This window comes from Lytechinus variegatus, chromosome 8 (genome assembly GCF_018143015.1).
Source record: "Lytechinus variegatus isolate NC3 chromosome 8, Lvar_3.0, whole genome shotgun sequence".
In the NCBI taxonomy this organism is placed as follows: domain Eukaryota; kingdom Metazoa; phylum Echinodermata; class Echinoidea; order Temnopleuroida; family Toxopneustidae; genus Lytechinus; species Lytechinus variegatus.
This window is the reverse complement of record NC_054747.1, coordinates 42,093,859-42,165,947: the sequence shown is the minus strand read 5'-3', so window position 1 is coordinate 42,165,947 and position 72,089 is coordinate 42,093,859. Positions and strand designations below refer to the sequence as shown.

Sequence of the window (72,089 nt, the reverse complement as noted above, 5' to 3'; positions counted from 1 at the left end):
TTCGTAGTTTATATAAGATATTGTCATGCCGGCTGTTTAATTTATTTTATTTTTTTTATAACATTCCGAATAATTAGACTCTTCAAAGATTATGCGTTTTCCTGATGATGTCTTGTATAACAGGTTAAACCAGAAATCTCTTTATTTCAAATTGTTTAAAAAATACTCGACGTATACGAAAAAACTCAAAAAATTTACAGCAAACAAATTACTTATTCTCCTGGCATCATGAAAAAATCTGATATGTGAAATAACATGATAAACCAATGGATGTCATTTCATTCAATGGCGGATCGGGGGGGGGGGGCACATCCAGCCCGTGCCCCCTCCCCCTTGAGAACATTTTTAGCGAGTGTGTCCCCCTAGTTTGAAAACGTGGACCTTTTATTTTTTGCTTCCCAATTTACTACAATAGTACCATTGGATATTTCATTTGTGATTGGTAAAATGGAATATTGCTTTCGTTCATTGATGAGCTATTTTGCTATAAAATACTGTATTACTTTTTTTTAATTCAGCTGTCAATTACACAAAAATCTTAGCATTACCAACACATCCCTGGCTTCACTTACTTGAGGCTGTGCGGCAATCCGGTCTGCGCATCCGGGCCGACCTCCCCCGGGCCTATTTGGCTCGATTGTTGTCTCGACGCTGCTCTCTAGCCAGACGAGGTGACCTTCGTCGAGGGTGGAGTCGCTAACGCTCCTCCTCCGTCGCCGCCACCGTCAAGCCGCTGACGGTACGCTGGAACGATCTCCGCATGGCCGTGCTCCCTGAGCAACTTGTCGAGTGCAAAAAATGATATCACTACAATAAACATCATTCAGATTCAATTACCATCATTATCATCGTTATCGTCAACATCATATTCATCATCGTCGTCGTGTTATCGTATAATCGCTACGTTAGCATATCGCTCTATTTCTATATTTATTTGAACACTATTATCAATAGTGTTATCACCGTTATCATTATTGTCATTATGATTTTCATTATTCTTATCTCTTTAGTATTATCATTATCACGATTATTATCATTAACATCATCACCGTCGTCATCATTATCTTAATATCAATATTTTATCGTACTCATCATTCCCCACAATATGCATTTAACAGAGTCAGATGAAATACATTTTAGGTGAATTTTTGAATTTTAACGAAAAATACATATCCAAAATTAGGGTAGAAATACTGTTTAAGTTTGTGTGAATTATGAGCAATGGTGCTTGAAAATTTATTTTCTTTGTTGGCATTGTCCACGTTAATGCCCCACCCCTTGTGTGGTACATACCGTGTTGCGTGCAGTAAAGTGCGTTGCCGGCGTCCCCTCCTAGTCTATGACTGCAGCGTCTGCGATCTCGACGACGACGTCCAGGACGAATTCCGGGCAATTCGACATGCGGACTGCACCTGACTGTTGCTGGTTGTCTTTAAAACAAATTAATAATCAAACCAATTATTAAAATATGAATTATCTTTTCAATGACTATTTCGATCTTGGATGTGATAAATGGTAAAACTTTTTCTTTAATCATTTTAGTAATGAGTAGTTTTTCCTGCCTATTTTTCAAATAAATTTATTAACAATTCTTTCCTACTCTTAGCCCCCCAACTTGAAGACGATCGACGTTCGTAATGCATTCCACCCGCGCTACACAGAATACATGTAGGGGAGACCGGGGTTAGTTGGAACATGGGGTAAGTTGAAACACTAATTTTCTTTAAAGCCTGTAAAATAAAGTTATGCAATACTGCCCTCAATTTATTGCTATTCAATAATACAACAGTGTTGAATTATTATTGCAATAAATTGATGGCAGGATTACATAAATTCATTTTACAGGCGTCAAATCTCGTACGTCCACATGGCACGTCACAGAAAACGAAAGGTCTTGAATGTTTACTCTTACCCCGCGTTCCAACTAACCCCGGTCTCCCTTTTCGTTTCTCATTGTTGATCGCTATTGTTACGGATGCCGCGTCCGTATAACGTTAAGCCCCTTTTACACCTTCACGGATGCAACACGGATCATAACGGATCTCAGTCCGTGATGATCCGGGGTGCCAAATTTGTATTTTCCTAGCATTCCCGGAGTGAGTACGGAGTTAACTGGTTATTAACACGGATATGTACGGAAAAGTACGGAGTCTACAAGGATAGGCAAAGTAGCAATAGGGATCCTGTTTGATATGCTCCCGGAGCCAACACGGAATACCCGGATGACCACGGATGTTACTGGGTCTTTACACGGACCTCACCACTTCTTGTCGCCGGCATCTTGCTAGAATGAAGTTTCGCCCCTTTTTGCAGCATCTGGAGCATGCTCGTGCTTGGTTATGAATACGGACTATTGTTCATGTACGCAAACAATACAAACATTTGACCCCGGATAAAGCCGGTATCAACAAGGACCACCCGGTTCTTACAAGGAGCCTCCCGAATGCATTCGGTAGCTACACGGATGTACAAGGAGGCTACAAGGATGAACGCGGATGATTATCAGTCCGTGTACTCCGGGATGAAAAATTGAAGCATCATGTTCAATTTTTCTCTCGGACATGCCGGTACATCAAGGATGGCGCCGGATGAGTAGCCGGAGTGTACACGGTAGTCCCGGACTGTACACGGATGACCCCGGATCGACAATCCGGGATGATCCGTGTTGCTTCCGTGAAGGTATGAGAAACAATATGGCGGCGTAAACATCCGGGCAAGTCTCACCTTCATTTCATATTATTTTTTCTATTTGAGAAATAAATTCTTGTTTAAAAATGAAATAGATAGCGTAGAAGTGTCGGAAATGAAGTTATATCCCATTTATTTGATTTAGGGCTAGATCTTAATAGAAGGAAAGTAGAATTCCCGGGGCGGTGAAAGTGTAAGGTTTTAGGGGCGGTACGTGTAGGTAAATGCAATAGAATCCCTGGTTCCATGGAGAGTAAGCATACGTTAGTAAATGATTTTTACACTCTAGGGACCTCCTTGCTAGGAGCGGGGGGAAGGGGGGGGGTGCTACTGTTCAAATAATTTCCTTTGGGTGTTGTCTGTATTATTCTCCATTTGTAGCACCACCAGGTATTCTGAAAAAAATATGTAAAAATGTAATTTAAGTGACCTCAATATTTTAGAATGAAAATCTGTTTGACTTGTTTTCATTCTTTTCAAATTTACCTCAGCACCCCGCAGTCAAAAATCGTTTCCAAGGTCCTGGCTGCAATCACTTGTTCGCTGCTACTATTCTGCCTGTAGTGAATCTACAGGTAGGTCTATGATATGCCAATGTTGTATAGAGCACACACTTTAAAAAAACATGAAAATATCAATTTTGTGACCCAAATTACTAATTTCCATACAGTTGCAATTTATTTTTCATTATTAACTTGGGAATAATTTTTGTATTCATCAGAGCTTTCAAAAACTTGAATTTTGGGCATTTTTTTGTGTACGCCCTCTATTGGTGGAAAGTAATACGGCAAGACAATTTTCAGAAAATCTCTATTTTTAATTAAGAAAAAAATGATATAAAGTATCAAATCTAAATAAGAGCCAATTAAGTTGTATGAATAATAGGTGTAATGGAAACTGTCAGTGTAAAAAATGAAGCATTTGCCCCAAACAAAAAGAGAGGAAAAAAGCCAAACATTGCCACCCTTAATTATTTTGCCACACATGGAGATATAAATGAGAACAAGGTTGTTCATTGAATAACCTTGTTCATTGAATGAGTGGCTGAAATAGGGAATGGTAAGTAATGTATACATGTGCTTGGTTCTAAAGAAAAAAAAAGAAGACACTGACCTGACGTTTCACCAACGAAATTCCTGTAAGCCTTTGAGTGGCTGCCTCCTATACCGGTCACCCTCGTGGATATCCTCGATGCAACATCCTATGTACTGGTTTATAGGTATATAAATAATTCAGCAACGTAGAAATCACGAACAAAGCAAATGCTAAGAAACTCCAAACGACGTGCCTAAGACAAAGTCTAGCAGAGATGTGAAAAGAGTTATGGCGAGAAAGTACCCTGGGAGCGTGGACCGGATCCCAGGACTCGTCCGTCATGGTCATGTCCGTGTAGTAGACATATACTCTTCAAATGGGTAGAATAGAATGGGGTCGCAATAGCCCTCCAAATAAAAGGGGGAAACTAGATTATGCACTTACCTCGATTATATGGATAAAGGTCTATCATGAGACACGGAATCCTGACATCGAAGCACAAAGTGGAACCTCAAAAAAAAGGAAAAGTTAGACTTCTGTCGCGTTCGCTCTTGGTATCGATCGGCTATTTGTTTTCAATTTTGAAAGAAGGAGAACGAACGAGACAGAAAGTTTCCACTTTTGAGGGTCCAGTTTTTACTTCGATGTCAGGATTCTGTGTCTCACGATAGAACTTCATAAATATTATCGAGGTGAGTGCATAATTTATATTTTCCCCTTTTATTTTGAGTGTTATTGCGACCCCATTCTACTCCATTTTGGAGAGTATATGTCTGCCTCGTTTAACACGGACGAGTCCTTGGCTCCGGCGGATAATAGGTCTTGAATGGGCTATTTAAAAAAAGATCACGTGCTTCAACATAGCAAACCAATCAAATTCGCACTTTGAGTCGGGTCGTGTTCCTAAACAATTAAGCCGTCAAGCTCGGCAATTTAGAATAATGTAATTGTAATCACTGGAATGGCATGAACAATCACCAAACGTTACTTTGGTACAATAGTAAAAGTACAATGTGTTGCTGCGCTTAAGTATCTTTTTTTTAGTTACATAATCGCAAGCTCGCCCTCCTTAAAATGTATGTGAGAAAAAAAAGACACGAGATTAATGGAGTCAACTGCATCCCGGCTCATTTAAACGAACTCACACTCCAAATAATATGAATACTTTACTTATTAAGTTAGTTCATATTTTATACTTTTCTCATTTCTTTTGTCTGGTACGGTGTACAAATTCATTAGTTTGAAATAAATTTGCTTTGTTGTTCGTCTTTCTGAGAATTACTGTATTGTCATGATTCAAATTGAATAATTTATCATCTAAAGTTGTAAATATGAATGAATTTATTGATATCATAATTTAAGATATCATTATAATTGAAATTTAACCAATCAAAATTCAGATAAGTTCATGAAATTCGTTTGATCACCAATAGTGTGATTTTAAATGGGAAGGCTCTCCCTACAAGCATTTACCTGTGTATGCAGATGTGGGAGTGGGTGCATCTGTTTATGCCAATGGATATATACGAATAAAAAAAATTGAACAAAAGTGATTACATAAAGCATAGAAGCTAACTGTTTTCTGTCATTAAAAATCAGTACTTTGACAGATCCCATTGCAAAACATGTACAAAACAAAAGGTACAAAAATACAAAGAAATACTTAACAAATTAAAAAACGATAAAATACATTATTATTCACTGTGATGTTACATTCTAAGGGCCGGACAATTATTCATAATGGGCAAATGCTATTTGTACTAAAATTATAAACATTTGAGTTTAAATAATTGTATTGTAGCATAATAATCCAACTGTGCATAAATTTGCATAATTAATTAGCCACACACAAATATAACAAATTTCCTCGAATGGTACACGTATGGATGCAGGATTTTGCAGTATCCATGTCCGTCAAAGCGAACATAGTTAAAGAACATTGTTGAAATTATATAAGTTAATGGTTAATTTGGCTGCCATTTTGTTTAGGCAAATTAGGTGGTCAAAACATGAGAAATTAGCTTCGGAACTGATCTTATCAGATTCAGCATATTTGAATTGTGTGAAATTGTCCGGTCCCCACTTTTACCCCAAAATGCTTCTTTAAGTTTTTATCGGGCTCTTTCTTTTTCAGAATGGCTCTAACGGCGCTTGTCCAATATACAATTTGCGAAATATAAATTTCCAATCACGAAACTGCTTCATGGTGGATTTGTAAAGAGGTTAAGCGCTGAACTTTTAGTCCAAATATCCCGCTTGGTACAATGTACCTTGGGTCAAAAGAAAAAGAATAATCCAAAGGCAAACTCTGTATCTATGCAAATAAGCAAGTTATGTGTATAAAATTGTATAATACGTCTATATATACCAGAACTGCTCCAAGATTGGAAGTAAAGACTTTGCGGAAGAAAGGGAAATAAGTCGTGATAACCTTGTGTATAATTACCTAATTAACATGAATTATGCAAATTAAACACTAAAACTAAAACGTTTTTATCTTTCATAGATCCTGAAATATTTGTAAAAAAAGATTAATCCGTCGTCATCCGCCGCACCCGCCCCAGCCGCCACAGCGCTTTGAAGGAAAAGGAAGAGAACAAAATATGTAGCAATAATAATAGAGCCCTCTATCGGGGACGGAACACTGTTGTAAAAAAATTATCAAATTGGTGTCTTTGCCAATGTTCTATGTGTTATTCCATGTACAGAATTTGACTTTGCTGTTGGGCAATTCTAGAAGATATGTGTACGCCAGACCCCCTATTATGTGGGACTTCATGATTTTTTTTTCTGTCTCTTATTTCTTGCTCATTTGACAGGGTGTATTCTCAAAGGACCATAACTTCATTGGTTAGCTTATGAAGTGAAGTAAGAATTTAGAAAAATGGGAGTCGAAGGTACTAAAAGGTTGATCATTTTGTGGAATTGCCCTGTATTCAATATTATGACAGTAATATATCAACTTACTCTTATTGAGTTCTCTTGCAGACCTGGGTTCCGTTGCATAGGCCTAAACGTTACTAAACTTATTCATCCAATAGTAACGTGCATGGAATCATTGATTTTGATTGGCTGTTGATCAGCGGTGCCATTGGATGACAAAGCTACTACACAGCAAGAACTGTGGTGTTAATCGGTGTACATAGAGGACCACACCAGTTATTTTACACGGTGTTAAATTGGTGGTGTTAGTTTTACACATATATGATATAGATTTGATTACAACACCCCATTTGTTGTTACATTTACACTATTTGGTGTTACGTTTAATCTCTAGGGTGTAATCTTAACACCTCAGGTGTGGTCCTCTATTAACACCAATTGGTGTCAGTTTTAACACCGCAGTTTTTAGAGTGCATAATAGTTAAACTTTAAAACGGGGCCCTAATGTGTGTTTAACGACTGGTGATCCTTTTTTTATCAATCAACATCAATGAAAATTCGGTATCATCTCTATGTTTGGTATATATCATATGCCACGAGAAATGATAATCAGTCTTTCGTACAGTCGCTTGAAGATAACGAGCAGCTTTATGAAAACCCACCTGACAACTCTACACAAAATAACCTCGTATCCACTCACATCCAAACAACACCCACATTCGGAATATCGTCCTTTTTTCATGTCAAAGACAAGTTCGCCCCTATAAAACTTGTTTTTTGCTTGCAGGGGAAAACTTTTAAGCTGAAACTTTCATCAAAATCTGATGTGAAATAACAAATTTGTGTTATTTTTCTTATTTAAAATTTCGCTTGATTTCGCAAAACGGTATGCAGAAATCATCTTCCATTCGGCATAAAAATCAATTTCAAGCTTTCAGGGTTTTAAAGAATTACCTTAGCCGAAAAACTCTTTATGCAAATGCTTCCAAGATTTTTGAATAAGACACAGCATGGATAGTTTCAGTTTGAATATTTGTTTTATTCAGTATAGAATAAAATAATTTGTAGATAATACAAGATAAAACCCCCAAACCATTAAAACCATTAAGAATTCATGTGGTATAATACAACACATGCGATTCTGTAAGTTTATTTAAAGACTACGTTTGTCATCCATATTGATCCTTTGGTAGCAAAAGGAAGTATTTCCTAAACCTATCAATAGATATCGCTTTTATTCAATTTGAATTTAAATTTGACGTCGAAACATCGATTATCTTGTATTCATAAGCCGAGTAATACATTTTACGTAACTAGTTAGAAATCATTATATTTCATCTGCGAGGGGCCAGACTCGATTAGTATTCATGGTATTTCCTGGTTTCTATCATTCTTGCTTTTCGATGTATTCGTAACTAAGTGTCTATAAACTCGTAAAACGGTTATTATTATTGGATTGGATGACTAATTAATCCATTCATTAATACATGAATACGAGAATGAACTTATACATAGTAAGTAAAGTTTATCTGGGCTCCATAACCAGTATAAACGCAAAGGTTTGCTATGAATTGCAAATATGAAAGAATTACACTGATTGGTTCCTGGTCAGTATTTTAAACCAGACGCACGTGTAACATTGATCTTTATTGGCCAGTCCATTTAGCAATTGATCGCTAATCTTCGTGTTAAAGTTGATCTGGTGCCTGGGTGTGAGTGGTCCGGGTGTGTGGTATCGTGTGGTGTTTCGTTTGAGTCGATGTTTGACGATGGATCCCGCGTCCTCCAAGCCTGGCCAGTCAACTACTTTCCGTGCTCAAACTTCTTCCGCATGCCTCCATGACGTTCATTGGCAGCAATTCCATGAAACTGATTGATTTTGGAAACCTTCATCGTATCTTCAGCCATCTATTAACGATAAAAGCAGATAAAACATACATTGTAATAATACACAAAAGCACGGAAGGTTTAGAGCTTTGAAAATTAAGATAGTTATTAGAATTTCAAGTTTCTTTTACTTGTGTGGTCATAAACATGCAGCCGTCCCATTTGTTTTGTAATTTAAAATGCATAGTTTTCATTTTTAATGGTTCATGATGGATTTTTTAAATTTTATTTTAATATGCAGGTGTGAAATTGTTTCTGTTTTGATATGCTGAAGGTAAAATAAAAACCCATTCCTATTTTTCAGAGAAAATGATATTTCATTGATTTTTACCATACAATATGCAAGAAAGCTGATCGCATATGACGTAACACATCAAATAAGTAATATTCTAATAACTTTTGTCATTATTTGATGAATTTTCCTTAAACCTTTATTGTGCTATTTTTACAATGAACTTTTTGTCAGGGTGATCGACTTGTAGAGATGGTGAGACATGTATCCGCCAAGTCGACGTAATAGCCTCATAATTTATTCAGGCATCGTGAAATACTTTATATTGTTTGTAAATATTAGTTATAAGTTTAGTTACGACCGTTCCCTCCCCATCCCGGGACTAAAAACAACAAGGATCAGCTTTTGGCAGGAAATTGGGAAAATGTGGATGAAAATAGTTTTATGCCCCCATGTTGGCGAGACCTAAATCCGCCCCTGGGGGAGGGAGGGGGGGGGGACCCCTCCCACAACCTTCAAATATTCTGTCGCTTTGCTTTCTCTATATAATATCTATTTCTCATAGGTCCATGATCATATTACCCATTGATAGCGTGATATCAAAATTTGGTATGAAATAAATCTAAAGAATACAATGTTTCATTGATACTGATAATAAGAACTAAGCATCAACAAAAAATGTTTGAAGTGCATGTAGAGCCGGAAGCAGAGTCCCGTAAATAACATAGTTTTTCAAGTTCATTAGAGATTAGGTATAATTAGATTTTTTCTCATAGGGCTAATTATGTTTTTATCATAACAAATTGAAATTAATCACAATATTTCCAAATGATTATTATACAAAATACAATCACAAATACAGGATTGTATTTGATGATATTTGTGTCACTAATCAATGAAAACTTTGTGATTTAGAATTAGTTGGTTCTTTTCCTGACGCAAGTAAGTTAGATCTGGGAGCGTCTCATCAACAGTTGTCTAATTTGTCAGATCCTTCAACTTCCCTTGATTTTGAATGGCTAAAAAAGCGCTGTTTCTATGGTTTCTGTCAGATGAAACAGGACTTGTCGGATAAAACATCCGACAAGTCATTTCATGAAACGCTCTCTGGGCAATAATGTGCCTTGAATAAAACACAAGCAGTATGAAGAGATTTGTATCGATTTTTTTTTGTTAGGATGTGCATGCATGTTGAATCGACAAATTGTCAATTCCTTCCATTAACGATCAACATTTCGTCTAACAACTGTTTGGTCCGATAACCATTTGGTCCAATCATCACTTCGTCTAATCACCGGTTCGTCTATGACCATTACATATCATAACGAACTGGTCTAAATATCCATTTTATTTTCATTCATGGATATTATTAAACCAAATGGTACATGGACTAAACTGCTATTGGACCAAAATTATTGGTTATTGGTAGAAATTACAATTAGACCGTGTGTATAGTGGACAAACTGGGGTTGACCATATGACAGTAGACGAGTTGGTAATTGAACGAATTGGCATTGTATGGGCCAATTGAAAATAAACCTTAATAATCTTACCCCTTCATATGCCTCTCGTTTGATCATGGGACTCTCTTTGCGTCGACGAGAATTTAATCTTAGGCGTTTGCCATTGACGGAGCTGAAGAGAAGTAACACTGCGAAAAGACACAGGATAGCTGTTCGATTCATCGTTAGATTTGGTTTTAGAGCAACACCCAGAAACGAAATATCTATCAAGAGGTCTGAGAGTATACTGTACTACAGCCTTCATGGATTGAGTCGATCTAGTTTTATCAACAACAGCGCAGTGCACATTTATATGTTTTCGGATCGATGATTTTTGTCCCAACTGAAAAAAAATAGACAAAGGGTGTGCCAAATTCCATAAGAACTTGACCTTTTCTTCACTTATGAAAAGAGTGACGTCATAATAAGTGGAACGCCTGTGATCTGGGGAGCGTTTCATGAAAGGACTTGTCGGACGTTTTATCCGACAAGTCCATTTTATCCGACAGTTACCATAGGAACCGTGCCTCTCAGCCAATCAAAATCATGGGAAGATGTCAGATTTGACAAATTGTCGGATGAAAATATTCAATTCAATTTATTTATTAGGTAAAAAATCACATGAGTAGATATGTACATTGTAAAATGTGAGGATCAAACACCCTAGGAAAGCCAGAGGCTTGAAAAGCAGGGGGATCCATGACAAATAGATTGCAGTGAAACAAATACAGCAAATAAATTAAAGTAGGAATAAAATACATAGGAAATAGCAATTGGAATAATACATGAAACAAGTTAAAATATTTACAATACATGACAAAACAAGACAAAACAAAATATATCATATGACTGTTTGTTTAATTTTGGTTCAATGTTGATGAAACGCTCCCCTGGTCGTCTCGCCGATATTACGCTATGTATAACTACTCAGATGAATATTCCTTAAAACAAAGAGATAGATAAAGAGAGAGAGAGGGGGAGGGGGGAGATAGGGGGAGAGAAAATTGTTCTTGTTGTTCTAGCTTATACGGCGTGTATTATTCAGCAGTGAATATTTGCGCCAAAAATGGAATGCTTCTGGCATGTCTGGTAGTCTCGCCTGCATAACTCGATCCAACATAGCGGGCAGTGCTGACTTTGAAAATGACTATTTACAACTACTTATATGAATATGTTTTTAAAGAAAGAGAGAGAGGGAGAGGGGGGGGGGGGGAAGAGAGAATAGGAAAGACTCCGTTCGCCTGCCAAGCCTTATTCAATACAGCTGAATATGAAAATTATTGACAAAGAGTGGAACAGCGGCACCTATGTCTCGAAGGTATGACAAAGCTTCCTCCAATAATCATGATAATGGACAAATTTTACACCACCACTCAGAGACGTAAAAGAGCCTTGAAATTCGAGGGGACCAGAAATGACGGGTGGAGCAAAAGGACTTTTGGAGCGAGCGAGTGTGCAAAATTTATACATTTTTCATATAAGAGAACTTATAATTGAATATATTCTAATATAATATATGTATTTAACTTTCTTCTTTCCTTTGTTTTCTTGGTCGGGCAGGTGGAGCATGACCCAAGACCCCCATCTGAGCTCCAGTGCCACCTCATTAAATGACAAGTCCATCCCCAACAAAAAAGATGGTTTGAATAAAAAGAGACAAATCAAACGAGCATAACACTGAAAATTCATCAAATCGGATGTGAAATAAGAAAGTTTGGGCTTTTGAGGTTTCGCTTAATTTCACGTTAATAGTTATATTCACATCCTAAAACTACAATAACCACCGAGAGTGGGCGTTAGCAAATACATATTTGAAAATAATCTTCGGGTCGACTGAGAAAATATAAAAAAGTAAAAATCATTCTTTCACGACAATACCTTCGTAAATTCAATTTGATTAATTCAGTTGACTTACTTTCGTGTGAATGTTTAAAGTATTTGAAAAGGTATTGGAATTGATTATAATGTATGTTTGAGTCTTACAAGATGTCTGTCATGTTAGGAAATATTTAAATATAAAAAAATCAATTTTTCCCCACACGCAATACCCACAGTATTGGCTCTGTTTCTGTTGATTAAGTAAAATAGATCATTTTCTAATTCCAAATTTGTAAAGGTTTCAATTTTTCACAAACATTGACCGTGGAGGCTGATTGATATTATGATTAAGGTGTTATTATATTACTTGCACGTTATTGGCTTTCGACTTTCCATATACTTCCACAGGGACGACATGACATATACTCCTCAGACACTTGCACCATGCACACAATCACAATCAGTTAGTTTTATGTTTTTGTTGGCTTACACTGCTTTCAGTGACCGCGGAACGGTTTTGGAAGTGGGGGGGGGGGGCAGTGGCGTACCTAGGATTTTCCACAGGGGGGAGGGGGGCAAAACCATCCGCCAAAAAATTTGACAAGCAAAAAAAAGGTCTTCAATCACAAATAAAAGATTTCGTACCAGAAAAAAAATTGACAAGCCAAAAGAAAGGGGGGGGGGGTGGTCTTCAAGCTCGTCAGGGGGGGGGGTCTTCATGGGTTGTTGCTCGTCAGGGGGGCAGACTGCCCCCTCGTAGGGTCGCTAGTGGAGGGAGGTGGGGGCAGACCATGCAAAAAATCATAATAAGTCGCTAATTCTTAGGTTTTTGTACCGACGGTTTGGGAAAAAGGTGCGGGTGCTGAAGCCCCCCCCCCTCCCGTTTACCCTCTTTCAGATGCCATAGGTTTAGAGGAGGATTGTATAGTGTTTTTTTTTAGAATAAAAATTAAGATAAGAATTCATTTAGTTTTGAAGCAGTTGTAGCCGGAACAAATGTCATGGAACCTTGAACCTTGGCTAGATTTGTTTTTATATAAATTGTGATTTTATTATTGTAGAAAGTCTTTACTGTGAACAAATATTTTATCATTCTCTGATAGCCAGGAGTCAAATATAGTGACAAATAATTGAACCTGTGCTGTGTTACAAGTGGATATTTATAGGTAAAAAATAACTTTAGGCCAGAGTTTAAATCAAACCCGAGTTCAGAGTAGAAATTTTTCCGCTTAGCCCTTTTAATCCGCTCGGATGATATAATCTGACGAGAAGAGGCTCCAATAGCGAGATTTGCGACCCAATGGTAACCTAATCCACTCTAAACACTAATGGGTAACAGTAGTGCTCCATGAGGGTAATCATGTGTCCAACAAACATTGGACATTTCTTTTGGGCTATTTTATTCATCCAGAGTGATAAAAATTTTGCCCATTCTAAAGTAATTGCTGCTTATCTTCTTAACCTTACTGGGCAACATGCTTCCCGCATTTGGTAAAATACTGCCCCAAATTGGTATGACACATAATTTGGGCACACATTTAACCTGGTGTATTATTCCGGTTAAAATTTTACCCAATATTTTTTACAGTGTGGGCGTTAACCAGGGCGTATAGAGCAACGATCTCCATGATATCTTAAAAAGTGGAAAGGTAAAAAGAAAAAAAAACATATGGGGAGCGAAGAGGCGAAATGGGAATAAGTAGAGAGAATAATGTTAAAAAATAAAGGTCCGACTCGTGTAAATCAAAGGAGAAAAGCTGTTACATTATGGTTGTCTTAAATGCCCCCCCCCCTACCCGGCCTCCCTGTCACAATACAGTGGGACTGCACCTGGTAGTGAATTGAATTGACATATTTCGTCATATTAACAAGTTCAGCAAGTGCATTCATCTTTTTGTTACAACGATTTCTGGTTGACTGACAAAATAAAAGAGTAAACTCTGTCAAGACCATGATAAAGCCGATTCAAAAGCCAATTTCATGATTTCAGTCTGCCAACAATTGCTTTGCATGCACCACGTGAAAGGTCAATGTTATACGGTTTGAAAAGGTATTGAAATTCATTGGCAAGGTCGATGTTTATTGTTGAGTAGAATGGATGTTTACCAAAGTGCCTATTTCATGCCTGACATGCAGTGTCCCCAGCACCGCATCTGATCACCTAGTGTAAACGGTTGTTATTAATCAATACCTAATTCCCATTCGGACACGATTTTTTTTTAATTTCAGAAGTAATGGAAGTTGATCCTGGATAATTTCAATATAAGTTTACTCTTTGAAAAAGGGCATGGAACTTGAAAATAAAAATCTAAAATACAAGAATATTCTTTTTCATATATTTCCCGTAGGCTTTGGTCTATTTTTATTAGAGAACAGTATGAGATACTGACAGTATACTTCTCTTGAGTGAGGACTTACAACTTTGGACAAGTTCACAGAAATATTGCATAAAATCATTGTGATATGCAAAATATTGCACAAAATGATCGTGATTTTCTCACAATTTCTTTACATCGATCGTTAGTCCATGAAAACAAAACAGACTCAGTCCCATTTTTAGTTAATATTTTATTGATACTTTTGAACTATAAGGGTTAATATTCTGGCCCAATAATTATATGGCGATAATCTTTTCTAATCTACCACTGCTGTAACAACTACATAGACAAAATACAGAGACAAAACATATTACAAGATAACGATATATTGCAACAAACATAATAAATCAACGTAACATACAATTGTATATTGTGACACGTTTATTTTATTCTATTTTTCCTCTGCTCTTGTATAAATCACAATTCTTGTGTAATTTGCATTATACATGCAAATTAAAAAATACCAAGATTAAAACAAAATACCCTCTTCCTGTTCGTATCTTTTACCCCCAAAGGCCATGATCCCTACCCCCCAACGCTTCGCGCGATATTTCCGAAACGCAAAAAGATAGCACCGCAAAATTGTATTGCTTTTTTCTTCGAAGTCTCGCGCAACTTTTGAAACCAAATTCGCAACATCGCGACGCCACGTGACTTTTTAAGAGACAATGTCATGCCGAAAATGGCTTATTTTGTACTTTGTGTACAAAGTCTATAGGGGAGATGAAATTCATAAAAGGGTGATTATTTTTCATCCTTCAAATCAACACAATAGTCCAAAGTTGGGTAGAAATGAATCTCCTGGATTCATAAATATGTTATGACGATTTCATTACAATATCATGATGTAGTGGGTTTGTTCATGCAACACATGACACATTCCTTTTGGTAATTTCTATTCATACGTGTCATAACCTTTAAAACAAGTTTGGTTACATTTCGAAGAAACATTTTGGACTCTAATGATAGTCGTTGTAAACAAAATATGTTGCTGGGTTTTCTTGATGAGCCATTCCTGAGCGAGTGCCTACGTGAAAGCGGGTAAACTTTACATAGATTTGCCCGGCAAAGAATATACTTCAATTGGATGCGTCAAATAGCGACAGCTTTTATTAACAATAGCTTTAGATGAAGGTCGATTTGAGTTTTAGTAGGAAAAACCCCCAAACACCCCCATGAAAAAAGGTGGGAAATAAGAAAATATGTGATTTCTATTTGATGGAATCATAGCAAGCATGGAGTTAGAATGTTGCAAGTGTATATCACCCTGTATAATTTTTTAAACAGCGCTTTATACAATGTTGTCAAAAGCGTTTTATAAATGTCAATTTTATGACCATCATTATAACATAGTTAGGGGCTTAATTGTTTACCAATATGATAGGAAATAAATTCAGCCATATTCAATTCCTGGTTAGATTATACCAGAATTTCAGGCAGGATTGACCACTGTTTGGTTGGACACACAATCATAATCGCCAACAGATTGACTTTTCTAACCAATCCCCTGTTGGAGTGTACTGTCAAAAAATAAAATCTGCATGTAAGCACCAACATTCTCTTCGATAGCTCAGCACCACAGAACTCTTATTTCAATGTTCTTTAAGATATAATTCAATTGCATTTACCACACAAGGTATAATTACAATGATAATATTGAAATAATACTTACTTCCTTTATTGCGCATTTTACACATATAATGTACTTCAAAGTAAACAAAACGTATATAAGAACGTGGTGTATATAAAGTAAGATTTGATAGCTTAGCAGAGGTAACATATATTTCAACATTAGGCAATGATTTGGAAGATCCTTTATTTTTGCACCATGGTAAACGGCCTCAACTCTTTCTGTCCTTGCCTGGCTTCCTGAGACTTGGGATGGAGAGATCCCATATAAACCTTGAATATCTCGAATGCTCTCTTATATTGAAAGAGAGAATATTTGTACAGCTTGGCATTGAAGAAGTAGGCAGCTATGTTCATTCTGCGGACAAGAGAAGAAAATGAAATTGTACAACAATGTCATAAAATAGAACCGAGAGTAGGGAAAGATTGTACATGTTTGCAAAGAAAAACCTATAGATGAGATAAATGCAAACGATTTGACTTAAAGGGATGGTCCGGGCTGAAAGTATTTATAGCTTACTAAATAGAGTAGAATTCATAGAGCAAAATGGCAAAACTTTTCATCAAAATTGGATAACAAATAACAAAATTTTAAAGTTTAGCAATATTTTGTGAAAAGAGTCTTCATGAATATTCATTACGTGGCCTGATAATGTCACATCCCCACTTGTTCTTTTGTATTTTATTTATTTGAAATTAGGTTTATTCAATTTTTCTCCAAGAACTAGAAAAAATGGATTGACAACTAATTTAGTGCATTAGATATTCATTGCTGCAACTTATTTCATTATAAAGCAATAACTTTATTATTTGTTATCCGATTTTGATAAAATTTTTGGCACTTTGCTCTGTGAATTCTACTCTATAATTAAGGTATGAATATTTTCGGCCCGGACCATCCCTTTAAGCACAGAGCTTGTAATTCATGTTAGAAACTCGCTGGTAGGTTGATTAGAACAATGCAGACCCACCCGAATCCTAGCTCCTTTTGGTCATGTAGGTATGCAACCGCACTAAAGTTTACATGACATGATTAAGACAAATAGCTTGAGTTGATAATCAATGCTCCAAAAAAAGTGTATATCCTGGTAGTGTACGTTACGTTTTGCATTGTGTTCGACTCTTCTATCAAGCAGGTTTCCATAAAAATCTACAAACTAATGAATATTACCTGACAGAAGCAACATCGACATGCACCGGTCCATAAGCATCGATGAGTATTGACAAGGCCTCAACAAAAAACGGAAGGGCATCCTCTCCCATTGGGTCGAGGTCCATCAAAGACAACCCAATATTATTCAAGATGGCAGCTACCCGTGGCTTCCCCAGTCCTGCAGTGCGTTGAGTCTCTAGTATGTCAAGGATGTGGTATTGCAACGCTTCTGTTGCTCTTCCTTGGTTCTGGTGTAACTCTCCAATCTGTAACATGAACATACAAGAGGGTGTTCTATAACTACACATTAAAAAAAGAATCTAATTTTCCTCCTTTTTTTCAATTAAAATAAGAGTTTGTTATCAACTTATCTTCATATCTAAGACTTTGAGTCATCAAGGCCATCAAAATTATGACCAATCAGTGAATCCCTGGAATTCGATACAGAGTGTGATTGGTTATAACGCCAGACATGACATAATTTCCTTCAGCAAGAAATTGATCCACAATATGCTGCACTGGACCCAGGTGCGGTAAACGGGTAGGATTACTTAATACCTTGAATACACTGAGCATAGCTAATAATTTTTTTTATAGCTTGAAAGGATAATTTCGCTTTGTGGTAAAAAGCATGACAGCAGAAATTCAACAATGATAGAGAGAAATTAAGTTAAGACATTACCAGTCCATTTAGAGTGGCAGTGTAGTGATGGTTGACTGGTAGAACCTGGTCACATATCTCAAGGGCTTTCAGGTAGAATCGTTGAGCCTCCAACGGTTGTGATGTCATACTATACGCTTGGCTAACAGAATCAAATGGGGAAAAGGAGATGATTTGTAAGTATAAAGATTTAGGGGGCAAAGATATAGAGATTGCCATCGACAGAAAGAGAGAGAGAGAGAAGACGGGGCATATGGGTTTGGAAAGAAAGGAAAAAAGAGCAAGATAAGTGAGAGAGAGAGAGAAAAGAAACATTGGAGGGGTGGTTAAGAGTGAAAATATTGAGAATAGAAGTTGCACATGATATGATGGAAACAAAGATTCATCGGGAGAGAAAAGGTGGAAGCAAATCGTGAGAGATAAAGCCTTTTGATCCATCTTTTTTATTCTTAAAAAAAATATTGAAGAGAATCATTCATTCATTCATTCATTTAATGGTTTATTTAACAGACATGTATCGCAGTAAAAACTGACTTACACATGCTTTACAGGGTATCAATTAAAATACATGGTGAAAAAATACAGAGACAATTAAAATTATTTACATACATTTGCACAGTAAATTATTGATAAAGATGAATGAATAACAGGAGAATGAATATGATAGATTGATAAAATCATTCAAAAGAAAACTTTTAAAAGCACAATAAGTCAATGGTAATAAAAAATATTTCACTATTTCGAAGCATGTACATGTAAATATAACAAACTATTTCAGTTATGATTTGTAATATTTGCTATGAATAAATATGCATAAATATATTTTGTTAAAAAATATGTATTTTTTATTATCCTTTATCAGGATATCAGACATGTGATGGATTAAATAGATGTAGTGCTACTTTAAAGAATATCTAACCCTAGTCCAGTAAGAGCTTTGATCATCTGGAGGCGATGTTCAACTGTATCAGGGTGAGACAACCGGTTGAGGGCGTCCTCGAAGTAGGCAGTGGCGGCGGTATAGTCGGCTAACTTCTGACATACGATACCCAACTCAAGCAAGTTCTGTAAATGGGAAACATAAAGACAAGCTCCCATAAACCACTTTAAGATTATCATCAGGGATTTAAATTAACAGTATACAAATCTAATTGAACTATGATAAATGAAGAAACAGACTCTGAAAAAGGCAATAGATTATATCATTAAAGGTAAATGCCAGTTTGGGTAACGATATCAAAATGAGTTCGTACAGAATCCAATGAAATGACCACCACAGTGTCTGTTAGTGTAAATAAGGAACATGTGCCAAAGGATTCTGGAAGAAATTGTGTAATTGCTGAGAAATAGCAAATAAGCACAGGATTCGGGTCAAGCGTCGGGCACGACATTCAAAGCAATCATAATACACTGTCCCAGTGTAACTACTGGCATTTCTCTTTAAAGTTAGTAAAATATATTGGAAATGTGGTCCTGGGGTATGGGTTTGCTTGTGGGATTTGCTGTAAAAAACCCTGCAAATATCAGTAGCGATTTTTCAGAGAGGCCGAAGGTCGGTAAAAAATAGACGTAGAAATGCTCTTTTCATGTATTATTCTACCAAGAAGAAACCTGGCAATACAATTTATATCACTTTATTCAGATGTATTTTTATATCTTGCCTATCAATTTACATATTTTGTTAGAATAAACTTACTTCAATGACATCACGATGTCTACTTGTTTTCTTGGTCTCATATCTCACGTGATGAGTCACATGACAGACGTCACTTCCTGCATGAAGGTCTTCCAGTGTACTCAGAAGCCTCTCATTCAATTGCCTATAACAAATCAACACAATAACGATAAATATATGATAATAGTATGTAAGCACATACAGTGGTGCTCAAAAGTTAGTTACCCCCAACAATAACACACTCATTCATGCTGAATACTGACAACTTAATAATGGTTGGCGAGCCAAGGTAAACTTTATTGAATGTTATATTTTATCACCCGATTTCAAAATTAAATATCTAAAACATGGCAGAACTTTAATACTCCATGGCTGGTGGGGTTCAATAACTTCTGAGCACCACTGTATCTGTTTAATAACGATCGCACTGAGAACATTAAAAAAGACGTCTGATTTACACTTACATTTACACAACTTTTTACACTTACATTTACACAACTTACATTTACCCAACTGTAATAAGATTCTAAACAACCCAACAACATCTTGTTAACTGTGGGCAAATAATTTTAAAGAATGTTTGTGACAAATAGCCTGGCTATATATAGAAGCGCCTAGAGCACCTGCCTAAATGAATATGTTATATTATTATTACTAGTAGTAGTAGAAGTGTCATTCCATTTCTGTTAAGTTTGCTTTGATCTCAGAGGAATTAATATTGTCAGGGAAATCAAGGGAAATCTATACATCTCGATATCAATCAATGATTATACTAAAATGAATCCTCCCCAACCCCATCTTTGTGTAAGATAATTATAGAATGATATTGGCGTCGGCTTGCCCTTTGGTTTCGGTCTGACCTGGCAATTTTGAGGATACCCAGCTCTGTGAAGAAGTCTGTTAGACAGGCTAGCAGGGATTCCTTCTCTTTGACCTCACTGAAAGCTTTAGAATGGTTGACGAATTCAAGGTAGGCCTGTCCTGCTTGCTCAAAACCTCCAAGCTGAAAAACAAAAACAATCATCATCAGTATAATGTAACGAAAGTGGGAATTTTCACCCCTACATAATAAGCCAGTTCGTAGTTCCTTTCTGCGCATGATCAAAAATTCTACGCATGATCAGAAGAAGGTCATTTGTACTAAAGTGACATAGCGGTTTAAAATCTAATGAGATAAGCACCAACTTTGATGTCTTGATTATTCATATATTCTTTTGAATTGTCGTTTTCATTTACATCCACAAAAAACAACAATGCTTCCACGAACGACTGGTATTCACAGCTTGCCAAGTACATTGTGCGACATGCAATGATATGCATTCAAAGTAGGAATGCAACAAATACCTTCATAAAGTGTTCATTGGTGTGCTATTGTAGTAACCTGGTCTACTCAATTTCTTCATCCTGCTATGTAAGGCAAGCTTACGCAATATCTTGCTTTGAAATCTGGCTATCATAATGAAAGAAATGAAAGGTCATTTGACCAAAATTGTCCATGAAGTAATTCAAGGAGCTTAAAGCCAATTGCGCATTCATTATGATAATGATGGATTACATGACAAGAGTTTGTCGGTAGAGACAACTCGCTATTCGCTTTGCAGAGACTTGGCGAATGGTCCGAATAGTTTTTTTTTTATATTTTAGTCCAGGCAGAAGAACTGCACATGTCCAATGTTTCGTTGCGTGTGCACAGCTCTGCCTCAGAAAACATTGTTTATCCCACGAGCAGCAAATGATCAATAATAAATTTAGGATACATCTTAATCAGGCTGTTGGAGGAGGTGACATTGACAGTAGGGGGTGCTAGTTTAAATTTCACAAGCCAAAAAGAAAAGGGTTTCGCTATAAAATAAAGGCAATTTCGGTCACTATTGATATAAGAGTAGGGGAAATCCCGGTGTAGTGGTCCACCTACACCCCCCTATTCAGTTATATCGGGAAGAGAGACCTGCGGGTCACCGTGATTAAAGTTTGTTTTTCGCCTCCCAGGCACAGGTGACGCCAAACAAATAATGATGATGAGACATTTGACAAGGAAAAAAAAGTTTTCACTCAAGATGTGTAGGTATTTTTTGTTACATTTCCACTGATTATTGTATCTTCCAGATTTCCAGAAGGTGCTGCCTATATGGAGAATTACATACGCAGCATCCCCAGGTAAATGTTGGGGTTGTTCAGCGCTATCAGCACCCCCGCTTCCCACCGTGACGGCCATGATTGGCAGCTGGATTTATAGTGATATTGTTACTTGTCACTCCATTTGTGCAGGGTTTCATAACAGTAATGATGTATGTAACTGACATAATCTCTGACACCAGTGATCTATTCATCCCTAAATGCCTGGTACACTTGCAACGTCAACCATGTACACTTAGAGAAACCAAAAAGTACACACACATTCCTGCCTTCACCCACACCCACACAAACACACATATATGGAAAGTGATATTTATTAAGCAGGGCCACGGGGAAAGAAGATTTCAGAATTTTTTTGGTAAGAACCGGCTTCTAATACATATACCGATGTGAACACTCCTTGAAGCTATTGGATCTTACCATTCTCCAGGCTTGGATGAGTCGAACTTTGCCTTCTGATGTGTTCATGAGAAGCTGGAATGCCTTGGGGATCATGACAACCTTCTTGAGTCTAGGAAGATCACTCAGCTCCATCAACAATGCTGGTAGCTCTTCCACCTGTCAGGATTTGAAGGATGTATGAAGAGAGTCTATGTGATTTCGAAATGGCCTTTCTTAGAATGATAAGAAATTCAGTTGTTAATTGGTCCCTTATCTATTTTCAGCTAAATGACTTGCATCTACGGATTCAACCTTATGACATGCTCGCGTTCTTAGAATGTACTATACATAGAAAATACAAACATGTGATTATAGAATAACCAGTTTTAGAATTGGTCCCCAATATTGTTCCGCTAAATAATTTCCTTTCACTGACTAAACCTTATCAATTAGTAAACATTATCTAGTTATATAAGAATTTATTGTTGGTATTAGTGATCAGCACTTAAGAATTCAAATCCAATTTTAAAATAAACCCTCTAAAGTCTTAATATAAAAAGACCAAGCTATTATGACGTCTAAAACGACCTGAGGAGACATCACCCCCCCCCCATTGACTAGCACCAGACGTAGGACACAAGGAAATGTTATCGGCTTTGATTTATTCAATCAAGATATTTTTACAAAATTACATACATATCTCTCATTTATGTCCTGCTTTTCAAAGAACTCGGCAAGATTTAGGAAGTTTCGTCTTTTCTCTGCATGGACTGAGACGTACTTCCTCTCTACAGCCTGTCGTAGATGATCGTGGAAGAAGTTTACGATGCCGTTACGGTTAACAAGGTTTTCCTCGAGGGAGAGGTAGAAAGGCGACCAAATACGTGATGGAACCTGGAATAAAAAGAGAATCAATCGAAAGGAAACCAATCACATATCAAGAAACATTTAGCAAGCTGCAAGATAGTTCCTACATTAGTTAGCGACTCGCGTTTGCTGGGTTCTTATCAAGTAGATAATTTTGTATTTGGCATACCAGACGGAAATTAATCGACTTTTGATATTGATAATTTACATGCTAAATATGCATTTTCTACTCGATGTTCACAAGGTTATATATCGTTTCCCTCGTTTCCAAAGAAATTTAAATTTCAAAACGAGGTAGAATGCATTATGGATAAGCAACAAATTTAGTTTCTTGTAGAAATTGATGAATACAGGCACATCGAACTGATTAAAATTCTGTTTTCTATGAATGTCTACTATCATTTGGTATGTAGTATTTATTATAAGATTTGTGGATAAATATTGAAGAAAGTCTTCCTTTGAAAAAAATAATTATTTTTCTCATTTTACTTTCTGTTTGTGAAGTTTGCACCTTGTTCTAGAACGGAAATTAATTTTGTTTCATAATTATGTACGTCCTTCACGCCCGTCATGGCAACATCATGGGCAACAGATGTCATGTCAATAAAAACAAAATTAAATACACGAATGCGCATGAAACTGTTTTGCAGGTCATGCCTATCCCCACCTGCAGAAATGATGTTAGTTCCTCTTCGCTCAGCCCTCTGCTACTGCACCAAAGAGCACAGGTTGCATCCCGAACAAGGTTAGGCCTACATCAAGGATGTACAACAAACAGATGGACATTTACGAAATGCAAGTGCAAATATTTCTTAGACCTCATTCTTTGGGGCCATGCAATTAAGATATCAGTAGACATGCATTAAAATCAATAAAACAACAAGAAGAAAGTATGACAGAGAATAGAGCATCGTTTTTACCAGCAATAGCAACAGAATTTGAGAGAATGAAATTAAAACAAAGGAATAATCAAATTTTCAGAGATTTAATTTGAAAATACTAACCAAATGTTTATTATCATACATTACTGAATTAATAAACCTAGCATCCTCTAATGAGAATTGTGATGGAGAATATTTATACCTTCCGTGTTCTCCTTGTTCAAAGTCAGACTCTAGACGTTCAAGAACTTTGACAAACAGTTGACCAGGATCCTGTGCTTCTAGATAATTCTTGATTGATGAAGTCAGTTGGTAGAAAGAACCATAAACGCGCACCTAAGAATGGAGTGAAACAATAAGTGTAAATATCAAGTTACTTATAGCAATGAAAAATATCATAAATACTATGCAGTATTTACAGAGTGCTAAATACATTTTTTTCTACACGGTGCATACTATTACACTGGACTTAGCACGGCTACCCTTATCGAACGCTTGGACTTTCAAGGAATTAGTTCCTACTAGGTACCCATGCACTGCACCTTGGTGAGAAGTAGCAGATGTAGATAAACTTCTTGCCAAAGGACGCAAATGCTGTGGGTGATGATGATCATGACGAATTTTATTATTATCATTATTGCTATTATTATCATTATCATCATCATCGTCATCATGATCACCACTACCATCATCATTTATCACAAGTATTAACATTATCATAAATTGAGTTAATTAATGAATCAATTAGTCTCACCTCATCCAATAAAGCCCTTAGGTAAAGAGCATTGGAGGTCTGTTTAGCATTGACTATCAAATCTGTCTGTTCAGTATTGAGGTTCTTCGAGTAGAGTTCCATATAGCATCGTATGATCTCGCCTTTCTCTTCTTGGTTTAAGGGATGAACATGGAATACTGGCCAGTTGTTCGATTTTACGGCATCCAACGCCTGGAGAGGGTAAAATACAACATTTTGTTAAAAGAAATAAGAATTAGATATTGGACGCCGTTGTTACGATCCCTAATGAGACTGATGCATTCCTCTAATGATCATCGTTAGTGTCACCATCATCACCACCATCATCATCATCACCGTCATCATCATTATCATCACCATCATCATAATCATCGCCGGCATCATCGCCATCATCCTCATCATCATCGCTATTAATCTTCAACGTCATCATCGCCATCATCATCGCCATCACCATCATCACCATCGCCATCATCACCATCATCGCCATCATCATTTGCATCAACATCGGCATTATCAACATCAACATCATCGCATCTTCATTATAACCATAATTATCATCATAATTATTGTGACAAAATTAGTCAATAACAATGTTATTATTATAATTTCTATTCATATAACAATTATAATTAACAATTATTATCAATCTTCACATAACTGAAATATGTACATAGCAAAGAATAAGAGTTTAAGGGTAAAAAGGGATCGGGAACTTTTAAAAAAGTCACTCTATCTCTTCAAATCGTCAAAATACAACATTGATGACAACATTACCTTCCCCGGTAAGGTAGAAAGAAGCATTTGCACATTTGGTGGGAGCTCAAGAGGTAGCCATTTTAGCTCAAGCTCATCTCCTGTTGAAATTGAAAAAAATATATATATATCTCAGTAAAATATAGGGGTTACATATGTAGGTTGCACTAAAGAGCTCCGTCAAAACATGCACATAAACTAGATAAACTCTGTGCAAATATTTTAATTCGTATTGAGCCATTTTAGCTCAAGCTCATCTCCTGTTGAAATTGAAAAATATATACATCTCAGTCAAATATATGGGTTACATAATAAGTTGCACTAAAGAGATCCGTCAAAACATGAACGTAAACTACATAAACTGTGCAAGTATTTTAATCCGTATTGTAAATGTCACATGTGTCTTAACTACGCAGGTGCAGGTGGGTTTGTATCTCATTGCAGAGTCCTTTGTTATACACCTAATTTGTTTTATGCCTTCCCAACCATTTATGAAAACGCGTCAGCCGACTGAACACTTCAGCCATTCAAAGGATAAATGTGGCCTGTCATACTGATATACGTATTTATCAAGTTCATATGATAAAAATTTCATGAAATATTATATTGATTTAAAAACGTAAAAGATATGCATCTTTAGGCAATACCTTCTCCTGCAGCGCCCGAATCCAGTTGATTCAAAGCATCGAGGACAATAAGCACTCGTCTGCCGCAACTCCCGGCCAGTGATAACCACTTTGGGAGATCCTGGGCCAAGGATTTATCAGATGTCGGGATACCCATGTCGATATTAAAATGCTGCTTTAATTCTTCAAAAAGTCTGGATTGAAATAAATAGAGGGATATAAGCTATTGAGGTGTTTCTTTGCGATTATTACAACATGAATAAATCTTTGTATCTTAATATGAGTTTATATTCATTGTAAGAATTAATTTTTTCAGGGGATTCATGAGAACAGATTTTGTTGATCGTTTATACCTTGATAAATATATTTTAATATAAATAAGTAAATGGATGTGTAAAGTTCGCTAAAATCGAATTTTATGAGTGTGAAATATCACCAGAGGGCGCCTCGTGCAGCTCAGTCTCATAATAATCTCTATACCTTGAACTTCACATCCTATCCACTTCATCTTTCTCTCTCTCTCTCTCCCTCTCCTTCTCTCTCTCTCCTTCCTCTCCTTATTTCTCTCTCTTGCTCTTGGGTATACCTTCGTAGTAATCTGAGATGTGAGGCACTGTCCGCAGAGCTACCAATGAAATGCATGAACATGAAATCACCAGGATGTTCATCCTCAAATCGGCCACACCAGTTTGCGACAAGGGCCGATTTCCCGCTCCCAGATTCACCGAGAACCACGAAGGGTAACTTCGGATTTCCAGCAAAATAGTCGTCGATTTTCGTGAAGTACTCGGCCCGCCCGATGTACACTCTTCGGCGGACTTCGGCAAAGGACAAGTGAGCTTCGTGTTCCCGTTGAAGAGGAGTGAGTTTGGATTCGGGTGGGAAATCTTGATTGATACACATTTCTAAATCCTGGATAAATTCAAGAAGGAAGAAATAACCCAATCATCTATTTTTTTGAATCAGATGGAAGAGATCAAACCATAAACAGAGAAGACAAAGAAGGGAGTAATTATCTAAAAGAGACAATGACAACGGTAATAATTATGAAAATACTTACCATGATTTTCTTATTTACGAGATAACTGGATATACCCATTTGATTTGCTAGTTCATTACGATGAACCTGCGTGCCGAATATAGAGTACACAATTTTTCCTGCGCGCGCGCTGCATCTCCCTACCAACGCACTATCCCAAGATCGTCGCGCAATTTGGCGTCCATTTCCTCTCATGAGCCTGCGGGCAAGACATGTTGTCACACAAGGCGAGGGGTAGGAGGGAGGGTTCAAATGGGTATATCCAGTTATCTCGTAAATAAGAAAATCATGGTAAGTATTTTCATAATTTACATCAATAACTGGGATATACCCATTTGATTTGCTAGACCAACACGGATTCAACGTGAAGGGAGGCATGTCTAGACTAAGAAGTGCGTTAAAATAGGGAGATGAAGACACAAAGGCCGTTGCCTTGCGGACAGGGGAGGCGATAAAGCCTCATGTGAAGAAGTCCTTAAGAGCAAGGAGTGAAGGAAAGAGGGGCGTCAATAGACGGACCTCGAGAAGTCGTGAACGACGATTCCAAGAAAGAGCCCAAGAAGAATGATACTAAGTATCATGGGCCCTCGGCCTAGTGTCAGGAGAACAACATCACCAGCTGACTAGAGCGTAAAATTCGGAATTTGTTGAAATTTTCAACAAGAATCGTGATCGGAAAACTGTAGCTTTAAGGCTCAGTAAGTGATCCATCGAACAATCTGAGAAGGCGAGAGATCTCAGAAGCCTCCGCGTGGGAGAAAGCGCCCAGAATTCGATATCCGTCTCAAATGCGTGAGGGCAGAACATCTGCAGAATTCTGATAGAGAGCTGTGGCAGAAAGTTACTAGCGGTCCGAAGGGGACTAGGAACGACGGAGAGTAGGGATTTAAGAAAACCACTCGTAAGGCAATCAAGGGTCGAGAAAGCGACTGAGTGCCATCCTTTTAATAAGAAATACCGCGGACCTGCTGCCTATGTAGAATAAAGCAGTCTGGTTAAAATAGCTCAACCGGGCGTGTCAGAGAAACAGCGCGGTACACATCACGACAAAAGTGTGATAGACCGAGTGATCGAGAGAGAACTCAGGATCCCCTTTCTCCCGTACTGATCGAAGCACCCATCTGAGGGTGCAGTGCCCGCGGTGGAAGAGGTGGCTTGGCTCAAGCCACCATTGCCGAGAGAGCCCGTGAGGCTAGGCTGCGATGGATGACCGCCGGGCGGGGAATCCCTAGCAGCAGCAAGTGTACGCCAGAGGGAGCTGGCGAAAAGTCTCTGTCATGATCATACGTGAAGGCGACAATCAAGAGATGTTCTAACGAACAGACATCGCCAGATATGATACCTCAACAGTACGTTCCCAACGGAATCGAATGAGGTAGCAACGGCCCTGTCCTATCAAGTTAGGGACGGAAACTGGCTAAGAGTGTCGATGTCCTCGCTTGAAGAAACAAGCGAAGGAGGGAGACTTGAGGAAAATAAACACAAAAATTTCCATCAGTCTGCGGTGAGAACCAGTTGTTTATGAAAACAGCCACAAGGCCTGGTCTCTCAGGTGATCGTAAGAGCAAGCACCGCCGGCGCCGGTTGCGGCAGCGTGGAACAGTCCGATATCGGAGAATAAGGAGTTCCAAAAAGCTGCGGGGGGCGGCAAAAATGACGCCCTAAGCAGTGGGGGATGAGCATCTAAGTTTCTAAAAGAAGAACTCCAGTGAAGTAAATCACTTACATGGAGAGACTCATCGGCAGTCGGCCCGAGAAAAAGCGGGTCGTAGTGATTGTGGTTAGGTAGGCATAAGCATACATGCATCCACGGTTACATCATCCTCGGTCGTGCGGTGACCATGGCCACATGCATTGCATGGAGGGAGGATGAAAGCAGCATGCGAGGTGACTCGAGTGTGCCGAGTGAAAAAGCTTCTAAATAAGAAGACGATTCGACAAATGGGCACGGTAAGACATCCACCGTAGACCACTCCACACAAGGAGGAAACGGCGGAGATGTCCGCAAGCTTGACCCACATAGAGAGCAGTCTATAACATAGACTGTTAGAGCTCGACCGATGGTCTGAAGGCGTACTGTTTGGTGTAAACTCGCCGACCCGGTACGGTGGGTGTGCCCAGAAAATAGGCATAGAATGCCGACAGAGAAGTCTGGGGCTTTAAACAAGCTTGAACGCACGTACATAGCCAATAATCTCATGAGATGTACGGCGGTTTCTTTCCTCCGAGATGATGCTTACCCGACCGGGAAGGACTCGGGGAACAGCTGTGAATGTCAACAGGAGGGATATCTAGCATATGAAAAGCTGATTCCCTCCAGGTATTCGGTGCGGGTGCTTTCGGCGGTGTCCGGCTGGACGACCGGTGATGGCAGCTCGGGCAGGGCTCGAACGAGCCGCCCGAATACGAGACAATAGGTTAACATAACCATAATGCACCGGGTGGTGAAGGCGTAGCGATTACTAAGCACAGGAGAACTTTAAATCGCCGTGACATTCAGATCCGATATACATACTCATAAGTTCGGAGAGCTATGAGGTAGTGAGACATACCGCTGAGCGGTGATGGTGCTCATATCGGAGTCGCCCTCTCTTCAGCGGCGATCGCTGGAGGACGGGTGTCTGTACTAGCCCTGACTCTGGCCTTGCAAGGGTAGGAGCTAAGTAAGACAGGGCACCCTTACTTTCGAATAGAAAGTGAGGTTCAGGCCAGAAACCGACGGTCCCGTCGCCTGGGCGGACGGACCGCGGACGTGATAGGTTGCCCCCTCAAAGCAGCCAAACATTCTCACGAGAGAAGTGCGGCATGCGGTATGTAAGAGATTCTTACCTCCAATCTACGGGCCCGCTTAGGGGGTAGAATGGAGAGAGTTACCGCTGAAGGAGTCGTCGCCGTACGTGGGCTTGACGTAGAGGGCGAATTCGGGAGTAACTGCATAAAAAGGGGAATACCCATGCAGGTAACTCGCCGATGGCTCCCCGGAGTGCGGGTTGGCGAGAGAAGTCTCAATCCGCTCAATACCCGACGCCAGCAATAAGACCGCGGCGGTCTTATAATGACGGAGAACACGAAGATAAGAACCCGTAATGCTCGGGGACGCATAGATGCAGCCTGAACGGATGCAAAGTCCAGCCGTCGGTCACCGAGAGCTTGCCGACATATTGATGCTTGAAAGCCGTATGTCGGAAGCACCTGCATAGAAACGGGGGTCACCGTGTAGGTGAACAGCGTTTCAATAAATGCCCGGTGTGAGAGGACAGGTGATTGCTTGAGCCGCACAGTGCTTAGCAAGGCGGCTGAAGCTGATATGAAGCGTGGGTGAATTACCCGCACTGCTCATGGGAGTATGTGCGACGCCTGACCCACAAATATCGGGAGTCTGGTGACATAATGGAGGGCGATGCCCGTATGTCGATAACACCTGTGTATTAGCGGGGATTTCCCTTGCAGGTGCGTGAGCCGGCGAATCATGAAATCGCCGGTGACTCTCCGAGGTGCAAGATGGCGAATGTCTGCTTAACCTGCCCGGTGCTCGACACGGCGGTTTTAGCTGACAGGGAGCATGAGGATAAAGATCCGTGATGCTCGAGGGCGTTCTGTTGTAACATGAAGTTACGACGCATGGCCATCGGCACAAGAATCAGAAAGAAAGGTCTGCCCGCAAAGTGGGATTAGCGACCTAGACTTTCTTCTTGTTATTCCTCTTCTGCCCCCCGGCGGGGGCAGAAGAGGGAACAATCATCGGGAGTCTGGCGACATAGTGGCGGGCGACGCCCGTATGTCGATAGCACCTGTGTATTAGCGGGGATTTCCCTTGCAGGTGCGTGGGCCGGCGAATCATATTGCCGGTGACTCTCCGAGGTGCGAGACGGCGACTGTCTGCTTGACCTGCCTGGTGCTCGACACGGCGGTTTTAGCTGACAGAGAGCATTAGGATGAAGATCCGTGGTGCTCGAGGGCGTTCTGTTGTAACATGAAGTTACGACGCCTGGCCGTCGGCACAAGAATCAGAAGGGAAGGTCTACCCGCACAGCGGGGTTAGCGACCTAGAATTTCTTCTTCTTCCTCTTCTATGCGGCCCCCGCCGGGGGGCAGAAGAGGGTATAATGATTGGGAGTCTGGTGACATAATGGCGGGCGACGCCCGTATGTCGATAGCACCTGTGTATTAGCGGGAATTTCCCTTGCAGGTGCGTGAGCCGGCGAAACATGATATTGCCGGTGACTCTCCGAGGTGTGTTGGATGGCCGGTGTCTGCTTGATCCGCTCGGTTGGTAGTACCGTCGGCTGAAGCAGGCAAGCCTGGGGGTAAAAACCCGCAGTGCTGGAGGGCACTCTAGATTAGCTTGAGAAGCTGAGAGGCCTGGCCATCAAAAGAATCAGAGGACAGACCGCCCGACGGAGCGGGGCTTACGTCTGTGGTTCTCCTCTTCTTCTTTTCTTCTTCTTCGGTTGCTCCGGCGCCGGAGCGGAAGAAGGGACAAGAGGCTGGGCTGCGCCTGTCTTCCTCTCCTTAGCTCTCCCACGGGGAGAGCTAGCCGAGCGAGAGGAGGCGTCGGCCGAATCTGACGGCGTCAGATTGAATTGAGAGTCCGACACGGTCGGACTCAGGTGCCTCTTCCGACTAGGGGCTGGTAGCCCTTTGCCGACGCTCCCTAGAGGGGTCTTACACGGCATCGAGCCTAGTCTTTGCCGGGTGGAGAGACCCGTGCTCTCCCCCCGGACTTTAGGTGACCCGATGGCCGGTGGGTCTGACAGCCCTAGAGGAGTCGCCGTTTTCTGTACTAGTGCGACGCTCCCCAATAAGGTTCAGGTTCCGGGACGGAAGCCTTGGCCATCACCGTGCGGGCACGTGGTCGCAAATCCACGGTTCCACCCTTATTAAGCGGGACACGTGAACGCGCGTCCACGGTTCCACCCCTTTGAGAGCCCACGGGGCTCTGACTCTGTTCTCGCTATCTATACTACCTGTGGTGGGGGATAAGACCCCGGTGTCGGGCCCCGAAACAGCAGCCGCCTGAGGCTCTTCAGAAAGAGAGTCCGAAAGGCTCATTATTGCCGTAGGGTGATCTAGTAGTAAGATAGAAAAAAAAGAGAAGCAAAGGGGGTAGGGGGGGGGGGGGGAACAAACCCCAACCCAGAAGACAAGGACCTCAAAAAGCGGACTTTTGAGAGTCAAAAACGGATCTCACAAGGATGATACAAGGTAAAATCCCAGAACAAAGGAAACAGTAATAATTGAGAATTATTAAGAGACACTGTCCCTGAAGTCCGTTAGAAAAATTAATTATTTGATTATCACAACAAGAATCTGCTTCCGCCAAAATTCTGAAAAGAAGGAAGGGGGGAAGCATCTAAAAAGAAGAAAACACTAAGTTTTCTTCTTTTTTTTTTTTTTTTTTTTTTGTTGTTGTTTTGTTGTGTCCACCTGTTCAAAAGAAAAAAAAATAATAATTTTTCTTGAGGTGAGGATCAGCTAAGGAAAAAAGGGGAGCAAGATTCCCTTTCTTTTTTTTTTTATAAACAAGAAGTTTAAGAAAAAAAAATTATAAGTCCAGAGACCGGTAGCTGACTTGAAAAGGAAGGGGGGAAAAACAAAGATAGCTTTCCCGAGAAGGAAGGCCGAGTCAAAGGCGACGAACGCTGACAGGAGACGGCTTCCTAAAAAAAATTCTAAGTATTCTTGTGAAGGAAAGAAAATATATATTTTTTTTTTTTATAATTAATTGAATAATTAATCAATTAATAAACACAAGAACAAAGGATTGATTGAAACAAAAGAACAATCAACTAACTCGAAACAAGAAACAAAGAACTTGAATCGAGGCAAAGGAGCAAGTCAAGAATTAAAAGAATCAATCAATTAATTAATTAATCAATTAACCAATTAATTCAATTAATAAATACAAGAGCAAAGGATTGATTGAAACAAAAGAACAATCAACTAACTCGAAACAAGAGACAAAGAACTTGAAACGAGGCTGGAATACGACGCTCCTAACGTCCTACAGAACCTATCTGTGGAGAAATAAATCAATTAAATTCACGACGAGTCGTATAAACGAAGAAGTCAGTGAATAAAAAGAATTAAAAGGATTAAAAAGGAGCGAAGACAACGCCCGAGCAGGAAGGCGCGGAGCTATGGGGCGGAGAGGTGAAGACAACCCGCCTGTGAGAAACGTATCTTTAAAAAAAAACAAACTCACGAAGAGGGACAAGAAACGTTAAAATAATATCACGGAAGCTCCGCGCGACGTGATAATCCTATAACAATCTTAGATGAGAGAAAATAAGATTGAAATAAGGGAAGAATTGCACAATAAAGTATCCAAACGGAAAACAGAAATGCAATTTTGAGAGTGTACTTAGCTTGCGACTGCACTCGACCGCAGGCGAAAGTAAAAGAGGAAATGGACGCCAAATTGCGCGACGATCTTGGGATAGTGCGTTGGTAGGGAGATGCAGCGCGCGCGCAGGAAAAATTGTGTACTCTATATTCGGCACGCAGGTTCATCGTAATGAACTAGCAAATCAAATGGGTATATCCCAGTTATTGATGTAAATAAAAAAGTTTGTCAATAAAGAACTTAAAACATACATTGTACGTATCTAATCTTGTACATATTTATTATTAACGCCCCACACAACACAGCACACCATCCCCTCCTTGGAAAGTATTCCAGGCAGTCCTCACGAACGGCGCTCACAATGCTCATGTCATCAATAATATTCTACTTTTAGGAGAATTAGTCAGGCAGCATATGTCATTTACTTCGACAAATTGGCTAAGTCTGATTTTTCACTTTTATGTGATTGGCGACATCACAAGGAACAACTTCCAACTTGGTGACAAATTTCTAATGGTCATCTTGACCATGTTGGGGGTCAAAATAAGGTCAATGGGGGTCAATTTTTTAAATTGTCCCAATTCTCTCAAATGACATATCAAATTGTTTGTCTTGTTATACTGAACAAAAAAGTGTACACAATTATATACTCTTGACCTCCCGTTAAAAAGTTATGACCAGAAATGTCAAAGGTCAACGAACTTTCGTTAAATGGCAAATTACACCGAAGGTCTTAAGAAAGCTCATTTATTCCATGTTTTTATGCATGTATGTACTTTTTTATTTTCGATTTTGATAATTCCATCGTCAGAAGTCCTTATCCATAAGATATAAAGGGTCAAGACAAGGTCAGGGAAAGGTCAAAAGGTCAACAAACTTTCATTGGAGGCCAAAAATACACGTCTAATAGCGGTTAGAAGTTTAGAAATCTTATTTTTCGTGGGTTCTTTATTTTTAGTCTATATCTCAGAAGATATTTTATATATAAAGGGGTCAAATATGCTTATTTAGGAACAAGACAGATCAACAGAGATAGACGTCGAATACATTCAGTGTGGTATGGTACTGCAGGAATACTTTGAAACCACTTGACAAACCCTATAATGCCCTTAAAAGTCGTATCATCTTCATGATGTACTTATAAATGCAACCAGCTCTTTCCGAGTTTCTTGATTTTCTTGATTTAGGAATTCAATTCAAGTTCAATTAATTGTCAATTTACTAGTCTTTGATATGTAAAGATACATTTAGTCCGTTTGCTTTGTACATAATATTTTAATGAACAGAAAGTATTGTAATGTATTGGGGTATATAATTATGTGCACTACATGTATGTTAACAGACACATGGCTTGATCAGTGCTCCCAGCTCCTAAGAAAGATGCCTAACATCTTATTTGGATTAACTTACGAATAAGATGAGGATGATATGATAAGTTGGACTCAAATTGCTATTAATTCTACTGTTATTTATTTCTGACAAAGAGGCAACATCGTTCATGCATGGTCATTGTAGTCAGTCATTGGTGTCCATCATGCTGATGTGATATGTTCTGACCATTACTCGATCTCTGGAGCCAAGAAGGACTACACATTCCTGATTATGTGCTGACATTAACACGGCTTGTACTATTTTATCAAGTGTGTTTTTCCGAGCATACAACGTGAAACTAAATTTAATACCAGATGCAGATTTTGTTTTTGTTCTTTTGTCGTTCATGTTTTTTTCCTACTTGCTGAATTACCTGGATGTTACTAAAAAGAATAATTATATAATTGAAGTAAACCACGGCCATACCGCAGAGGGAAGGGGGGGGGGGGGGGCAGCTGCCCCCAGAAATTGTGAAGACTTGCATTTTTACAAAAAATAAATATAATTGACCAAAAGTATGCACGAAATCCGTATAAATTTTCACTTTACAAAATGCAAAAGGGCCCAATGATAAGCTTAGAACAGCACATGAACCATAAATGTGTAGTCCTTCTTGACTCCAGAGATCGAGTAATGGTCAGAATATATCACATCAGCATAATGGACATCCATGATAACAATGAGCATGCCTATATACACGATGTTGCTTCTTTGTCAGAAATAATATAACCGTCATACATTATAATTAATTGAGGAGCAATTGGAGCCCAACTTATCACCCTCAATCGTAACCTCATTATCTTATTTGCAAGATAATCCAAATGAAATATTAGGCATCTTTCTTAGGAGCTTGGAGCACTGATCAATCGATGTGTTTATTCTTTGAACATAGTATTATACTTGTACCCCAATACATTACAATAATTTCTGGTAATTAAGATATTCTGACAAAGCAAATGAAGGAAATACTTCTTTACATATCAAAGATGAGTAAATTGAAAATGAACTGAACTTGAATTCAATTCCTAAATAAAAAAAACTCCCTGGTTGCACTTATCACATCTTGAAGATGATAAGATTTTAAGGGCGTAAGGGTTTGTCAAGTCTTTTCAAGGTATTCTCGCAATACCACACTGAATGCATACGACGTATATCTCTGTTTATCTATTATTTTCCTAAATAAGCACATTTAACCCCTTTATATACAAAATGTCTTCTTAGATATAGACTCAAAATAAAGAACCCACGAAAAATAAGACTTCTAACCGCTATTAGACGTGTATTTTGGCTTCCAATCAAAGTTTGTTGACCTTTTGACCTTTCCCTGACCTTGTCTTGACCCTTTATATCTTTTGGATAAGGACTTCTGACGATGGAATTATCAAAATCGGAAATAAAAATATGTACACATGCATAAAAACATGAAAAAAATGAGCTTTCTTAACACCTTCAGTGTAATTTGCCATTTAACGAAAGTTCGTTGACCTTTGACATTTCTGGTCATAACTTTTAAACGGGGGGTCAAGAGTATATGGTTGTGTACACATTTTTGTTCAGTTTAACAAGACAAACAATTTGATGTGTCATTTGACAGAATTGGGGCAATTTAAAAAATTGACCCCTATTGACCTTATTTTGACCCCTAACATGGTCAAGATGACCATTAGAAATTTGTCACCAAGTTGAAAGTTGTTCCTTGTGATGTAACCAATCACATAAAAGTGAAAAATCAGACTTAGCCAATTTTTCGAAGTAGCCGGTAAATCATGACATATGCTGCCTGACTAAGATGAGCGCAATCATGTCAACTTTTTTTTAATCATACTTAATAGAGCTTATTAAAGCAAAAGTCAAACTGATCACTGTATCACCTAAAAAAAAACCAGTTTTTACCTTCCGAATAAGATCTGTGCCATCATCGGCAACGTCATAATGGCGGACTAGCAGACCAGATTCCTCCAAAGTCTGACGAAATTCTTTCTGTTGGTCTATCTTCCATTCAGGTTCGTGGCCAGTTTTACTCAAAAGCTCATCTTTCGTCTGTATCGAAAGATCAAACATATTTTTTAATGAATTTATCAGCTGGTTACCATTACTTAATATATATTAATTGATTTCAAGTGGTTCGTGCATTGCTAGTTAAAGTACCATCTTACATATTACATTGGTAATGACATCAATATCATTAAACAAGAGAATTTTCATCATGTACTGTTTTTTCTTCAAATTTCAGCGATTTAACTCAAGGCAATTCTATAAATCTTGTACACCCGAATCAACACGTTGGAACTTCCTAAAATGATTTTCTCTCTTTTTCATATGAAAGGTTTAAATTTAACGAATCATCCTGGCTTCAGAAGTCCACAAAATGAAGTAAGAACGGAGAAGATGGAAGTTGGACCTATAAAAAGGTTGTTTATTTTCAGGAATTTTATGACATAAAGAACTATGTTCGTCAACAAGACAATTGATTTACCTTTGCTTTCCTTAGATAGAAGAACGTCTTATCGGATGCATTCTCTCTATCTCGGAGAGCCGAATGGAGAACTTCCAGCTGTATAAAAACAAATCACAATATTTTATAAAGTTATCTTTTGTAAATCTTGGATCAATATCAGGTAAAAATGCATTTTTATCTGTGTCAGGATTCTGAGGTGTTGTCAGCGCCCTCTCTGAAATGTCCCTTGATAATAACAGTCTATAAGTAGTTGCAAGAGGTTTAAACATGTTTGCTTTCGGGTGAACGTTTGGAGAATTACCTCTATAGGAGAAGTCTCTGTTACGCCTTCAATGGCCGGGACATCATTGGGACGCCACGGAGAGGTCGCTGCAGCTACAGGGGACGTCTAAAGGGTCTTCTACTGAGAAAAAGTTCCTACCCCCTTGGCAAGAGCACACTCCAAACAATATTCCTTGGTCTAAGGGATGTATTGGTGACCCATTTTGTGACATGAAATGTACATGTAGACGTCGTGGAAACGTCTTCGTTGGTTTGATACACCTTTTAAAGACACCGTCGCCCTTCACAAGCAGTTTTTCGTCAATGTTAGATGACCACAGATTAAATTTGAGCATGTCAATAACTAGTTAAAGATTTTTTTTCTTAATTGTATGTGATATCTTCAGGCGTAGCAGATCTATGTGACAGCAGATATGTTTACAATACCATATTGACAAGAAGAGCAGTATTGCTTATTCAAACCGTCATATGAATTATTAATTGACTGTAAAAAATTGGGGTGTTAAAAATTACACCAGTCGGGAGCCCAGAGCACCATACCCCAAAGTGCTAAAATTACACCATAGAGATTGAACATACTTAGCATTAAAGGGTGTGTAAGTATCATATGTGTTGCATTAATACCCATGGGTGCTTAACTAACACCAAACTTTAACACCAGGATAAAATAACGACATACACCAATCAACACCAAAGCTTTTTGACGTGAGTAAATATTACTCTAATTTTTTAAATTGACGCACCTGAGTAACACTGCTATTGAATCTGTACTCGTCAATCCACTTCAGATGGTTGAAGTTTGCGATGGCGTAGTCGTAGGATTTATTGAGGAGTTCATCGACCTCGCCTTCCCTTTGACTCCAACCAAAACGATCACCAATAATACAAAGAAAGTAGGGACGACATCGGTCAATCTGAAAGTAGTGAAACAAAGAAATAAACACCTTGGTATCAGTTTATAGTGTATCAAGAAGCGAAATATCAACAAATCCACTCTACCCCGATGGGTATTTCATAATGCTGTTCTACGCAGAAATTTAACTTCGATAATATTGGAACATATTCCTAGGTGCTGAATGGACTACATGTTAGAGATATATATTTGAGCGAAAGAAAGGTTCATCAGTCATGTGTAAAGTGATTAGTTACGAACAGCTCGATGAAACATCCACCATGAGCCTGTTGCAGGAAGACTATGGTTTAACCCATCTAACAAAAATCAAGCGCAAGTCAGAAGGCCTAATATGCGCGTTTCGTTGGTTGAAAATCAAATCGGAAATCTACATTACTGAGTTTGATCGCAATGGGCCTCTACACTTACTTCTCTGAGACATATCGAAAGTGTCTTTCCGTCATTGCTCTGGTCGCTAGTGATACCCCAACGGAGATCGACATAACTGAAGAACACACCGCGATCAAGACACATCTTCTTTATCTCATTGAACACTTTCTTGATCAGGATCTCTCTCTCGGCTGTAAAGTCAAGGAACGTACTGGAGAGAAAGACCCTGATCTCTCTCTTCTTTCTTTGATGCTTTAGGACTTGGCCCCCTTGCCCCTTGGTGCCATCTTTGCCCACTCCTTGATGTTCCGAAGCTGCTGGTTTGCCGTCGTCCGAATATGCCTCAAGGTTCAGCGGACTCGCTTGCGGAGATGTTGATATTGAGCCTATTAAAGATGGACACATTGATATATCATTATGCTAACAAGATATTATAGGACTAACCAAAGTTATATATCATTCGATAAATAGAGTTTGATAATCAAAATATGGCCCTTTGACAATCAGGCTCTGTAAAAGAGATTACGATATTTGTTTTCGTTTTGGTGATAATACTTATATTACTTACAAACTCATAAAAATAATAAACCTACTAACAAATAGTAAAGCGCCATCTATTGAATGCAATCAATTTCTACGCGCATGGTTATCACTATCCAGCTGTAGCTCGAGCTGCCGTTACAGGCGCTGAGTGCATTAAAGGAATAAATGTTGTTGGGTACCAATTCATCTCATCTGGATTTAGTGCAGAACTTTCCAATTGAATAATGAGAGTCGGAAACACAGGCTCACGAGGTCTCCATGTAATCAAGGAACTGAGAACTGGGAACAGATTTATGATATTAATGTCTGGCAACTTTTAGCTTTGTCTATCATGTTATATGTAAAATGGATGATATTCAAACTTTAAAGGCAAACAAGAATTACTTTCACTTCCGGGTCGATCTGTCGACATTGGACAGGTAGGGAGGCCGTACTTCTGAACCAAGCCCCGTATCAGGGTGACCAGCTTCTTTGTGTCCTTGATAATCTTAACATCACACAGAGTATCCTTGAGACCAGTCCTATGTGGCCGACGACACTTCATCCTCAAACTGAATGCAGAGACCTCGATCCCTCGACCTGCAACTGAAAACCAAAGACATCATCTTTCATTGGTAGAAGTCTACCATTTGGTGATCCCAGGATATTTCAAAGAAGTGGAACCTAACTGCTTAAAGTCAAGTACCGGTAAGTGAAACGAGCTAAACTCGATAATTCCACAATGCAACCAAAATATATTGTACTTGTAAACAGTTACTCGCATGCTTCATATTGCTAGAATTGGCTGGGGCTTACGTCAGAATATCAGTTATAACTGTTAAGAGACCAATTGCCGCGTACCTTCTGTGGTTATCCTTACGCTCCTTGATCCTGCACTGTATTCTCCAACGGTCAGTATGACCCTTGACCAAGTATCAGACCTTTCCAGTGTGCCATTCGTACATTTCGTTTGAACCACTGTGCCATCAGATCTTTCTAGAGTGAGTGTTATTTGGTATGTAGATCCAGAGGTAGCGGGAGATCGCAGTGATAAAGAGAACTGTGAAACATAATTCATGAAAGGAACTCTTTCATCACTGCTGGATCCGGGGGGGGGGGGGGGGCACCCCACCCTTGAGAAGCAAAATTAAAATTTGTAATGTACAAATGCCATTAAAACATAGGTGTGCCCCCTCGTTTGAAATTGTAGACCATCTTTTTTTCCTATCTCTTTTTTTTTTGGCTGGGCGATTGTTTTCGGGCACGAAATATCCTTAATTTGTGGTTGAACTTTTTTTTCGTGTCAATATTTTTCTCCGAAAAATCCCCCCCCCCTCTTTTGAAAAATATTGGATCCACCCCTGTCTTTCACGGAAACCAATGGAAAATGATGCATATAGAACTTAGCATGGACCACACTGATATTTAACCTGCAAGATTTCAACTACATGAATATAAAGGCCACTGCACACCTTACGACTAACTGATCAACGATCTAGTTTTCCTCATTTCATGAAAATGTCAATGAAAAGTATCTTTTTATTTGAGGTTCATATTAATGGAAAGAACCCTAATAACAATTTGGATGATTGCAAGCCTGTATTCTGAAGTAAGAGCCAAATTAGTTTCAAATCATAGCCAGTCGTATGATAGTTATGATGTCATTACGACGAGATATTAAATTATTATTTTATTCTAATAAGGATGATAGCATAGTCACAGATTTGAACATAGATATCGGTACGAAGAGAATATTACACAGTCAGATCAGGGAAGTGTTCCCTGGTCAGATAATTCATGATTCAATAATTATTAGCATCAAATTCTACTAGGTTTTGTTCAAAAATTGCATCGCAAAGTAATCTTCAGGTGTGCTATGGCCTTAAGGACTACATAAAATGTACCAATGTGAAATGTTTTATCGCTGGTGATCTAGGTGGCTACCATTTCAGGAGGTGCACTGGTTCCTGCACATCTAATAATTTGATACCCTTGAAAACATCATGATAATAATAATAATAATAGTGTATATTTGTAGAGCGCACACACCGTCAGTAGACGCTCATGGCGCTAGCCGAGCAACAGTTCTCTTTTACAATGTAAAAATTAGATTTTATAGAAATTTATATAAATACTACACAAGAAACATGGACAAGTACAATGTAAGAATAATAATTTCACATCTGCTTCATTCACCCCAACCCATCCATCAGCCCATCATCATGCGGAACCCAGTGCCCTCTAGCTGCCCCGTTCACTGACAATTTAAGGGGTAAACACAGTCAGTACATAACTCACCTGAACTGGTGGAGCATTATCAAGACAGCTCACATCGAAGGAATCCTCAAGATTCATGTGATATTCATAAACACCATTTTCACCGGTTAAGACTAGTCCTGTGACGCAGTGGTAAGAATGAAAAAAAAAGGAAAGTAAATTCACTTTAAGATTTATACTTTCAAAGAATGATCAGCTTTTCCCTTCGTTTGTGTGAAAAGCAAAGGAAAATAATCATAATCATATATGACCATACTACTGGAATAACATTATAATTTATGTTCTAATTCATTAGTAAACTGATTGAAAGTTATTTTCAATAGAAAAACTAAAAATGAATAAACTAAGTATGAAGATCGATATATAGTCTTGAAGTATATGTACATGATTCAGAGAAAATATATCATTCACTAGATTCTAACTCGGTTGCCATGATTGCAATGAAACAAAAAATATAGACCTTACTTTTCTCCACACCGTCACCGCCAAGCTGTGACTGCCATTGCGTAGAATCACCTTCCGGTGTATATTCCTTGGGATGAGAATAAAATAATAGCCATTGAAATGGTCGGAGGGGGCAGCGGAAAAGTTTGGAAAGTGAGGGTGGGGGCTGACTAAGCAAAAACAAAATCATGACCAGATGGTCATTTTTACTTTTGTGCGCACAATTTTAGAAAAAAAAAGATGGGGGATGCATTTCTCCACGTGCGAAAGAGAAATTCCCCATCGAGGCATGTGGTTATGTGCCGCCATACGAGTCCCTCTTGAGGAAATAATTAAAATATAAACTTTCTATTTTCAAAGCATTAAAAATCGAAATTTGGAAGGAAAATGGAATGGGGAGTGAAAAGAGGATTGAGAAGGATTGGAAATAAAATTAGAAAAAAATAAAAACTGCCAATGAAAAAAAAATAAACATGTAAATATGATCACAACATCAGAGCTGAACAATATATATATACTAATCGAACCAATAAATGATACAGTAACATAAGTATTTTTCCATACTTAACAGACTTTCTTAAATTGGTGTATTAAAAAAAGATATGTGGTGAATTTAGCGGAGATGTCGTCGTTATTGCCCCACTTTGCCTTACATACCTTCCTCATCCTAAGAATATCACCTGACCAAGCAAGGTTTCTGATGTCATAACCAGCAATGTGACGGTCAAGAGGAGCAAGATCATCACCAATCTGCAAATATATATATATATATATAGAGAGAGAGAGAGGCAGATACGATTGAATAGTTATTAGTATGAATAGTTAAGGAGAATAAATCATTAATTGCCAACGTGGCATGGAAAAATGATGTGCAAAATTAAGATATTCGTCTAATCATGGACCTATTACTCTGTCAGAGTAGTAGGTCCATGGTCTAATGCAAGTCGACACTACGACTGAAAAAGTCAATATCCATGAAAAAGAACAATAATATAATATAATAATATAGGGTATTTATATTGCGCTCATATCCACATTGTTAGGTGCTCAAGGCGCTCCTATATTACCCGGCTAAGCTAGGCGTTCATAGCGGACACAGCTTTTTGAGGAATTATTTCCTACCGGTACCCATTTACCTCACCTGGGTTGAGTGAGGTTGTGGGTTGTGGATCAGTTTCTTGCTGAAGGAAATTACGCCATGGCTGGGATTCGAACCCACGACCCTCTGTTTCAAAGTCCGAAGACTAATCCACTGGGCCACAACGCTCTACAGATGTATCGCAGTGCTGCGATAGTTGAAAGATAAGCTAAAGTTCAGTTATTTTGAAGGATTTGCTGGAAAGTGCAAGGTGAACACATTTCTTCAATGCCACCGTTCCAAGGTTGTATATATAATACAGAAGGTTTGCATGGTGGAGTTTATAACGTGGAGAAGGTTTACGGTTCACCACGTGTTACATGAAGAAGGGAAGGAAATAAAGGCAGAAAGGAGTCTTCACTCCTGAAGACGGACAGTCAACCTACCCGAAACGTCGAGTAACCTCTCTTCACTTCAACCTGCTACTACTCAAACCATCGCTACTGAAGCCATATTCAGCTCATCTCATCTGGTTTACAGTCCTTTTCAGGACTTCACTCGCTTTCAAGAAAGAATACTTCTAATTTCAATCTATCAGCTTGTATTTCCTTCCCTTCTTCATATTACACATGGTGAACCGTAAACCTTCTCCACGTTATATAATATAGTTTTGTGTAATATAAAATTAAACTTACATTTGACTGGAACAAAATAAACCAGCCACTAAAAATTCACACCAGTCAAATATAAATAAGATATCATTTTAAAAGCTCTGTTTAATAGCTTACCTCTTGCTTTTGACCTGATGATAATTCGTTAGACGAAATTTCAATGCCTGTATCTTCACTCTGAACAAGAAGAGCAGAAAGTTGAATGCCTTTATCTGTATACAATGTAAAATGTATGATATATATTTGGAATATACATGTTCACTCTATCCTAACCAACTGGACCTTAACGCCGTATCTGATTAAGAAAATAAATCAAATATTGCCTGTAAATTTTCAGATGCTATGAAATAATTTCAGGGGCGCGTGCGCGCGCGCGTGTGTGTGTGTGGGAGAGAGAGAGAGTGACAGCTGCTGTTGTTCTTATGTTGAGGTGGGTAGATGGTGCATAACATATAATGTTATGCAGGGCCCGCTGGTAGAGCAGTTTCCTAACTGAAGTGGCTACCCTGGGTAAATAAAACGTTATTATTATTATTTTCATTTTTATACGGATGAGTGAGTGTGTGTGGGTGGGTGTGTGTTTCCTTTTTTTGTTGGTTGTTGTCTTAGTTTTTTATGTATTTCATTTCATGAAAAGCAATTTCATTTTGCTACATAGGTGTGGAGAGCAACACAAAAACAGAAGAGAATAAAAATTATGATTACGGAGAGGATGAATTAATTTACGATGTGGCATTTTCTTGTTCACTGATATTGTTCCAGATTAATAATTGCACTAGGATTTTAGTCAAGCGACTTACCACTTTTCAGGGAGATGTCAAGGGTACCATCAGACACAGTAACAGGAAGTGATGCTTTCTTTGCAGTGCATTCTGGGATAGTTTCTGTCTGACTATGCAATTGCTGTTGAATCTAATGTGATGTCATAACAAATTGTAAACATAATGATACACAAAGACTTTTCAACAAAAATCGGTTACGTTCAAATTTATTTTTTTCATTCGAATATTTGGGGTAGCGAAACATCATTATGATTTTCGCTTGTCTGAAAGTAATTCTTATATATTTTACTCTTTCTATTATGAACTTTTCCGCGCTCATTTTTGGCTGCCCTACAACTCAACAGTTTATTCAGACCTACCAAGAGTCCAATCCAACCGTTATCATTGGAGGGGAAGAGGAAATATTTGATATTTCAGATAAAAACTAGAAAATAAGGAATATTTGACATTGTATCCTGCATTACCGTGGGTGGTGTAGGCCTATTATGAACATAAGCATACGTTCACAGTTTTTGTCTTTTTATCAGATTTTGATGAAGTGTACGCTATTGTGCTTGTTTTGCATTACGTTTATTCAATCAAAAGCTTTCTTCATGTTCAGATGGATTGGATTGAAAACTTACCTGAGTTGATAAATCATCTCCATTCACTAGAGCAGTGACGTCATCTAAACCCGAGGACATTGCGAACAGTGTGAGGACATATCTCCCTCCGGGCATAGGAATCTAATAACGATGAAATCACATTTTATAAAATCGTGTGTATTATTGGCAAATGCCCTGTACCCCCCGTCAGAGATAAAAAGACAGAAATTGTTCTAAAATGCTACAACATAATAGCTCCTCTTATTTTTCTATATTGTGAATTTTCACTTCAATGGAATGGTATACATGTATTTTATACAAACATATACTAGTACGGAACGTTTCAATTATGACATCTATAGGCATACATGTTTCACTGGTAACTGCCTTATTCTGACCGATTTGCAATCTCGGTTAAGTTGCTACACATAGGAACAAAAGTTCAATCTTAAATGCAGTTCATAAAAAGTTTACTCATTGAAGACATCATATCAACTAACTAATTTGAAGAATTCCTCTAAACCAACTACCATGGTAACATTGCTATTAAAACATTCAATCACCATCAACGTTTCCAGGGTAGTTGCCATAATTGTAACTCTTATAAAAAAGACCCTAGAAGAACATTTTTAGTGAGTCAATTATACATACTCTGAAATCCAAGGTATCATCATGTCTTGGTCTATTTCCTATGAAGGTAGTATACAATGAGCCATCATTGGTGCTTCCAACTACTTGGGGATAGTTCCTCAACGGGTCAATGTGACAGCCGTAGTAGTATCGATCTGTGTAAGATTGACCAATAAGATGAGTCGTTACATTGCTTTCAATGGTACCTTTAATGTAATCGTGATTTTTATTGGTTTTCAACAATGTGTCCATGGTAGTTAAGAATGAGAAATTTACCACCAATCGCGGTTATTGAATTCAAAGGAGTGCTGTTGATTGGCCTTCACTTAGAATTATGTGTAATATGTTAAATCAATCGGCCTGGTAAGATGTTAGAAAAAAAATCTAGTAAACAGGGAACATGCATATTCGTTAGGTAAGACTTTGTCCTGTGTGCGCTTTTATGTTTTACGTTCAAAGATTTTCTCGATTGAATTGTAACGAACCTTCTGGATGCAAAGTCGAGCGCGTGATGCAAAAGTCCGCCCACCGCTATACGCACACAACTTGTGCAAATCAAGCTAGCTCAGCTGAGCGCAAAAACTCTTGCACCATGTACACGTTCATCTCTCAATGCTTGATTCATGTGCCTGACACAAGTTCGGAATTGCTTGTAATTTGCTCACTGCTGTCATGGAAGGGGACATTCTGTCAAATTTGTTGGTATGACAATGTTTTCCTGTCATTCTGTTATGAATAGGTTCTAAATCTATGCGTATTATGATTACTATAACGTGATAGATCGACTAGATCTAGATCTATTATAGACGAACGTATATTGTCTGTCTCTCCTACTCTAGCTCGCAGTAAAGTTTCATATCTCACAAGCGATATGTGTAGACTCTTTGTCACAATTCGAGTTACTAAATTGTCATTTATCATATTTTTCACACTTTTAGCGTCCCAAAATTTAACCGAGGAAATGATTTTTTTATCATTTACGTTTAATCAAATGCTGATCAATGATCAGGTCATTTTAAATGTATAGCAAAATAGCTTTGTGGCGAATTGCCGCCGATTTTCTTTCTTAGCGCTCATCGCCATGGTTCACCCAGCGTACGTGGCTTGTAATTTCTGTATGAATGTATATACGATGTATACGTAGGTGCCACACCCAAGTTGATACGTCGGGCAAAGTGTATTGGTTGGTGTACAAGCTAGCAGCAGGCATTACGTGTCTTGCTTTCGTTGGGTTAAGACATGTAATCGTCTGAGTTTCCTACCAGTCGCAATTTTTATGTTTCCTGAGTTGTATCTTTACGTTGTTTTAGTCACCAAATCAATCTCACATATTTGGAATGAAGTCTTCAATATTTACCAAGTTTTTGATAAATCTATGAGAAGAGTGGAGAATTTGTTCTTTTTGGTGTATTTGAAAACTCACTGCGGTGAGTTCTATCATCGGGTCTGGGGTCGGCTACTATATCGGGTACGTCCATGCATGCAGCCATTACTTTTATGGGATCATCCGGGACAGCTCAAGGTCGGGGACGTCGCAACACAGAAATTCATCGATGTGTCGCAGAAATATCGACGGCACGATCACCGGCAAGAGTTTGAACCTTGTTTCCAAACCAGGGGCCCCACCCTACCGCGAACTGATAATCATGTTTCATGTGACACTACTTATTAGTCGCTTTATAGCTATCATTTTTTTTTGGCCTTCGCCAGGGTGAAAAACGGACACGTGAGTCCGTAATTAGGTAAAATGCTTGTTCACTTTTACTTCTTTATTGGGTAAACTTTTAGGAGTGTGAGTGTATCAACCAACGACATTGGACTGATTGAATTTTGCGCTTATGCTCTTATCAACATCATGAAGAAACTAATATCAAATTCCCAATATCAAAATTAGTAAAGTTCCTCACCAGGATCTGAGCAGATGGATGGTAAAGCAGATCGCCCATCAACGAAGAGGGCGCCGTTTACATCCTGGTAGGCTGGACCACCGAAGTTGATAGCGAACTGGACACCAGGTAGTTGCTTCATGACCCGACAGGGTGAACCCTCTAACTCGATAGTCACATCTCTTCTCTCTGGAGATAGAGGGGAATGGGTGAGAAAGAATTTAACTTATTCATTTCCGACTAGTATACAGGATAAGGTGGACCCTGTAACACAAGAGTTAGCGATCAATCGTTCATTTGAAAGAAAAAATCTGATTGGTTCCTACTCAATCTACTCAGCAAGATGTGTATGCAATGATGATCTTGATTGGTCTTTCATTTCGTTATAAGTCGCTTATCTTTGTGTACGGGGAATATATCAACATAGGCAATCCAAAAATCAAAACATCTCAAACATTCACCAATAAAGAGACAGTACATCACAATATATATTTTGCACTTTGTCGACTTGTTTGTCAAAAAGGTCACGACGTTATGAGAGTAATGTTCCGGTTTACCAAATGATTTACAATAAATACGTTTCAGTAACTGTGGGATGATTCATAAAGTTGTTCGTAAGTAACGAATGACTTTACGAACAACTAGTGATATCTTTCTGGATGTTATTTTATATTTATCATTCATTAATATGTTGCACAAGAGAGTATCACCAGACGTTCGTAACATACGAGCATTTTATTTTCTTAACACCCACCAGGTCATCCCAAGCATATATTTTAACATACCTTGTAACATACCTTGTTGCGGGCGTAAAGTTTTACCTATGAAAACTTGTTTGCCCCTCTCCTCCTTCCAATTTCTTGATTTCTTGATTTCATAAAGTCAGTATAGTGGAACAAAACTGGAACTAGTTGTATGGCAATGTAATTATCGATACTTTCGCTTACCTTTATTTTTCAAATTAACACTGGCTCTAAAGACGTACACGCCCTTCCCCTCTTTGATCTCATTTGAAACGTCTTTTTGGAAGGTAAACCTCCCCGACTTTTCCTCCAACTCGGATTCATGTACGACCACGGCAGTATGGTTGCCAGACTCAATCTTGATGTCAACTCTTCTATCGGTCCAGACGTTCAAGCAGCCATCAATGATGGAGAGATGACCACGCAGCGGGGTGTCAGCTCCTGTAGCGATGCAGTCGCTCTGAAGGCACCTAGTTTCAACATCTTCAAGGTCCTCCGGTGCATTTGAGAAGAAGGCATACCGGCAAGGGCCAGTCAGGTCCGGTTTCAGCCTCACCGCCAACTTCCCTATCTTCTTACTCACCAACCAAAGGGCTGGGGTCGACAGTGACGGATCATCAGTGCTTTCTGCGATGTAGTACACACCCACCTTGTTCACCATTGGTGCCACAAAGTACAGAGCCGATGTGACAAGGTTGGTGTCAGGGTTAGACCTGGAGCATAGTAAGAACATTGCTCGGCCATAGTGAGTTCGGATCTTGGGTACAAGAGTTGTGCTGTGCTCGCCGTTGTAGGTTTGAGTGAAAAATACCTTGCCACAAGGCGAGGTGTCGGGTGTATCCTCGGCATAACTTCGGTTGCATAGGAAAACAAAGTGGCTATCTGGAGGGCCTTCGATCTTGAAAAAGCCGTCCTGGTTAATGTCGAACTTCCAGTTGTTTTTCATCTCATTCGGTCCACATTTCCCAGCTGGAACAGCATCAAGCTTCCAACAATCCCCAATCCTCTGGACCTCTACCATATAGCAGCAGGCGACGGGGGTGCTTTCATCAGACCTAGACGTGCTACATCCCACAAGAACGGACACAGTGTACTCAACGGTATCACTAAGGTGGACAAAACCAAGCTCCTGGAGGCTTACATCAAGGTTACCTTCTGGTGAACACTCTCTTTGTGGGAAGCGTCCTCCACGGGTAAAGATAGCCTGGTTGGAAAACAAAGTAACATCGTGTCTACCATCTCTCATCTTCATGATCAAATCCCCGTCGTGATTTGTTTGGAGGTCACGTGCGATTGAAGCCGCAAAGCGTCCGTTGTCCCTGGCTGCAGGTATACCTAACCTTGACGTCACAATCAGCTTGGTGTTGAACGTATTCGAGTTGAAACCGGATTGAACTAGACTCAACTGACTCTGGGTGGTCGACTGACGTTGCCGGGTATGAAGCAGGATAGCTGAAGCACCACCATGACCAGCGTTCATGTTGTAAGGCAGATGTTTCTCTCTTGGAAAGACACCATCATTAAACTCCTCCAAGGAGATTGTTGGTGGTGATTCTGAAAGTGAAATAAAACGTTGAACAAAGTTGATTAGCAGTGGCGGGTTACATGCGTGAGCTGGAGGTCCCGAATTTCCTTAAAATTAGAATTTTTATTGTGGCATTCCATACTGGATCCAAGGCTACTTGCACGGTGCATACTCATTTTAACTGTTTATAAGTGAAATTTCAAACTACCTCACCATGGCACCTCGCACAGAATGTTTTCATACCGATATAGCTTTGAAGCTGCTGGAAGGGATTACTCTTCGAGGTTCAGTACAAGAGTCGAAAAGTTTGTAGCAATGTAGATCTTGTTTTGTTTTCTTATCAGTTATGAATGTAAAAAGGGAGTAGCCTAGATAGGCCAATGGCTATTTGTTACTCCCTCACATCCCATTCATATACTTCATGTTTTGTTTTCACTTGTTATTTTGTCTAATAATGTACAACTGTCATTTTGTTTACTCTATTAGATTAACTCACTATATATTGTACCCTGTGTTTTAGAGATGTGAAATAAATGAATTTGAATATGAATATTGTAGCAAAAAAAAAGAAATAAGACAAAATTATATGAGTCTAGAACGTATACATTTATAATTTCTGGAAAGATAAACTTACGTGAATAATCTTGCATCGTGATTCTAGGCACTCGCCTCCCGAGTACAGACCTGTCAGAGACCTAATCCTCAAGCTCCTGTTTGGGAAACCATTCAGAGAAATACAATCCGTCAAATAATCTTTGAATTAACCATGGAATCACCTCACTATCCTTTTTTTTTGGGGGGGGGGGTTATTCTTTGAGAGAGTATTTATCTCATTTAAATACTAGAGGGTTCTATTCTTATATTTAATTGTTGGAAAAAAAGTTTGATTAATCCCTGAACATTGTTGTACATACCGTGATTTGGAAATCTCATTACAAATATTGTTAAAATAGTGTGCAAAAATAAAATACTATATGATGCTAATAATAAAAAAAAATTATAGTCACAATTCCCCTATGAACAAAGTTTCTGTTATCTTTTCCCCTCGTTTTTATTTCTTTGTTACCAAATATGTTCCTTATTTTACTTGTTTTTATCCATGATAAACTACCCTCTTTCACTTTATTCTATTCCCTTTTTATAAACCTTTCTCCTTAATTTTCCTCCTTTAGTTTTGGGCACAATAGGAAACCGATTTGATGACATTTATAAGAAATGAAAGCCAGGGGAGCGTTTCATGAAAGGACTTGTCCGACGTTTTATCCGACAAGTCCTGTTTTATCCGACAGTTACTATAGTAACAGTGCTTCTCAACCAATCAGAATCCAGGAAAGTTGTCAGATCTGACAACTTGTCAGACAAAAATATTGATGAAACGCCCCCCAGAATTAGCAAGAGATGGTGATACATAATGAACCTTTTATCACTATTCTCTTTCCCCATTAGAAAGTCAGCTAATTGGGCGCTATGAGACTTAAAAGTATTGTTTAACTTTGTGAGCAGCCGATTTAAAAAATTCTCAAACCAAGGTGAAACATGTGTACAAGTGCATGTATTCAAACTAATAAACCCTGAAAACAGCCATTATTGAGAATGAAAAGCTAAAACTACAAGGCAAACCCCGATTTTGTAAATGTGAGTCTTATATAACCTAAATAGTACACATAAGTGTATGGGATGAAATTAAGATGGTGTTTCCGGTCACTTTATATTTCAATTTTTGAAGCACTAAATAATTATTTTCGAACGCAATTTTTTCTGGGCTTCATTTTTGTAGCATATCACAGACACAGGTGATAACTGTGACCTTCTAGCTCAGATATTTTAAAAGTCAAACCAATGTTAACCAATCACTTTAACAGAATACCAAATTATCATAACTACTCAAGCCTTCGCGTGGTCATAACACCCTTATCACCCACTTTTGTTTTTATAATCTGCATTATACAATATTTCATTTTTTTTACAGATTTGCCAAGAAGGACCAACTTGACTGAACCATATAGTATTAAACAGTGCTAATTCCACATGTTCAAGGGGGATAAGTCGTTGTCTCACTTGACGAGGAGAAAATCAAACGTTTAAATATGTCATATTATATTTAATACAAAAGAAATAGTGAGTGAATGACGTCATCAGTCTCCTCATTTGCATACCGATCAGGATGTGCATATAACTTTTTTGTTAAATTAAGCAAAACTTAAACAATAAAAAAATATCACAACTTTCCAATCTTACATCCTATTTTTCGATGAAATTTTCATTATAATGTTTGTTTGATGTTCCTCTTTTTACTGAAATTTACTTTTTGTTTGCGTGGGCTTGTCCTTTAAACATCATAAATCTTTGCAATCTTAGTTTTCGCACAAAGAATGAATAGTTCACATTCAAATTCTAACGATCAATTATGGAAGGCAAATAAATGTTCGTAACCACGGTAACGAATCGCACGATAATAATAATAATAATAGCCAATTTTTATAAAGCGCTTTTCCAAGAATAGCCAAAAGCGCGTTACAGCATATTATTACCCCGGTCATTGGATTCATTTCAATCCCGCACGAAAAGTGCACAATTTCCACTCCCTGGGGAGCATTCTTTGCATTCATCGCAGCCTCAATATGGCGCTGGCAAAATCAAACATACAGTATCTTTCGGATCCTACCGGGTACCCATTTAGCACCTGGGTCGAGAGTGGCAAAGTGTGGATTAAGGCCTTGCCAAAGGACGCTAGACCATGTAGACCGCGGTGGGATTCGAACACACGGCCCTCTGTTTACAAGGCGAGAGTCAGAACCACTACACCACGGCTCTTAATGGGAATAAGGCATATACGCTTTAACAATTTGTTTGATATCCAAATCATCACCATTGTTAAAAAGTATTGAACATATCCGGCAGTATAACCAAACTGTCATTAGTCTACACAACGAAAAACCAAAGCGAGTATCGGTGGACCGAAATGATATGGGACGAAGCCAGGATGGTATGAGACGGTGCAAGAATGAAACCTCACACGCCTAAGCTAACGGATAAAACCATTTTGAATAAGCACCTACGGTCGAGGGAATCAATTATTTTTCGACCGAGTATCCCACTGAATCATAACCCCACCCCATCCCCCCTCCCCCCTCCCTATTAATAATGACGCCAACAATTACGATTATGTGACCAGCCACCCAAAAAGCAACTCTAAGTCGGCTAAAAAGAAGTTTGAGATTGTTATTGACAACATGATTGAGTTTGTAAAAGCACAACCTAATATCTGACTTGTCAAACTTGATCAACAATTGTGGCTGCCTCCCTTTATCCTTGATAAACGAACGGAATTTCGGTTAAATACTCTCACCCCAACAGAGATAAAGTATATTCACAGACTTTGGTGTGGCTTAGTGGAACTCTATCAATTCGTCATCCCACGGTCCAAATTCTGAGGTAAAATATATTCGGAGGCTTTAAAGCAAGTACAGTAGCATTGAGAAACATAATGACAGTCGACTGGTGTTCGTCCCCCTCCCCCCACCCCTCTCTCTTCTATTCTATTCTCTTCTATCTCTAACAAGAACTGCCGTACCTTGGCCTTTTACAGCCATATTGTACCAACACCCACAAAAAAAAGTGAGTCACCTTGACTCACTTTGGCGAGTCACCAGTTTGTCCGTATAGCGAAACACTTTTACGAATATGTGAGTCACCATGACTCATTAAAGATGAGTCTGATCAGAGAAGACTCATTTTTAATGCATCATAGTGACTCATCTTTGCCTTGCAGACTCATTTTTGATGAGTCATGGTGACTCACATAATCTAAAGACTCACTTCAAATGAGTCACCTGACTCATTTTAAGTGAGTCATTAAGACGCAGACTCATTTTTAATGAGTCATGGTGACTCATACAATCTCAAGACTCACTTTAAATGAGTCACATTGACTCGTTTGAAGTGAGTCAGTAAGACTCAGACTCGTTTGGAATGAGTCACGGTGACTCATGTGATCCTTCTAGTGTGTCGTTATACGGACAAACCAGTGACTCATCAATGATGAGTCAGGGTGACTCACTTTTTGCCTAGGTGAGTCACATGACTCAGATGGTTTTACTTAAATGAGTCATTACTTCTGTTCGTAGATCAAGCCTCTTGACTCACTTCATGTATGAAGAAGTGAGTCAAGGCGACTCAACTGAAAATGAGTCAAATACATATGATAATTAAACCAAAAGGGTGTAAAATGATGCCAAATAAAATAAATGGTCTGTTGTCATCATAGGGGCTTTTCCAAAAATGATTAATAACATTTTCCAAGTAAACATAGATCATCAGCAAAATTGAATGGATCAGGAAGTCTCTTTGCATGCTTTAGAAAAGCCGATTATGATGGACCTACAACCAACAGATCAATAGCCTAATGCTAACTTAACAGACACATCACAATCAGTTAAAGCAAAAGAACTAGAATGTATAAATGCATTGTACATGCCATCTGATTTATTTCCTCTCAACAATAAATCTCCGGAGTCACCACCAATATTACCAAAACAAAAGTGACCATTATGCATCAGTGATGTAACCACAACAGACAGAAATGTGTCTCATGGGATAAATGTTTAAGAGTTTACTTGAAAAATAATTATGGTTGCTGTGCATTTCTTTCTATAATAAAATCTATTCTCAAGCATAGAATCCAGTCACCAAACATGTAAATAAGTGCACTGCTACCTCTCATCAAATAAAAAATAAAACTCTCAAGAGAGAGTGATAGACTTTATAACTGATTGGCAACATGGTTTAACCGACTAAACAAAGATAAAGCTGTCACAAAACGTCTATGAAATTGGAGAGAGTGTGATAATGATAGTCCATTATTTCTCACAGTAATTATCCTTAATAACTTTTTTTTTACCCTGATACAACAATGTTTCGACCTCGTTATAATGAGATTCCACTGTAATTCAAATATCGAACTTCACAAAAATCTCTTCCCAAATCGTACATTTTTTACAGTAACATTTCTTCACTGAAATTGAAACAATTCATAATTCATTGAAATTCATAATTCACTGAAATTCATAATTCACTGGAATTGAAACAATTCAATGAAATCATAATTTTTTTATAGTATCATTTCTTTACTGAAATTGAAACAATTCATAATTCACTGAAATTCATAATTTACTGAATTTGAAACAATTCACTATACGTGAAACCTTCAAACATGAATTCCTAAGACTCTGCTTACAACACAATACCATTGTTTTGGTACTTCAAAACCAATAACAGCTTTCCAGAAACCTTCTAAAATTCAGAAATTTTTCAAACTTAAGCATACGTACAAACACAATTTAAATTTAAGAATCCCCATGCATGACAAGGGAATCCCCCAAATGTCAATTTTTGCTGTAGGAAAACCCACAAAAATATTTTACTACTAATAGTACAAAAAACAATTTCAAAATGTGCAATTTGGATACTCAATTAATTTGTAAAGCACTTCGCAGAATTCACCATTCTTAATACCATTTCTCTCACTGTGAAGCCCTGGTATTTTCCGCAAAATCTGCCTCCTATAGCAGCTGTATCTTCAAGCAGATACTGACCTTTTCTATTTAAATATTTTTGTGCAATTTTTTTTAAAGGGAATGATGAGTGTGGTGATTGGGCTATTAAGTAATACCTTTGACATGCTTGGAAGTGTGCAGATTGGCTTAAAATTAATGACAGTGCTTTGTCAAATTTATAAAATTAGTTTCAAATCAGTTGCATGTGCTTACCATCTCAATAAATGTAAACATTGAGAATTGTTTCCATCATGTACTGATGTTGGAAGCCATAATCTTGAAAAGTGCCTTTGTATAATTCTTGGAATTAAATACTAAGTTGCTTGAAACTTACAAACTAACTAAAATTCCATAGAGAACCTTTAAAATGTTGTAATTTTTCAAATTTGTGGTGTTAAACTTATTTACATGTACAGTAACAAAATGTGTACAAAAATCAAAAAGTAGAATATTAATAGCTTAGTCTTCAATTCCCCCTCCCCCCCAAAAAAAAATTGTTGACCATCTGATCTGTAAAAATTTTGGGTCCAAATATCTTTTCTTTTTGTGTGTGCAAAATCCTATTTTATCTGTGACAAAAATTTCATTAAGCATTTATACGTAATTCTTGGGATATGAAAAGATTTCCAATTCAAGGGCCACTGAAATTTGTACTGAAGCAAAGCGAAATAATGCACATACTTGATGTCTAAATTCACGGTCAACCTGTCGTATCTATTTCAATCTATTTTGCACATAAAAGACAGATACAACACCTAAGGTGATTGCACGTAGAGAAAGTGTGGTCAGATGTGTTGCAGTAGCATCACCCAAGTAATTAATTTTTCTTAAACTGAAGAACTACTGGCATCAGCATTTCGGACAGCATTTAAGTCATACAGGCTTCTTACGACCTTGGATGAGGGTTGAGATGTGGAATCTATGTGCATCAGAATCTTCTGCATGAATGTGAGGGTGTTACCCATCTTGGGGGTGTATGATCAGATGAATACATAATGGGCCAACATAAGCAGAGAGACTGCTGACATGAGGTAGGTGGTTTTCTCGCAGATGACTTCATTCTCTGCTGTAATATAGGATGATTGCAGAATTTCCGTGAATTTTTCATGATCACTGCTCAGAGTCAGACCTGCACTGTCGGGCTTAGTTTTGTAGATGATTTTGGCGATTGTTCCGTTTTTTATCCTAAAAAAGGGAAACATAAGTGAGAAATGCTGATTAGTTTATTTCTGGTAAGGTACACAGGGCAAATTGGTTGATCCTAGTGAAAATGATAACTTCAAGGTTATGCTAATACATATACTGCTAACTGTACTGTAGTCCAAGATGTATGATATTAAATGAAACACTATAGTATTTATTTTTATACTTTACAAATTGTAGCCTAAAGAACCGCAAGACTTACAAAATTGTAACTGTAATAAAGAATTTCTTAGCCATGGTTGAGTAAGTGTTCACTATGAATTATCATCCAAGCTCTATCAAATTACATGGATGGAAATGAATAATAAATTGGACTCAGAGTTGAGAAATGTACTACTTTCTTAAAAACACCAAAACATCAAGTTGAACAGTTTGTATAGCCATCAAATCATTTATATACAAGTGGAACGCCTCTGGCAGTCTCGCCTGCATTACTCAGTTCAATATAGCAGCATTGCTGACTTTGATGGTCAAAGTTCATTAAAGGAAAAGTCCACCCCAACAAAAACACTGACATGGCAACACACCTGGCTCATGACATACTCCATTGAAAGTGCTTTTGTTGTTTTTTGGAAGCCCCCCAGTTATGGCCGCCACAAATTACAGTGAGGTGAAGTCGAATTCACCTATACTTTTCTTAAGCCACTTTAAAAATTTCTAAGTGCCTTTTAAATCTGCAACTTTCAATTAGAATAATATTAGCAATGAATTAATTTTTTTTTTTTGGGGGGGGGGTGAAAATTAAGATATAGGACCTACTCTTCACTTTAAACCCCTATGAATTAAACCCTGGTGAGATATTGGTTTATAGGCTTCAGGAGGATGTTCTCAATTTATGTATCAACTCTGGAGATAATTTGAGATTCAATAAATCAATTTTCACCAAAATTATACTGATGTGTAATCTTCTTTACATTGATGCTAAACAAAAGTTAGCAATCAAAATACTTAATCAAATGGGCAAAATCTAATCCCTTATTCTCATAAGTAGAATTCTATGGTAGGCAATGTTCTTTTCTTAATCTTTCGAAGGTTAGGATCTTACTGTGATAGTGAGTTATACATCATTTCAAAACTTATTAGAATTTCCTGTGTTAAAAGAGAGATTAAATCCAATATCTATTTCTTCTGACTTTTTAAGAGTTTTGTGGTGCCAGGTCTCATATGGCCTGTCAGTTGAGCTATCTAAATGGACATGCCTGCGACAGCTTCACTCACTCAAAATTCTGCTGATATTTTTATAAACCTTAAATGAATTTTAAGCATCAAACTTACCTGGCTATGCTGACAAAGCAATGCCTTCTCTCGAAAAATAGTAGGAATCAACAGAAGTGCTCCACATGATTTGATCACTGCAAAGAAAAAAAAATGAAGACTGAACTCAAGCAATGTAAATCGAACTCCAGAATATCAGTATTTTTGTGGTTGTCCATTCAGAAATATTAAAAATATACAGTATACAATATACATTTTGACCAACTGGCCTGGGTCATCCTTCTTTAACCATTTGAATTGCACATCAGGTATAAATAGAAGAGTACACTTTGGAGCCATGTAATTATTGTCTTTCTCTCTCTTGAAATTAAAATGGGGTATATGGATTTGGGGCTGGTAAAACTCGGGCGGGGGGGGGGGGGGGGGCAAGTACAGTAACTCTTTAACCATTTTCAAAGTTTTCCTCCCAAGAATGAAATTATTGCAAACCCACTCCTTATCAAACATCTCAATAACATACTTTTCCTGGTGTCTTCATTTTCTGCTGCTGCAGCCAAGATCCGGTTTTGGAGCTCCAAACCTTGCTTGGGAGTCTTACATATCTCTAGTCATGGATCAGCATATTAAAATGTCCTGCTTCCAACTTCTGCTTAATTGGGTCCTCTGACAGTCTCTCAAACTCTTTCAACATCAAATGAAAATAATAAACAGGGAATTTAAACAGGGCAGTCTTATGTTTCTCTGCGTGAAAAAAAAGAAAAAGAATAGGTGTGTAAAAATTGGCTCAATCAAGAATAATTTTGAAGACCATGTGCAAATCTCTACACTCTTGATAAAATGACCCAACTGACTCCAGTCTTTCTTTGTCTCCACGAGTTGGAATCACTTTCATTCTATATATACAATGATCAATGTATTGAATTCATATGGAAATTTATTAGTGAACAATTACATACAGTTCTTGAAATGGGCCTATCACTTAACCCATTCACAAAGATAAGTTTTTGCATATGAGATGCTCAGTGAAATTGTCCCTTACTTGTCAGCAAGAACAAAAATTCTAGTAAGAACGAAGAGTAAATATTTTGCTCTTGTAAATTTTAGCACTTTGCAAATTTTGATCTCCTTTAATAATTTTAAGCCTGTACACGCTATTTACTGCATGGAGTGTGAAATGGTAGGACCTTTAGATTCTTCTCGATCAACAGACATGATATGATTGAGATCAGATAAAGATTAAAATTTCAAACTTTCTAAATAGTATGTTTTTACACAATTTATGGATTATTTCAAAGATGGATACTAATAAACTAGGTTAAAATACAGAATGTGATTGCATGATCATAGAAATGTGAACATACCCATTTCTATAAAACTTATAGCTCCAATTCTAGTTAACCCTAACTAGGCGTTTTTTTTTTGGCTATTCTGTGGCCGGAGGGGGGGGGGTTGATTCAACCCTCCGGCCTGTTTAGGGTTAAGCATGGACTTGCTTATTGCAAGAATAGACCCTTGTTACACGAAAATCTAATGGTAGATTCTTGTTCATAAATGAAGTTTCTTGATCTGTATTTACGCTGATTTGAACTTACCTCATCTTCACGGAAAAGGTAAGGGTACATATCCTTCAAGTAGGATTCAGTCCAGTTGCTGTTGATGATACCCTTGCGCCTATGGGCTAAAGTTAGTAGATTGTCTTTCATCAAGCTGTCCTGTCTTGTTTTTCTGGATTCATTCTGAAGCATCTTGATGTGAGCATTGATCGTTTCTTCATCCTCACCTTCTTGGGATGCAGGAAGGTACTTTCTTTATGCCATACATGTGTTTGCCTGCAGCTTTGTCTGGTTTGGGTGTAGTCCCCTTTTTTTGCTTCCATTTGTCCTAATGGATTATCACGTTCATGACACTTCCTGCAATTCCTGAATCTGTTGCGTAGTGACTTCTTCCAGTAGCCCTGTAAAAAAATTATAAAATTATAAAAAACAAATAAAATGTGCAAAAAAGAAAAAATGAATTGGAAATATTCTTAATGTTACTTTGATGGGATAAATGTGACACATGCTTTAGATCTATAGTGACTGCATTTCCAAGTTAATAAAAACAAAAACCACATCCATTCAAGATGGGGGCTCACATCTCAACATTATCTAATAAAATTATTTATCTTAATTATTGTTGGGAAAGGGGCACTTATCAAATTAAAACCACCTCAGTAGACCAGGAATAGGTCCTACAGTACACCTCTACATTTTTCTGTGAGAAGGAAATGCTTGTAGTCTAGACTCACCCAAGGGTTCATTATATGCCTGCCTGTGGGGAATCTAGGACTATATGGTATGCCAATGCTGTACACAGCACACAATGTAAAAAATCATTAAAATATCACTTTTGTGACCATAATAATAATTTCTGTACAGTTGCAATTTATTTTTCATTAGTAGCTTGGGGGTAATTTTTGTATTCACCAGAGCACTTGAAACTTAAATTTTGGGCATATTTTTGTGTACGCCCTCTATTAGTGGAAAAATAAAGGCAAGACAATTGTAGTTTTTCAATCTCTATTTTTAATTAAGAAAAATTAATTTAAAGAATCAAATTTAATTAAGAGACAAGTTACATGTATATGATAAATAGCTGTAATGGAACCTAACATTGTCAAAAAATTAAACATTTGTCCCAAAGAAAAGGAGAAAATAGGCCAAACATTGCCAACCTTATTTCACCACACAGGGGGCTGTAACACTAACAGAGAACATGGTTATATCATAACCTTGTTCACAGAATGAGTGGTCTAGATTTGATCTACCTGACAAAAAACATACGGATATGTGAACATTTTGAACTCAGATTATATCGATAGGCAAGTGACAAATAATAGTAAGTGCCAGACCTATCATCCAATAAGAGCAAGAATTGAAAAATACAAGAACTTGTTCTTCTCAGTACCGGTACCATCATCAATCATATGGAACCACCTGATTGACATCGAATAAACTCGCCATCGACAAACTCATTCAAGAATGCCATCGAAAAGACCTAAGTTCTAATCATCCCTTCGCCCTCCCTCAAGCTCACCCGATCTCAGGCTCATCCGATGCGTTCATGCCAGGAGGGCCCTGCATCGTACACATCCAGATCCAGATTATAGGCCTAACTGTTAGATGTGGTAATCTGTTTCGTAGGATCGGGGGTCAGGTGTCCGGACATTTTATATTTTTGAAGCCTCCTTTTTTTTTTGTCTTTTGATTAGCCTACCCTAAAAATATGAATTCAATAGTTGTAATCATCTTCTATTTTGTTCTCTATAATATTTCCTACATTTTGTACTAAAAATTGATGAAACTTCGCCTGCAAATTTCTTTGACTTGCTAAAGTCCGGACACACAACCTGTCCGAACACACAACAATACATATCTACACTCAATTAAACAGACGCGCAGCGGAGCTACACTGTACTACAGCCCTACAGTACAGCCATATAGCACACACACATACACGCATCCGTCTGGTGCTGGTGCACGTAATCCCGCACGTAATCCTCTCAAAGTTCCACAAATCATCACCTAAATTGAGAATCAATTATTCATGTTCACCAAATTTCCTCTCATTCTCTTCAGCAAATTAATTTCTCAGCGGCCTACAGGTGAAATGAACAAAATTATTCTCAAAACTGCAGGATTAAAACGATTTTACTCACAGTATTCTCTTGATCCAATTCAGCAATGGCGACGTCAAACGGGAATGTTCGCGCGATGGTTGACGTCATAGCGTAAGTAGCGCATGCGCGCACGGCTTTATTCTTGACTCATTTTTTTTTGTAAATGAGTCAATCGCCGATCTTGACTCATTTTTTACAACTATGTGAGTCAGTCGGAGCATTCTGCAAGTGAGTCATTTCGTTATTGACTCACTTGTTAATTACAGATGAGTCAACTAAGACTCATTTAATTTTGTTAGTGAGTCAAGTTTCGCCTGACTCACAAATATTATACATAAATGAGTCACATGACTCACTTTTATCTGTGGGTGAAGGTTTCAAATGAAATGGTGTAACAGCAAATAAAATCACTTTGAACACGGGTTAAAAACCGCCAGCAAAAAGTATGTCAGGCATGCACTTTGCAATTGTGTAAACAGATGATTCCCGTATGACTCCGCAGAGTAGGTCATATATAAAGGGAAATACGTTATTGTAATGATAATTACTTTTACTTTTTTATCTAGTCTGGTTATATGTGTAGTATATAATTCGGAGGCATGCGAAAATAAACTATGCAACATGTCCTGTAATCCGACTCAAATTCACTGGACTGGGCATGTGCGGGCACTCATCTGGCATATATAATAATGAATACATGTAGCAATATTCTTTCGACCTTATTCAAAATTTTCATTTGCCGCGAACGATCGGAAGAATGTTAAAAGCTGGTTTCAATAAAAAGTCAAATTCTTACTTTTTTAATAATTAAAGGTAAATTGATATAATCTGGGGAATAATAGTGCTTCGTTACTGATGTCTTGTCATGCATTTAAATTTCATTTATTTGATTAATATCAAAGATAGAAAATCGATACAAATGGATATTCGTAAAATTTCACTCCTCAGATTTCTTCACTGAAACTGGCGGCTTGGAAGGCGGACGTCAAAATGTCTTTACTGAAGTTCTTTTTTTGTGCTTCTTTAGAAATGAACAGCTGCTTGAATACATCCGTTGCTTATCAGTCATACCATCTTCTTGGTTTTGGGGTGGTTGGTCACATATTAACTAAATTTAGATGTCATATTTGTCGATATGTGTAGATATATGTATATAATGAGATGAGGCGAGGCCAACTCAACAGATGACGCAGGACACCATTTAATTGCATTTCTGGTGTCCTGCGTCATCTGTTGAGTTGGCCTCGCCTCATCTCATTATTAATATTCACAACTCAACAACGATTGGTATAAGTAAACTTATCATCACTATATATATATATATATATATATATATATATATATATATATATATATATATGTACCAATCGATTTGATCATTGTTTATAATATATGTGTGAAGAGTAGAATAGAATCAAGGATGAAGCAAATATATATATATATATATATATATATATATATTATATATATATATATATAAATAGAAGACTTAATAGAATATAATATATATATTGTCATGGGGAAAAACATATTGATGATACATTCCTCTGGCTCGCCGCTCGACCCTTTATACCCGCCAAAGAACTTCAAGATATTTGATCGTCAAAGTCAATTAGCAGTTCATTCAACGGGAAGTAAAGCATTTGTCCCTCACTCCCTGAATATATAGCCTACCCGAGCAGACACATATTAGTACAACAGTATTCTATAGTAATATTCATGTACGTGACGAATATAAATGGTTTTGCTGCCATTATATGCCTAATAAAAAAATAAGCCTTTTTCTGGTCTTTTATATCCAGTAGTATTTGTATACACGATGGCTGCTGTCCTCTAATTATGACTAGTAATCATGGTAAAGTGCCAGTAAACCATCTGCGTGTGTGTGCTCTTTTGCAGATAATAAAAACGGGGAAAACATAATGGCGCAACTGCTTGTACTGAAATATTCATACAGATCGGATATACATATCCATTGACATGAAAACAATACTCACCCATACGGCTCGACTGTGACAAGATCCGTTCCCCTGTAGTTTCGGCTGAATTCTTATTCACCTCTCCGCTCAACCCTGTAAACACTCCCGTACAATATCATTTCCGCATTTCTCTAACCGATTCAGTGATTCTGTCGAATGACTGTTGATAATGAAAGGGCATGCCAATGAAAGTACAATGAGCGATCTTAAGATCGGCCTAATAGCGTACAATACAAAGTTCAGTTGTCATACTATACAGACGAGTTCATTTATTTACTCATAAAGTCCACAAATCCTGACGGGGTCGGGACAACTCGGCCCTCTGGACATCTCGGCCCTCGGTCCGAGTTGTCACTGGTTCACCCTGACGTACGTACGTGTTGAAGGGGTTTGACAAATGCCCGGGGGGGTTGATTGATTGATTTTATTTGTCAGGTAACTGTGAACAAGTACATGAAAATATGAACAGTAGTGTATACCTTGACAGGATTGCCCATGAAAGCCGAGATGGCTTATTTCCAATGGGGTCCTTACATCAGTAATTGACAATTGTTAATTACTGATAATAATGTACATCTATGAAAAAACACCTATAAAAATCTACAAACTACATCTATTAAGTCTAGACCACTAAATTTACACTAAGGATTGTAAAACGCAATATGTAAAAAGACAAAAAAATAAGTTTGCCATGAAAACCATTTACGCAAAATATGATTAAAATAATTGTAAAACAGATAAACGATCATTACTCCTATATTACATTTGACGAGTGGATACCATGCGCGACCATGGGGTCTCGAAAAGCACCCTAAACACGTAATTTCCATATTCTGAAAATGCACCCCGTATGGCGTGTGAAACCTACGAGCAGAAAAAGGTCATTGGAGAAAACCATGAAGGTGGCTTTCAAATTCACTGACATAGGCATTTGTGATTTGATGATTATTCATGTATTCTTTTCAAAATATTCATTTTATCACATCCAAGCTGAAGAGGAATAAATAGAGCCTTCATAATCACTGGTATAGCCTAAACAATAGTCAAATTTACCAAAGGCAGACAATAAAACAGATTTCCAAATGTTATCCCTGATGTACTATTCTAGTCACCTGGTCTATACAATGCCTTTTGTTCTTAGAATTTGAATACTCTACTGGTTAAGCTTACGCAACATCTACATTTGAAAATGATAGTGCTTATCCTAATGAAAAATCACAAAGGTCATTTGAGAATAGTTGATCATGAACTAACCGTGAACTGGCTTATTGGCAAATATTCCCTGAAATGAACCCCTAAACCCCGCCCTAAACAAGTACAGAATATCTTATTGTTATGTCACGATTCCTTCGGTCGTCGGTTTTACCTTTACACATCGAGGTTTAGTACGACCATAGACCTATTACGAAGTCCATGGTACGACCCACCTTCCACACCCATCGTGCAAATCGGACTCTAAACACGTACTGTTTGGGCAAGAATAGACATGATAGAAGGACATTCTTTATAAAACATTTTAATTTTGTTTTATCATCCCCGCAAATTTGACCCTAAACACGTAACTTTCCTAGAAAAATAGATACCCTTTTTTCATTATTTTTTTTGTGTGTTTTTGACACCCTTATATTGTTACGTATATATACGTAACGTGCCCTATCTTGAAAAAGACGTCTTTTTTACGCGTTTTTTTTTGGTCGCGCATGGTATCCACTCGTCAATGTAAGTGCCCCCCCCCCCGGGGACAAAGGTTAGTCTCTCCATGACCCGGGTCCATGATAAGTTCTCTCTGTTAGGGTAAGTTTGCCTGGTCTGCACCCCAATTGAATACCCATCACCAGGTCAGTGTAGATTTCCGGGTGGGGGAGGGGGCATAGAAGTACTATACGCATGCATGACAAAAAAGGGGGTGTTTTTCAGTTTTCGACGCGTTAAGGTACTAAAAACACCGATTTTTTAAATCAAGAAAAGGGTGATTTGGAAAGACTGTTTAATGGTCAATCGCGGGGTCAAACGTATCCAGGATAATTTTTTTTCCACAGCTTTTTTTTTTTTAATACTAGCCAAACGAGTCTGTATGTTTTTTCATGAGCTTTTTTCCCCGGCGGTGCTTTTTCCTCCTCGTTTCTGGAAAGTATTCCGGCCCCGGAGATAAATCCCCAAATTCTGGCGAACTTGTTTAGGGGCTGGTCAAAATGTATGAATGAATGAAGCAGCGGAAAATATTTTTAGGGGGTATTTCGTACACAGCAGAGAAACACTCGTTAAGGGGGTGTTTGGAAATTAATGTGTATAGCAATACATTTGACTGCCCCGTCAACGCCCCCCCCCCACCCGGGGGGGGGGGGGTCCCGGGGGGGGGGGGGTCGATTGAACTCGTCTGCAATACACCAGACGTCTGGCTAGATATAGCTATATCGCATTACATTACCATACCAGATAGAAAGGATATAATTTGGATTCGTCACAGGAAGTCATTATCTGGAATATAGTTGGTCCAATGGGGGTCAAATACCCACTGATCTAGAAATATCTGGATAGCATACTGATCCGTGGTCATACCAAAAGTTCGTCATGCCTGTTATGTTCATGTATGATATATGATGTAGGCCTATATCTTCTTTGGTGTAATAATGTATTTCGCATTCATTCACATGCACAATATCGCCATGCAATCGGATGTAACGTCATTCTTAACGTGAAGGTACCGTGGCCGAGTGGTCTTAAGGCGGCCTGGCTATACATAGAAAGTCCGGGGTTCGATCCCCGGCCGCGGCACTTATGCCCGTGAGCAAGGCATTTAATGTACAATTCTCTTTTATCCCCTTTTCAAATAAATGGAAATGCTATATGCATTATTGGTAACTTGGTGTGCAATTGTTGAAAATATTCATATTTTAATATATAGAGTAAAATTCACAAAGCAAAATGTTGAAAATTTTATTAAAATCGGATAACAAATAACGAAGTTATTGAATTCTAAAGTTTAGCAATATGAAAACAGTTATATGTACATCGTCATGAATTTTCATTAGGTGGGCTGATGATGACACATCCTCACTTTCCCTTTTCTTAGGTTATTACATGAAATTATTATTATCATCATTATTGTTATTATTTATTCGGCATAACCAAACATATAAACAACATATACAAACAATAGGATAAGGAGAGTCACATGGATGCCGGGAAAGGAAAAAGATTAACTAAATAATTAAAGCCCGAAGGTCTTCCTTTCCAATCCTTGTGACTTTACAAAGATAACAAATGCATGTAACACAAAATAGTAAAATACATGCAACTATACAGTTCATTACATTATAAATAAATGTTTCATTTTTTCATACATGCGTAAATTATGTTTCTCCATTATGATGGAATAAGTTGCGGCAATAAATAACTGATGCACTTAACTTGTCAATCCAATCATTTTAGTTTTTGGTAGAAAAAAATTGAATAAACGTAATTTCACATAATAAAATAATAAAAGAACGAATTGGGACATCAGCCCACCAAATAATGAATGTTCATAAAGACACGCCTAGAACTGTTTCACTGGAATAATGGAAATCAATTCAATAATTTTGCTATTTGTTATCCGTTTTTTATCACATTTTCAGCATTTTCCAGCCTGGACCATCCCTTTAAATCATGGAAAATCGATGTGAGGTTCTTGTTTCACTTTGGTAGTCTTAGTTCCATGTGTTTTATTTGGGAAAATGTCTGTATATTTTAATATAGAGGCAAATTTGTCATTAATTGTTGACCACTTAAATCTTATTTTCCGCAGTTTCTCCATAAAATATTCGTGGCACATAACGTGTATCGATCGTGTATCCCTCAATGTTATTGAGGTACGTGCGTCCGGAAGTGTTCGAATCGAATAATATCATATTTTATATTACAGAAATCGTCTGCTTCTCAAGTTTGCTGCTCCAAATATGAAACATGTTGATTGAAAGGCACATATGCCGTAACAGGGTATCAGCCAACAAAACTAAGACCGGGAAACTGACCTGTTTTTAAGTAATCAGCTACGTCTTGGTTGTCATGGTAGTTGTTACTGTCACAACACCTGTATGTTCTTATTAAGATGCACATTACCAGATGGTGGTGACTATCATTCACAGGAAAAACTGTGGTGTTAACCGGTGTACATAGAGGACCACACCAGTTACTTTACACCGGTTTTGAATTGATGTTGTTTGTTTTACACCTATAGGTGTTATTACAACACCTATAGTTGTTACATTAACACTCTTTGGTGTTATGTTCAATCTCTAGGGTGTTATTTTAACACCTTAGGGTGTGGTCCTCTATTAACACCAATTGTTGTCAGTTTTACCAACATAGTTTTTACAGTGTTGAATCAAAGAATTGCTCGCATTAATCTTACAATTCTTTATATAGGTCCATGGTCAAACCATGGACCTACAAAAAGCTGGACGATTAACGCGAGCGATACACGATCCAGTAGCGGACCGTGATCCGGAGGAGACAAAGCATTGAGTGGGGGGCACTGCATTGTTTGTGAACAATGCAGTGCCCCCCCCCCAATGCTTTGTCTCCTTGGGGTCACGGTCCGCCACTGACACGATCTATAATGATACAAAACAAAAGATATGTGCCACGTATATCTGGAATATTATGAAGAGACTTGGGAAATTGAATTTCAAATGGTAAACAATCAATCACAATATCGCCTCTATTATGCAGACATTTTCCCAAATAAAACACATGGAACTAAGATTACCAAAGTTAAACAAAAACTGTACATCGATTTTCCATTATTTCATTGATTTGTTATCAACTGCGCATATAATTTGTGAAATATAAATGTCCAATCACGATCTGCTTCAGTCCCTTCTCACGGTGACGATCATACGATCAAAGAAGTCTAGTATAAAGAGAAAGTTATTCAGATGACAATTACAGTCACTTGGTGAATATATTATCTAAGCGATGAATGTCCATTTATTCATAGGTCCATGCTCAATGCAATCATCGATACCTCCCGGATGTACCAGTATTTTTTTGTTATATTCCTTGAAGGAATAGGTAACCATAACACCACCACCCCTCCCTGATTCTCTACCTAGCTGTGTCCCTACTTAGGTTATGGCTAAAGTCGCATCGTAATGGTTATATGTTACATAATGCTAAAAATATCAAGGGTAGTTTTAACGAAAATTAAATTTGTAATAACAATACTATTATAATGTAACATAGGGACTATATAGTGCTAATACAAAGTTTTCAAACACTGCATATACTGTTACCTCACCCTTAGCACGGCTGCCCTTGTCAGGCGCTCGAGCATTAAATAAATTCAAATGTATCATTAAGAAATATATACATGTTTGTTTATTTTTTTAATTATTATTATACTTCAATTGTTTATTAGAATGTATTTTCATGTATTCTGTATACAGTTTTGTTGGAAAGGAGACAGAAATAAAACTGATCAGAATATAAACCGAATTCCTTCTCCTACCAGGTAGCCATTTACTACACCTGGGTGGAGAGTGGCAAATGTAAGTTAACGGCCTTTCATAGGATGTGATTGGGATTGATTCGGAGAACGAGACATGAAGTATGTTTGGAAAACCAAGTTAAAATATGTGCATGATGATTAGAGTTTGAAGAAAAGTGAGGCGAAATGTATATACTATGAATGATACCTTTCAGACTACAAAGTTTGTTAAGTTCGATCTGAACATATTTTTCTGTTTTTTTTGTTTTGTTATTCGTCTGTGATAACAAAACATATAACTTTTGGCGAAATTGCCACAAACCAATCGCTTTATTGCCCCTCGAACAAAACTTGAAGAGCGACCCCATTTTCCAAAATAAAAAAATGTTTTCATGGTTTTTATCAAAATAGGTATGTGATGTAAGCTGTCGACTATTTTTGAAATGTTCCAAAGTACTTTAATAGTCCTCTTTATTGGACTGTTAATTTTTATTACTGTTATTATTGTTACTATTCTCTCCAAGCTCCTCACATTATCACGCTTTCCTTTATTGTCACGTTATGAAATCTTGCCTCCTTAATTTATTGAAACATGAAGGAAGATGACAAAATTAGAAGATAGACCTGGAAAGTCGACTGCTAATTCAGCATTCTTCCAGTATTTAAGGCAAGATTTCATAACGTGACAATAAAGGAAAGCGTGATAATGTGAGGAGCTTGGAGAGAATAGTAACAATAATAACAGTAATAACAATTAAGTGGGGCAAGTTGGTGAAAATTGACTTCTCATATCTAATTAATTAATACTATTATTAATTAATTTAATTACTTAATTTATACTATATCATGTATGTCATAATTGTTTCTACTTATATATTTATCTTCGAATTTTATTATTTTGAATTATTATATCATAAGAAAGTCAATCAGTATTGTAATGTTGTATTTCTACGTTATATATATTTACTTCCAAATCTTGAAATTGAAAAATCTTTGCCCTTTGCAACCTTTATTTCATTTAGGGATGGGGTGGGGGTCCTGCACTGCAGACTCTCACCCCTCCAACCCGCGATAATTATCGTCTTTTTTGGTAGTCTGTTTTTTTAATTGTATTTAGTTTGATTTGAGGTTAATATAATTTAATAACCGTGCAAAAAACTTTCAAAACAAAAAAGAAAACATATAATATACCTCTGCTATAAGAGGCCTATTAATGGTTTGAATATATATTGAATATATTTTAGGGTTAAAATGTAAAAATGTATAACCGTTAACCATAATTTGTCAAGTATATCATCTAAATATTTTTTTAATGTTTCTCAACTGTCAACTGTAAGGGCCTCTATATTACTATATATATATATATATATGTGTGGTAGTAAAAGCAGCAGTAGTATAAGTAGTAGTAGTAGTAGTAGTAGTAGTAGTACACTCTAAAAAATGAAGTGCTAATTCAGCTCTTTAAGAGCGTGTATAGTGACTGCACTTCGGAGTGCTGATTTTTCTCGTTCAAATTTGAACTAGACAAATCAGCACTCCGAAGTGCAATCACTATACACGCTCTTTAAGAGCTGAATTAGCACTTCATTTTTTAGAGTGTAGTAGTAGTCATGGTAGTAGTAGCAGTAGTAGAAATATTGATAATAGTAGTCATGGTAGTAGTAGCAATAGCAGTAGTAATGTTATTTACTTTAGTTTGTGGCTATTACTGTAACCATACATTTGCTTTATTTCATTTAATCATCATTTATTATTTTTCTTTTCGTTTAAGAAATCTTCAAAACTCATAATCGTGGTTTTCTCCATACTCAGTCAACCATTCGGCGGTAAGCTATCTACTTACACTCTTTCGGATCACTATACAAGTGAGATAGTATTATTGACTGGAATAGATACGGGGTGTTACACAGGACCTTCCATAATTAATAATAATAATAATTTTTGTTATCATTATTATAATTATTATTATTACTATTATTTTATTATTATTGTTATTATTATCATTATTGTTCCATAATTAACGTGAAATCCATGTTATTCTCACCAAACCTTGCACATAAACACTTAAGCATCTGAATATTCTAAACATGCAAAATTCAACATGGGTCTATGTGCCTTATTTTATTTTTTTGCTACAGGGCTTCAAATTTCACTCAAATTGATGTTCCTAAAAATTGCGCGTTAAAAAAAATAACATTTTTAGACCTCACGAGATCACTATAATGAGTTTAAATCTCTATTACTTAGTCAAAATCCCTGGAATTTCCATCAAATTTCGAAAAATAGTTGATAATTGTCTACTTAAATAGCCGCTGAGCAGCTTGTTCATGCATTTGTTACTTCTCGCATTGATTGTTGTAACTCTTTGTTGTACGGCATTCCCTTGTCTCAAGTAAAGAGGCTCCAACTTGTTCAGAATGCCGCTGCTCGTCTAGTTACCTACACGCGGAGGTCTTCCCATATCACACCAGTCCTTAAGTCCCTTCATTGGCTTCCTGTTCAACACCGTATCACTTATAAAATTCTTTTGATAGTATATCGTGCGCTGACCTTCTCTTCACCAGAATACATCTCATCTCTTCTTGATTTTCGAAAACCTGGTCGCTCTGGTCTTCGCTCTTCTAAGACTTCTTCTCTCGATTTCTCTATTCCAAAAACCAGACGGTCATGGGGAGATCGTGCATTTGCATCAGCAGCTCCCCGTCTATGGAACAATCTTCCAACTAAACTAAAAGACTGTAGATCAGTAGAACATTTCAAGGCCAGTTTAAAAACTTATCTAATGGCCAAATTGTAAGTTGTACCAGTAGTGAGTTAAGTTTATTGTAAGCGCCTTGAGCACCCCTAATAGGGTGGATATGTTTGCGCATTATAAATGTCTTATTATTATTATTATTACTTAAAGATGGAGAATTTATTCATATTGCTATTTGTTTGCTCTTTTGGGTCTATCAGCACTCTCAGCTCTTAGATATTGCGCGAAAGATGATAAAACCCAATCTCAAAAATGTAAAATAAAAAAAACTTGAGAAGTACAATAAATGCTGCACTTTATTCAAGACCCATGCCATTTTTTACCAAACTTTGCAAAGTTGGAGAGGGAAGTATACGTATTAGGTTCAAACACTGAAAAAAATGAAAAAAGTGTGA

General features: G+C 37.9%; 1 protein-coding gene and 1 long non-coding RNA gene across 2 annotated transcripts; both read right to left on the bottom strand.

Moving 5' to 3' along the window:
- Positions 1 to 285: 285 nt before the first annotated feature.
- Positions 286 to 4,030, bottom strand: LOC121419928. Its single transcript, XR_005970663.1, has 3 exons — positions 3,802 to 4,030; positions 1,294 to 1,430; positions 286 to 781 (listed from the first exon to the last, which is right to left on the bottom strand). It is a non-coding gene; the product is annotated as an uncharacterized LOC121419928 (long non-coding RNA).
- A 10,991-nt stretch (positions 4,031 to 15,021) lies between these two features.
- LOC121420539 (TPR repeat-containing protein DDB_G0287407-like) lies at positions 15,022 to 63,641 on the bottom strand. The gene is made up of 31 exons (XM_041615214.1): positions 63,488 to 63,641; positions 50,494 to 50,569; positions 48,539 to 49,888; positions 47,613 to 47,780; positions 45,727 to 45,860; positions 45,115 to 45,216; positions 44,510 to 44,621; positions 43,827 to 43,921; positions 42,618 to 42,710; positions 41,982 to 42,048; positions 41,538 to 41,635; positions 40,101 to 40,299; positions 39,645 to 39,845; positions 38,757 to 39,103; positions 38,179 to 38,349; positions 37,172 to 37,249; positions 36,589 to 36,735; positions 26,526 to 26,851; positions 25,961 to 26,133; positions 25,335 to 25,414; positions 24,561 to 24,752; positions 24,009 to 24,142; positions 23,593 to 23,677; positions 22,755 to 22,952; positions 22,098 to 22,235; positions 20,402 to 20,544; positions 19,563 to 19,686; positions 18,786 to 18,931; positions 17,888 to 18,008; positions 17,224 to 17,471; positions 15,022 to 16,410 (listed from the first exon to the last, which is right to left on the bottom strand). Exons 2-31 carry the CDS (start codon positions 50,507 to 50,509, stop codon positions 16,239 to 16,241), a joined length of 5,658 nt encoding a protein of 1,885 aa, XP_041471148.1. The 5' UTR covers positions 50,510 to 50,569; positions 63,488 to 63,641; the 3' UTR covers positions 15,022 to 16,238.
- Positions 63,642 to 72,089: the final 8,448 nt, after the last annotated feature.

Bases quoted from the DNA above. Each gene is read 5' to 3' on its own strand.
- LOC121420539 (XM_041615214.1), bottom strand. The intron at 42,711-43,826 runs GTAAGCTATTAA...ATATATTTGCAG, and splicing joins CATCAGGTCAAAAGCAAGAG to ATTGGTGATGATCTTGCTCC. The intron at 41,636-41,981 runs GTAAGGTCTATA...ACTGCGTCACAG, and splicing joins CGGTGACGGTGTGGAGAAAA to GACTAGTCTTAACCGGTGAA.